The 71,664-nt window shown below is 46.7% G+C and overlaps 2 protein-coding genes across 2 annotated transcripts; one reads left to right on the top strand and one right to left on the bottom strand.

The window, feature by feature from the left end:
• The first annotated feature begins 17,194 nt into the window (after positions 1 to 17,194).
• Positions 17,195 to 32,767, top strand: LOC144111403 (QRFP-like peptide receptor). Its single transcript, XM_077644684.1, has 5 exons — positions 17,195 to 17,697; positions 21,957 to 22,080; positions 28,619 to 28,821; positions 29,441 to 29,552; positions 29,984 to 32,767. The coding sequence occupies exons 1-5, from the start codon at positions 17,285 to 17,287 to the stop codon at positions 30,320 to 30,322; spliced, it is 1,191 nt and encodes a 396-aa protein (XP_077500810.1). The 5' UTR covers positions 17,195 to 17,284; the 3' UTR covers positions 30,323 to 32,767.
• Positions 32,768 to 53,723: 20,956 nt separating this feature from the next.
• LOC144110886 (serine/threonine-protein kinase PLK1-like) lies at positions 53,724 to 68,667 on the bottom strand. Its single transcript, XM_077643953.1, has 10 exons — positions 68,554 to 68,667; positions 67,080 to 67,187; positions 66,707 to 66,823; positions 65,332 to 65,645; positions 63,129 to 63,328; positions 61,010 to 61,129; positions 59,660 to 59,770; positions 56,932 to 57,286; positions 55,085 to 55,331; positions 53,724 to 53,963 (listed from the first exon to the last, which is right to left on the bottom strand). The coding sequence occupies exons 1-10, from the start codon at positions 68,665 to 68,667 to the stop codon at positions 53,772 to 53,774; spliced, it is 1,878 nt and encodes a 625-aa protein (XP_077500079.1). The 3' UTR covers positions 53,724 to 53,771.
• Between the last annotated feature and the right edge of the window lie 2,997 nt (positions 68,668 to 71,664).

Raw genomic sequence — 71,664 nt, 5'->3', positions numbered from 1 at the left:
CTCCCATGTTCTAGCTAATCTCCCCCTGTACTACTTCATTTTTGGTTTCACCGTTAGCATCTACTGCTAACGTGCCAACAGCACTTTATCTGCTTCTAGCCCCGACTGAACTTCTGCCCTCAGGCAGAATACATACCTCATTCCCAAAAGTAAGTCCAGGCACCATTATTCCTTACCGAAATTCCGCTCAGTACTACACCCGAGTTGTACGCCCATGATGCTTTTGCGTCGTTATTGTGATATTTCTTCGTCATTTCGCTCTAGTAGCGTTTTCGTGCTTTTCTATTGACATCTGTACCACGTTTACCCACAGGCCGGGGTATCGGTGTTCTGTCAGCCTGGGTGTCTCATAGCTTTGTTTTGCAAGCACCTGATCGGTGGAATCGGGGTATCGGAGAAAGCTATTTTCCCCGAAACAGTCATGCTTTGCTTCGCTTTGTTTTAGAGACTATCCACTTCTCCGACTTAAGTTGTATCGAACTCAGTTATCGCCATTGTCTGTCGGCTTATTTTTCATCAAAATTGAAGTCTTATTTTGTTCATTACCGCTTTTTCCTAGTTTTGTTTGCCGTTTGTTTCCCATCCTTGAGGTTCACATTCCGATATTTTCGTATTCCATTATAACGTGCGAATTGTTTCTGGTTTGTTTCAGAAAACCAAACGCGACTCGTCCTGCCATGATTTCTTCATAAACAATATTCCTTAAGCCTTGAGAAGCAACGCTATGCTCGGTGTATTGTGGTAGAATTTCTCCCATCTGATTTCTTTTTCCCCGGCGCAGTATACTGGAGACGATTGTGCTTTCATTCTCTCCAACCATTAAGCTCCCTCTAATTCTTTTACTTTCATTATGATCTTCGTAGCGCTTTCGCTCTTCAACTTGTGAGAAGCATATACTTTGTCATGAGCCTTCTCAACTGCATGTTCATGTTTTTGAGGTACATCTGCCTAAATACTCTACTTGCCTATTTGCTTTGCTCCATGTCCATAAGCCCTTCTCCAAAGCGTATTCTACTCTGCGCTTCTCTAACTAAGTACATGCTCAACCCAAATCTTCCTCTCAAGCTTCAATCGTAGTTTCCCCATGGGCTGCCAGCGCTAGGTGGACCCACTGTTATCTTGTTTGTTTCTAGCCCTCACAGAATAATAATCCTTTAGCAAACATAATCCCCTGGACCATTATAATTTCCCATATGACGCCCGCTATTTAATATTTATTAAAACCTCCACAAATTTTCGTATTTCGTCATTACTGCATTCCTCTTGCCTTTTTGTTTTTCAGGCAGAGCTCTTCATGAATGCTTCTATATTTATGGCCTTCATTTCCCCGTTACTCCAGCTATTTGTTCTCATAAGCGTTTGCTATTCTACGTTTCTCTTATGGCGAAACGGCAGATTTCTCAGTGCTGGAATGCAACTTAACGTCCTCTGCCTCGTCCCCACAGATATCTATTAGTCTATGTAAATTTCGCTGATTTTTAGCTAACAAGACTGCGTAGGTAGCATACATTAAAGCCGGGAAGCCTCTGCTTCAGTGTCTGTCCGTTTCTGTTATAGCCTCAATTAAAGCCTCAATTACTATCCTCTAGCTTTCTTTTCATGTCAGCCGTTTAAAGCTTGAAAAACAATTGGGACGAAGGATGGCCCTTCCTTTTTTCCTTTCTGCGCCTTTATTGGGTCGGCCGACTCTAGACCTTCCCATGCAATCTGCGAAATATTATTTTCAATCCTTTTTATTCAGCATTTTTTTCCACAATCAGCCAGGAAAAAATACTGGGACAGGTACAAAAATATCACAATCAGTAATTTAATAAAATCTGTCCATATACCCTCCTCTCCAGAATAACCCAAAAGCACCACCTGTCAGCTTTTTCATATGGTCCTCCAATAACAGAAAACCCATCCATAGTAATCTCTGCTCGGCTATCGAAATTTCTATGCGCTGAGTTACGACGGAAAGGTTATCCTCAAGATGCCTCTCTTGCCTAAATTTGTTCTGGAGCTCCTCCAATATTTTTTTTCCGACCACGTTTGCAGCTACACCATCGCCTGCATTGCCAGCCTATTGCAGTCGAGCCCGGCTATAAAGAAGCCAGCTATTTCGAGTTATCTGCTGTATCGAAAACAGATTGTTTCCTGGAAAATCCGGCAAACAAAATTTAAAAGGTCACGCATTATATAGAACTGCAAAATCGCTGGTCATTCTACATACCAAACTGTGCACCATGCCCCTGCAAGTGCAGCTTCACCTAACGACGCTCTTCGATCACTTTTCGCTCCCGGAGCCAGGTCACCTGCGTGGCCTTGGTCACCTGCATGCTTGCATCGCTAGGGCCGTGAAACAGTGTGAGAAGGTGAACATGGGGTGTGATCGAACGTCGCCTTCAATATCCCTACGCCATGCTGTAAAGCGAACCTAACTACTGCCTAGTGGTGACCCCGACAGGTCTCCTTCACTTGTTTCGCTGCCGAAGGCGTCGCAGAAACCAAGAGTCCGTGCATTTTAATGAGCGATTCTTTCATTCACAGTGTACTGCTAACAGGATTGGCATCTTACAACAGACAGTGGGTGGTTCCAAAGAACTGCTCGTATGCACACCTTACCGGATTCTGCCAAAAATAAATGAATAAAAAACGAACTGTCCTTTGCGGCTTCGATGTGAAGCAGATTTAAGCCTGGCAGCGGCCACTGCCAGCACGCCGACGGCCGGCATGTCGCTGCTAGATGCGCGTCAGTAGCATGGAGGCAATGTACTCTGGCTTCTAGGCTAAAGATAAGCTCGTATATGTCCATTTTTATACTTCGAATTATTTATATATCGAACTAGTTCGCCGCCGCCTTCGAGTTCGACACATCCGGGTTTGACCGTACGGAAGTGGTAATGGTAGGTCTGTAGGATTTCTACGTGCTTTTTTTTTTCGTTGCCTTTAAAAATTATTGACATTTTACTTAGACGCCATTCTTGAGGGACTTAGTTTTTATCACCCTTCATATTATTTCAGTCAAAAGCGCTTTGCTCAGTGGTCCAAGTTGGTAGAAAACTCAATGTGAATGCTGTCAGGTCTTATAGCAGTATTACCTGCAAGCTCTACTACCTTTACCCACTTAAAATTGGTTCGGTTCAGCTCTCTGAAGCTAAGGATCATTGTTTCTGTATCTAGTTACGGGGCCCTTTTGTCCCTGGTATGCTAAAGTTTCTTTTCCTTGCGAAACATTGTCCGAATTGTAACACGTGTACACAAACACAAGAAACTGCTCTGTGTCGTTGAGAGAGAGAGAGAGAGTTAACCTTACGTGCTCGAAAAAGTTTCCAGAACTGCCGTGGTTGCGTCCAGGACTACCGCGGCCTTTGATGCCTGACTAGCCCGTGCAACAAGCCAAAGCTGGTCTTCCGGTTTCCATTTGTCGCTGAAAATGGCTCCTGACAACGCCACGAAAATTCAACAAAAACGCGGCTGGTCTACCCTAGATGCTCGTAGTTGAGAGAACATCTGAGCTTCAAATTTATTACGGAGCCATGGTAAACAGGCGGACCCGGTTTCAAAGACAATCACATAATAGGTCTCCGTAAGTTCGGGGTCGCTCCTTGCTCAGTTTGGGACATACATAGCCTCAAAATGCCGCAGGATCAAACACGTGCGTTCCTTGCAGTGGCTTTCGATCAATAAGGCGGAGAACGCTGGGATTCGCAGACAGCCCATATCCTCTTCCATGAAGATTCCTGGGCTGCAATTATTTGGGTCGAATTTCCGCGTAATCGCGATACGCAACTATATTCTTCCGGATGTCTCGTGTTTCGATAAAACCTAGAAACAAGGTAGTTCTGAGGTTTAATCCTTGCCAATGGGGATATCAAGAACATTGTGCTGTGTTGTGTTGTGTTTAATGGTGAATAAGCATTATATCATGCGCCAAGCTCAAGGTGTAGGAAAGATGCTTTATGCTGAATTTTGCAAACATGTGAAAAACAGTCAGTGGTGTAGGGGACCTAAAACTTAAGTTCTTACTTGTTGGGAATGAAGAATGTAGAAGCAATAAAAGAAAAGGACGTCGAATGCAGACAAACATCGATTTATTTGTCAATCAATGTACACTCTTTGTCAAAAGTATACACCCCAAGAGGTCTGCTTTGAGCCCTGCACCGCGCCTCCTCTTGCATACTAAGGAACCCAAGTCTCACGAAGGCGGGAGGAACTCAAGTCCTTATACCTCCCAAGCTTAAAACTGTCAAATGTGCTAAAGAGCCCCGCTACACAATTTGGAAGCAAACCCCTTGGGCTGTATATTTTTGACAAAGACTGTACCTCTATAGGCCGTCGTTGAGAATATTACCTTAGAGGGGTGGGATGTAGGGTACCGAGTATAAATTCACATAGAACAAAGAACTAGCAATCCAGCAGGCTAGGTTTTAGAACAAGGTTTAGACAAAACGCCTAAAGATAAAATGTCAAATGACAGCAAATCCTAATGTGCAATGAGTTCTGGAGTGTATAGCTGCAATCATAGTTGTCGTCGCCCATTGTTCTAAGCGACACACTGCGAGATGCATTTCCTGATATTAAGTACAATTTTCATATAGTCGTTTTGGGTTTATGGGTTATGGGGGTTTAACGTCCCAAAGCGACTCAGGCTATGAGGGACGCCGTAGTGAAGGGCTCCGGAAATTTAGACCACCTGGGGTTCTTTTACGTGCACTGACATCGCACAGCACACGGGCCTCTAGAATTTCGCCTCCACCGAAATTCGACCACCGCGGCCGGGATCGAACCCGCGTCTTTCGGGCCTGCAGCCGAGCGCCATAACCACTCAGCCACCACGGCGGCATATAGTCGTTTTAAAAGTGTACGCAAAACATGTTATGAATATGCACAAATTATATGTAACTTAATATATGTTTAGGCTATCGGTGACCGCCGCCTTTAATTTTTATTTCAGATAGGATCGTTTGTCCGTTCCAGAATGAGTACAACATGTTAAATATACCAGTGGTTTGTATAGTTTGACTGATTTGTTTTCTTTTTCCAAAAGTGTAATAATTGGTATTGTAAATCCAATGCAATCCTGTCTTGGCTCAGGATGACAATGAAATATACAAATAATACAGGAGACGGTCTCAAAAGCAAATGACTGAACTGGGACTTTCACGAGGCCATTAAAACATATGAAAAAAGTAATAAAAACCTAGCCAGTTGGCTGCAACATACAACAAAGAATTTATGAGCAAAACAATGCAGAAACGCTGTCAGTCATCATAATGACAAAAGTACTAAAGTTATTCACAAACTAAGGATAGCTACTTCGCATGAGGAAGAACTTCGGCTTATTCTTGAAATATAACGAACTCTGCAATGCTAATGGCATTGTCTTCCAAAATGAAATAGCCTCAAAATATGACATCATTTTCTCATCATAGCATAAGCTTTTTGAAGCAAAAATTTGTTCTAGTTGAAAATGTAGTGAAAATATAGTTAGTCAATGAAATTGGCTTGATAAATTGCAAAAGTACGGTCTGTTTTCTAAGCTTAAATAACATGACCCAAAGCTGATGCTGAAAAAGGTTGTTGCGTACAACGTCGTCAATCCCCAATTAATGAGCTTTAGTGAAAAAGGGCGTGATAATGCAGATGGCTTAGTTTTGTAGCTGTAGCACAGAGGATAAGTGGCAGCGGAAAGTTCGTCCCATCAGCAGTCGGGTGAATGAGGTGACTGTACGAACGCATAATTGTCACATGGAAGAGGGCAGAAAAGAAAGAAGTTGGAAGAAGAAAAGACGACGACAACGGCGATAAGGATGACGTCCGACAATTGCAAAAAAATTCATCTGCCTCGACTACCTTAACTGAGACATTGTTTCACAATTACTTGTCTGTACAAGGCACCCTGGCCCATCCCCCACTGTGGGTATGTGACACTCCAGCAGAGGACAACAACAACAATAAAGAAGATGAAGAAGTATTCGGCGCCATGGCAAGAGGTGATTGATGGAGAAGAGACGATGACACCGACGACAAGGATGACGTGTATCAATGACGATGTTGTAATAGCGCGAGGAATGACGCGGCACAGGGGCGGGACAACGAAGCGGAGGCCCCGGCAGGTCAGGGACGCCTCGATTGGCATAGAGCAATGCCGGCTGTTGTCTCGTGTCCTACGGCATTGCACCGTAGGCTCCCTGCCATTCCTAAGCCTGCTTCGGGGATTCACCTGCTGACGCAACGCTACGCTCAGGGGTACCCTCAACGCTGTTACCACCCTCATTGCCCTGGTGGTCCCGCCAACGCCAAAGTGAACGCCAATGTCGTTTCTGCCAGCGCTTCGACCGGGATCTCATCCGACGCCGCCAACGACGCCAGCCCTTCGTGCTTCGAACGTTGCCTCAGCGCCGATGCCACTACCTGGACCTACACAACGCCTCGTCGGCACCGAACTGTGAGCTTGAACACCGAACGCTAGTAGTCTCTTAGTGCTCCAGTATCGCGTGTACCGTTAGATTTTGTGTTTTGTATTCATGTTGTTAATTAGTTTTGTGTTCTAGTGACTGTGTGGTACAGGGTTTAGTAAACGTGCGTCCGTGTGGGTACAGCTTTCGTCCCGTCCATTCTTTTGGACCGACCGTTCTACTTATATCCGTGACAAAGTACTGTTACGTTTTAATGCGAAAGCCTTTAATGGCTCATACTTGCGGCCATGACCGTGTCCGGTGTAAGGTTATCTCCGGTCTCAAGTCATGCAACACCGATGACTAAAGTAACTCCATAAGAAAAAAATCTTTGTGCACGGCGGAATTTGAACAACCATCCTATCGTTCCGCAGCCGAGCGTGCTAACGACTACGCCACTTTCTGAGAACGCATATGTAGTCCTCCTTCCCCACTTTATTTTTCGTTCTTTTACAGTCTCACGATAATGTTTGTCTAGCATAAGGGTACGTAGCGGCACGGACAGAGGCGCACCATTTTTTGTTCCTTTTATAGTCCCACAATAATTTTTGTCTAGCCTAAGGACGCTAGAGAGCGCTTGCGGAAAGGCGTCGAATCAGACGGATGCCTCCCAAACGCCCTCCAGTGTCTCCAGCATTTAAGATTCACAAAAAAATTGTGTACTTAATCAACATCTTCACCACGCATCAGTGACACAAACAGGAATACAACGCTAAAGGATTTCGCCTCACCGCATTTTAGGTCAACAAAGTGCCTCCCTGAATTTTTGAAGTACTGAAGGGCTGAAGTTAATTCCTGTATATACAAAATGCAGTGTTCATACTTTTGACGAACTCTAGGCATAATTCTGTTGGTGCTACTGTAATGAGTAGTCTGCGAATGATGAAATTGCAAATTGTAAATTGTGAAATTCAACGTCCCTAAGCGACACATATCGGCTATAATAGATGCAGTTGTGGAAAGGCTGTGTATTAGTTTCGCTCACCTGTGGTTCTTCAACGTGCGCTCACATCACACAGCACACAGGGCGTTTTCGCATTTAACCTACGTCAAAATACGGCCGCCACGGCCAGAATCGAATCGGCGACATTGGTATCAGCGGCCGAACGCCAAGGCCACCGACCCACCGCAGCAGTTCGTTTAAAGTGCGCATATGTCATTCTGCACATGTTGATTTGTGTATATTTTTACTGCATATGCTCTGGTGTGGCCTTCTTAAATACGGAGCGTGGGGGTTAGTCAAGCTTCAGCTATAGCGTTAAAGGCCCCGTTCTCTAGAAAATCTGTTGTCGGCGTCGGCGCTGTCAGCGAAAAATCACGAGCATGGCTCTGGCAAGTGGTCCGCAGAGAGCAACCTAGGAGGCCACCTAGGTAACGTGACCTTGCGGATAGCGAGAAAACTGTCCAGCGTGGCAGGTGGCAGTTAATGATTGGCTGCTAGAGAAGAGAAACCTGGATCGCACAAGGCCCATCACTGGAAGCACCTACCATCGCAGGGCAGCGGCGCATCGCTTAACCGCTGCACCACTGCGCCTGGAGGGGTGAGAGAACTGCCAGGGATCAACGAATGCAAAGTAGAGAATGACCTCATGCATATATGGGAATTAACCCATTACGCTATCGCGTCATAGCCTTAAGGCGCAACTTCAGTGCCCCTACAGTTTTTCTCGCACCCTGCCATGCTTAGACAAACAATGACAAAAACCGCATCGATCCACCAGTACTCAACATGAACGAATACGTTTGTACGGACGTGATGCCAACTGTACTGCAGATACCGAACGGAGTCGTTGCGCCCAAACACTCTTCCCTTTCAGTCCTTCAAATATACCGCCTCAGTTTTCCTTTACTAATGAATCAAGCTAGGTAGTACCTGCAGGAGAGCCTTGCTGTAAGCCGGGTGCCGTTCTTTGGTCGGCACGAGGCCAATGAAAATCTCTGAAGTATGCCTTCATCGAGAAGGATAAAAAGAGTGCCTTGATTGATAAAGATAATTGCCCCCCCCCCCCCCCAAAAAAAAAAAAAGATTAGAAATTTCTGTCACTGCCGTCGCGCTCTGCTCTCATTTTGGACCAGAATAGCCTTGGACACGGCGCGAAATTTATTGCTAGATAATAGCTGTGTGCAACTTGCTGCTTAGGTGCAATGATGCGCTTTTGAATGGCAGTTCCAAAAAGGTGCTAACTAGTGGTGCTAAAATAGACTTTCGTATGCCGCTTGTTGAACAGTTTTAAAGCGAAATCTGATGCACCCTGTGTTTTGTCATAATGAAAGTTTTCCACTGCATGGATGCACGCACGCACGCACGCACGAATGAATGAATGAATGAATGAATGAATGAATGAATGAATGAATGAATGAATGAATGAATGAATGAATGAATGAATGAATGAATGAACCTGAGAGCTCAGCCATGGGTAAGAAACTCCAGTTAGTTATGGTTTCATCGACTCCAGCGCAGCTGGCGACTAGAGGAGAACTACTGTTTAGTCCTGAATCATTTTTTCGCATGCACACTGCGTGAGAGGCTGCGGCGATGGCCGAATTGTATGTGGCAGTCCTTTTTTCTTCTAGATATTGTTGCCATCACGGCGCTGCGGCACTCCAGCTGGCTTTTCTGCGGCCGCTATGGGACGAATTGGCGCTGATGTCTGCATTGGCTGGACAATGGTATGAACAAGAAGTTTCCTACCCCTGGCTCAGCTTGCACATATGGCTATGGACTCTCATAATGGCTAGAAACTATGACTTCATTCGGCTTAATACAATCGCGGATGGCTTCAGGCTTGCCGAAGTGCAGCACCGCGCTCGTCCCGATGCACTCACCGCACCGTAAAACCGAACTGTCGGTCTCCTGAAAGTTTCCACTGATGACCGAGATTCTTTATTCTATTTTTATATTTTTCCTGGCGGAATCCAATTAAGCAGACGTTGTCTCTAGCAGCGAGGTGAACGGGAAGGTAGGTATAGAAGCCCACTAGCATACCTCAGGGGGAAAATACAGTAAAGGACTGACTTAATAGACCTCACTTCTCATCTGCAAACAGGAGGAGGCATTTACACTACCCGCGAGGGAAAGCCATATATAAACTCGGCGTTACTGATCGGTGGAACGGCAGCTCTAAGCTTTCTGGAGCGGCTGGGACCCCTTTGTCAATACACGCCCGAGGAAGAACCGATGCGATGCGCAAACAACGGAACGGAGCGGCTCTTTATTGTTCCGCGGGGTGGTTAAAGCTCAGAAAAGTCTCGCTGTGCTATAGTGAGAGAGAGACAGAGGCCTTAATTGAGTTAGAAAGTAATCAGCGAAAACTCGCCTTCTCCGTGATTTGCCGTTTTCGTCTGGGCGCAGTCGGGGTACGATGCAACGATCGTATGTACAGCTCCAGTCCTGGCTGTTCCGAATCGGGGGCTTGCTGGTAATGCTAGAGGCACGCCAGCCCGCATTTCGCGAAAAGGGAGAAACACGGAATTGCAACACGTCTAACGGGGCCTCGAAGTGGATTTGTAGTGGCTGGAAATGAATGCCAATCGCGCGCGGAACGGAGCGTTAAGGGAAAACAGCGTGCCTCATGAGCACGAAGTAGCGTGATACACCGCTGGGAACCCGTCTAAGTGGTGTACCGTGTTAATGTTAGGCGGCAACGGTGTGTACGTTCTCCGGAGTTTTCTTTTTTTTTTCAGCGTCTTTCCACGATTACAGTTTTCTAATATGAAATCGTTCACTCCAAGGATGCTGGAGAGATAGCGCGAAAATTCGAACCTGGTGGTTACTTTAGGCGTCCTTTATTTAAATCAAATTGGTTAAGGGAGGTTTGTTAAGGAAGGTTTGTTTGTACCAAATTATGCTGCAATGTATATCCGGTGAGTATTTTTTTTCTTCTTTTCCTGCCACTGTCGTATGATTGTTGTAATTCCCCCCCCCCCCCCCCCCCCCCGTAATGCCAAACAGGCGCTGTGGGTAATGTGATAAATAAATAAATAAATAAACAATTAAATAAATAAATAAATGTACACTTATAGCGGATATAAAGTGAGAACTTGTAATGCATATTTCAGGCATTTTAAACGGTATGGGCGTGCGAACAAAAACAAAGGTGGTCCTTTATATTCTTGGAAGAGCTTTGCCGCTCGAAGGAGACATGATATCTGGTATATATGAAAAAGATTCAGGTTTAAGATGAAAAAAATATATTGAGCGAAAATTCACTAGCATAATCTAGCTATGCCGCAGAATAGCGCTAATAAATAAACCGCATCCAAGCTCAGGCGTCAATATCAGTCAAAAGGACGACGGGGCAAGCGCGGAAGGATAAATTTCGAGTCGGGTTAGCGTTTCTGGCCTGGACATTTTCAACCGTCACGATTTCCAGTCTGCTACGACACTACGAATGTATATGTACTAGCGAGACGGACGGAAACACGAACGCTGCATTGTGTTGTTGTTCTCAACGCGATAGCGTTAGGCGTCCCATTCGGCGGAAATGCCAGCGTCATCGTCATCGGTGGCATGAGCGAAAAATGCTTAGTAAAGCAGCTGGAGCGCCTGCCGCCTAAGTCACGTGACCTTGCGATGTCATCCTAACCTGCCGACCGGATTGTGAGCGAACTGGCCACCGTGGTAGGTGGCAGTTTAATTAATGATTCGTCGCGAGAGGTTGCTCTGGAAGCTCAACTTGAGCCACACAAGCAGCACCGGCGGCTGTGTTTGAAATATCCACCTGCCGGGACACCAGCGCATCACTTAGCCGCTCCACCACTGCGCCATTAGTGGTGGAGCGACTCCCCGCATGAGGACTCCCCGCGATGTATGAATGTAGAGAATGACCAATGCTGCATACGTGCTATCGCGTCATACTCAGAAGGCGGAGCTCAAATGTCCCCTCCAGTTTTTTATTGGCATGAATTTGTTTTTACTAACCCGTGTGGCGCGATATCTATTTGTACGGATGCATAACAGGTTCCAAGGATCGTTCAAGTCGAAAAATTAGACGTGCCTATTCGCTATTCTTTGTTTTGTTTTTCTCTCTCTCTCCCTGCTTTATTTGTTTGTTTCTTCCTAACGTTTTTCTTTTTTCATCATTTTTGTATTTTTCCTTTTTTCTTTCCTTCTTTTTCTCTACCGTATTTTCTTTCCTTCTTTATATCTTTCTTACCCTTTTTTCTCTACCTTTATTCTTTGTTTCTTCTTTCCATTCTCCTTTCTTTTTTCTTGCAGGTGTGATTTGATGACGGCTATTATTATTAACAGCTCGTAGTTACATTTCTCGTAGTTATATTTCAAGCTTTAATTAGAACTGCTTCCATACCTGATGATTGGAAGATTGAGCGTGTGGTGCCCGTCCTGAAGAAGGGTGACCCACTTTCTCTATCCAACTACCGCCCCATATCTATATTATGCTCATGGAGCACATCGTGGCTAACCTCATGTCAAAGTTTCTTCTAGAAAATAACATTCTGTCGCAACACTAGCACGGCTTTAGGAAAGGATTTTCTACGATTACTCAGTTAGTCACCATATTTCACTTTCTTGCTTCCGTCATGGATAGGGCCGGCCTGGTAGATTTAATTTTCTTGGATTTCAGCAAAGCTTTTGACCTAGTACTCCATAATAAATTAATTGAGAAACTTCAACTGATAGGACTGCCAGATTTTATTATGGCTTGGGTATCAATCTATTTAACACAACGCAAACAGTACGTAACTATTAACGGAGATGATTCTGGTGCTCTTCCGGTCACATCTGGTGTCCCTCAGGGCAGTGTGCTTGGGTCGCTGCTGTTTTTGATATATTGCAACGACATTGTAGATGTGGTTGATGAACCTGTACAGATTCGCATGTATGCTGATGAGTGTATTATTTTCAATGAGATCCGGTTAGCTAACGATCAGGCAGTACTAAACACGTCCCGTAATAATATCCAGGCATGGTGTAATCGATGGGGTATAAAATTTAACTTTGAAAAGACTGTCCTACTACGTGTTACAAGAAAACTTAATGCATTCATATGCTCTTTTTTTCTGGGTTCCGGAGAAATTACTCAAGTAAACGATTATAAATATCTCGGTGTTGCATTAACAAACAACCTAAGCTGGAACACTCATATTTCTAACACTTGCTCGTCTGCCTTACGTAAAATTTGTTTGTTGCGCCATAAACTAAAAGATACACCACTTCAGGTTAAGAGACTGGCATACGAAACTTTTATAAGGACTAAATTGAAATATGCGTGCATTGTATGGGATCCGATACTGTCACTAACATAAAAGCACTTCAGCGGATCCAAAGGAAAGCTGTGCGATTCATGTTTTCGCAATACAATCGAACTGCTTCAGTCTTTGCATTAATGCATTCGAATTTAATACCAACCCTTCAGTCCCGGCGCAAGTTTCTTCGGTTGAAATTCTTATTTTTGTCATTTAACCGTAAACTTGGAATAAATTCTTCACCGTATCTTATACGAAAGAACATCAGACGAACCCGACACTCCCACCCCTTTCTCTGACCCCGTACTTTGCAGAGACTAACTTATTTCAGCATTCTTTCTTTCCTCAAACCATCAATGATTGGAACAGCTTACCAGCTGCGTGTGTACGGTCTCTTGACCTGATAAGTGAATACTGTTGTTTTTTTTCTGCTTGTTGTGTTAACTTGTTTTTTTTTTGCCTTTTCATGTCATTTCCCGCTGCTCGTGTTCTGTTTGCATTTTGGTATTTTTGCTCAATTTGTGATCTGTTTGTGTAATCCACTCCTGCTGAGGCCTCACGGCCTGCACTATGTCATAAATAAATAAATAAATAAAATAAATAAAATATGATTACATATTTCCATTCTTTGAAGGATCTCTGTTTCGGCCTCACTCAACCTTCTCTCCCTATCTGACTATGCCACTACAATCAACACTGACAAGGAAGACCGAGACTGAGACTTCTGCACGGGAGCTCTGAAATCAGCTTTTTGACGTTCTCTCTGCTCGCTAGCTGGAATCTCTGTTGCCGGAAGTGCAACGGAGCAGATATCCGCGCAGTAAAACCCGACCTGGGCGGAGAAAGACCTTCGGGATAACGAAGCTCAGAGCCGGTCCTGCGTTCTCTTTTTTTGCTTTTTTTTACTGCCCTTTCTTTCGAGTTTTTTTTTTTATTGCTCTTCACCGAATCTCCGCGTTTTGCATTCGAGCATAGATGTCGTAGTACCGTTTTGAATCTGACTCCGAGATTTTTTTTTCCGTTGTTTTTTAGGAGACGCTGAGAGAGAGAGAGAAAAAAAAGATTGTTTCCCATCTTGCGCCGCCGAGCAAAAGCTTTGTTTCAGAAGGCGTGCTGTGCTCATATTCTGTTAGTCACGTTTACATTATCAACGTTCTGAGGGATGACGCTTTTAAACTGCGCGCCGCGAGCGTACTAATTTGAAGTCGCACGCAATGTCGACTCGAATGAACAAACGACACTCCAGCCCCGCATTCTCCAACGCCCTTTTAATTTCGTGAAGGCGAAATTCTGTACTTTTAACACTCCCCCTTTTTTTTTTTTTGCCTCTGGCTGACGTCCCGAGCTGGTAGTGCAAGAAAAACAATACAAAAAGTATATTAAACGCGTTGTAGCACGAAGGTTTTTGCTCTCCCGAGAACCATTCATGAGTAAGTTTTTCCATTCACATGTCGCTTTTCTTCGACTTCTCCGCATATACGTATAATAGGGAACAACGCTTTCCGCAACATATTTGTCCAGAGTACTCGGCGTTATCTTTCTGATTCATAAACGCTCCACACTGTTGCGTCCTTAAAGAGCTCCGTCTGAGAGAATTTAATGTCAGCAACAAAAAAAAAAGAAATGAAACATTTAGGGCAGCACATGCTGGCCTTCCTCGCGAACGTTGAAAAACGGTTACGAATGCTTGTGCCCGACCGCATTACCCTCCTCTATGACCCAACAAACTGAAGGCGCTGTATCGTGCGTTTGAAGTGCAGGTGTGCTTTCCAACCTTGCGCAATCTGGCGAGGCAGTCTCAACTTTCAATCCAAAGTGACGGCATGCTCTTACCGGAGAAAACTGAAAAAAGAATTTTTTTAGAAAGGAAATGGCGCAGTATCTTCCTCACATATGGGCGGAGACCTGAACCGCGCCGTAAGGCAAGGGATAAAAGATAGGGGTAAGAAAAGAAAGAAAGGAAGAGGTGCCGTAGTGGAGGGCTCCGGAATAATTTCGACCACCTGGGGATCTTTAACCTGCAATGACGTCGCACAACACACGGGTGCCTTAACGTTTCGCCGCCATCGAAACACGGCCGCCGCGGTCGGGAAAGCCAATTGTATTTTTTACGATACATACAAACACTATGCCCAGCTTTCCCAGACATTCAGAAACTGGCGCCATCTACTGGCCGCCGTTAGCGGATACCGTGTAATTCAATGTAAGAGGAGGAGGAAGACGAGGAAAGGCGGGGAGGTTAACTGGAAGAATTATTGGTTTGCTACCCTACACGGGGGGAGGGGGGGGGGAATAAAAAATGAAAAAGAAAGGAGAGTAGCAGAAAACTGAAGTCATTGTGAAAAGTCAGCGTTCGTTATAGTCGCAGCCTATCGTGCAAGCCAGAAGTTCGCAAGAAGCGGAGAATTGCCTTGTAGGCTTTCACCGCCGACGATCACCGCCGCCAGTGGCCGAGAGTCTTCATTTCCGTCAGTGGGCGTGAATCTAGACGCTCCAGCGCACGGCAGAGAGACTGCCTTTCGGAGCTGTAGGCAGGGCATTCACAAGGAATTTGGGCTATAGTCTCATCACACCCGCAGATGGCACATGCAGGGCTATCAGCCATAACTTTTAAGAACGAGTAATGGTTGGTGAAAGTTACACTAAGTTACAGGCGACACGGCAAAGTTTCTTGGCGTCGTGGTAAACCGGATGGAAGCAGGAGCTTCAGACCTGGGTCCAAGGATTTTAAACGTGAATTGGAAAATTTTTCCGAAATTCCACGAGGCAAGCGTGGTGTCCCGCGCAAGTGCGCGAAGCCTGCCCGCTGCGTCTGATCTCGAAAAGGGGATCGAGACAAAATCGCCGTCGTGGTGAGCAATTCGCGCGACCTCATCTGAGCAGTGATTGCCTGTTATGCCGCTGTGTCCCGGTAGCCATTGTTAGATAATGTCGTGCTTTTTATTGGTGGCAGAGTGATGTAGTTGTCGGATTTTCGCGACCAGTTGTTCATGGGCTTCACGGCGAAGAGCAGCTTGTAAGCCTTGGAGGGCAGCTTTGGAATCGGTGAAAATAGACCACTGCTGAGGGCGCTGCTGATTGATGTGTTCAATGGCGACCCGAAGAGCAGCGAGTTCTGCACCTGTCGAAGAAGTCTGGTGAGCTATCCTAACTCTAGTTTCTGTAGTCCTTGCGGGGATGACCACGGAGCCCGAAGAACTGGTAGGGTTCTCTGAGCCGTCGGTGTAGACGTGCTCCCGGTTTGCATGGTGCTCATGGAAATATTCAAGAGTGACTTGTTTTAGTTCTATCGGCGAAAAATCTATCTACTTGTGATGCCAGGTACTGAAAGAAGCACACGAGGTTGTGCAGGCTCCAAAGTGGCGAGGTCGGTCTAGAGGCGGGTGTAAACTGGGACGGCAGAATTGCGCGATGTGCATCAATGGTGTTTGTAAACGATGTGCGCGGCCTGGTAATAAGAAGACTGGCGAGATGGTCAGAGGGAACCCGGGATATGTGGCGGTAATTCAATAATTCAATGGAGATATCCTAAACGTGCAATTCTAAGAAATCTAGACAGTCCCACGGGCCATTCTGCGTTAATATAGAAAGGGTTATTACCGCCGACCTTTCCCTGTCGCTGCCAAACAAATATAGAGAACATTCGAAATACTCGCGGTGAATCTGGGAGTTCAGCGACGCGAGAGATGTGGTGGCAGCTGTGCAAGCTAGAGGCGTTTGTTCAGGTTTTCTGAGCTTGCGCAAGGGAGGACTGAGTGGGTTTGGTTACTTGAGTCACCAGTCTCTGATTGTCTGCACCGCGCTAGTGCATATACACCCTGAGAGGCTTCACTTTAATTCATGGGCAAAAGCCTGGACACTTGCCTGACTACTGTCAGCAGTTCGGGTGGGTTCCTTCTTGCCTCCAGAATGTTGCCTTCCGCTATGAGCGTGTTTATCAATCTGGGTCCACAATGTATTGGGTCGCTCACAATGTTATGTCTTTATTTGGAATTGGAATTTTGTGCACTGGAATTCATTTTAATTTAGTTTACAATTACTGTTAACTTATTGATAGATTTATTGTACTCAAGCTTTTATGTGTTTTTTTTTTCAAGAATTGAAACTGCACTTACTCACTAAACTGGTTTCTCGTTAATACCAGTGCTTTAATCACTGCAGTGTGCTTTATTATCGCTGGTTGGCGTCTGAATTCGCATCTTGACATCAAAACCTTTTCTCCCTGCTAATATTGTGGTATATATACTTTTTTGCATTCCCGCATTCTCGCTTGTCTCGCATGAATTCCGTATTAATGGACAAATGCAATTCAATAACATACTCCATCTCTACAGTACGTACTCGAAAGTGGCATGTCCTGGTGGTCCTGACAAGTCCTGACAATGTTCTGTGACCTACAACTGTCTAAGTGAAGAAACATATGTGAATTATTTTAAGAATATTTAGCGAACCTTCACTCAGACGAAGGCCATGTCCTCTACTTTATTTTTTGGTTTTGATTATATTTTCGTCTAAGGCAAATACTTTCGTCCATTTTCTCGTTTCAGCTGAGCTGTGCACAGCGGCCTCCACAATGTGAAGCGACTGCCAAACCCGTGGAGTAAAGAACTCAATTTCCGAAATACTGCCGCGCTCTGATGTCTTCCTCCGAGTGGAACGCGTCGACGGCTGGCGTTCTGTCGGCCACGGAAGAGGAAGACCTGCCCGAGGACTACGACTACGAGGAGTCGGCGTGGCGCTTCGACCTGGCCGACCTGGTGCCCACCGCCGTGGTGTACGGGGCCACCCTGCTCCTGGGGCTGGTGGGCAACCTGCTCATCGTGTACACGGTGGCCCGTTTCCCGCGCATGCGCTCCATCTCCAACCTGTTCCTGGCCTCGCTGGCCTCGGCCGACCTGCTCATCGTGCTGCTCTGCGTGCCGGTCAAGTTCGGCCAGCTCTTCTCCTACACCTGGACGCTGGGGGAGCTGGGCTGCAAGCTGCTCCTCTACGTGCAGCACGTGTCCATGATCTGCTCCGTGCTCAACCTCACCTTCCTCAGCATCGAGAGGTAGGAGATATTTAAACCTCAAGGCACGCACTTTTTGGACTCTGACATCACCGTACCACGCACCTTTGTGGTTCGCAGAATTCATCCTTTCCGCATCTAATTAAAGCACACGAGATGGGCTTTCCTAGTGTTGGTAAAAGACTGATTAATGACTCCGACAGCACAATGATGTATAGTCTCGGACAATAGAAGTATGCATGGACGGCCGAGCGCAAAACCTAAACGCATCCTTAGGGTCCGTCCGTAACACGCAGAACACATACAGCCGAAAACTCTATGCAGCACACGAAATTGAGCACATTCATTTCTCTTGCCCCATTTCAAGCTCCTACTTTCTAGAAGTGTCTCTTTTCCTCTTCAGCCCTTTAATCTCAGTTGTTCGAAATTCTAACTTCGTCCTGAGTCAGCCTGGCTGTTGGTCGCTGGTTTGAGCTCTTAACTAGAATTAATTTTTCTTGAACTGTGAAGTTTTTGAGAAAGCTCGACAGCTTTCTTTTGTAGCCGTATCGATGAGCTCATACGTATAATAATGACTAACTACTCTCCAGCTGAGAAAAGCTAGCAGCTGGAGCGACAAACATGAATGCACGTTTAATTCAAACATGAATGCACGTTTAATTCCGGAACATGTCTCAGTCAGACCGGTATAGCTACTGCAGATACCCTGTCTCTGTCAACCACTCTTAGTGACTTGATCTTGTAGCACCTTTTGTGCAAGGTGGTGAACGCTGGCACTAAGACTACCCTGTAACGGATTTCGCCACTATCTTTTTGGCGACGTGGGTTACTCGAGAAGCGCCACCTGGGTCTCACAAGCTCCACCTTTGGCAGCCCTTGCCGTCACAATCTGTGGCGCATCGGTTAACCTCAACACCACTGCGCCAAAAATGGTATGAGGAGTCCCAGCGATATATGAATGTAAAGTAGAGAATCACCAGTTCCACATATATGGGCACTGAGCCTTTAACACTATCGCGTCATACCTTTATGTTGGAGCTTACGCGTCCTCTGCAGTTTTAGTGCGCTTGTACAAAGGCCCCCACTCATCGATTACGCCGATATTCGCCTGAAGCCTGCTTGACCTTGAAAACTCAGCCTCGAACCGAAAACAAGGTGAGAATCGAAGTGCTAGCACACCTAAACTGCATTTGGCCTAACCACGCTAAATCGTCCGTCTTTTTCTTTTTTTTTTGCATAGCCACGACAATGTCGAATCCTGGTATGCAATTTTCGCGATTCGGGTTGGCTCGCTACGTTTCAAGCACAGCAGTCATATAGCACAAAAGTGACCGACCTCGAGCAGCAGTGGTGGGATATTCAACACGCCCGTGTTTATACCCCCCCCCCCCTTTTCGTCTTTTTTTTTTTTCAAGACGTGTCGCACATTGAGACGTCACAAAATGTCTGTAAAATCAAAGAACAGCTGCTGTTATTTCTAAGTAAAACGCCTTGCCGATTCGGAGCTGGGGTCAACGCAAATTTAAAAGAACAATCAACTGCAGAAGGTCTGTTGGAGTTATTCGGGCTATCACTACGCATAACCGTGCAGTCTGATGCAATATGAAGTTGATCACTTCACAGCATGCATAACCTACTCCTACTAAAGTGCACTAGAGGAGCTTTTTTTTCTGATGAAGGCTGGAAAGAATATGCGCTTAGGTAGCCTAAAGATTCCTCTATATAACTGCATCGACATTTCTGTTCCAGACTAAGCGGCCGTCACATGGTGCGCCTTGGCCGAAAGGAACGCCATGGCGATAAAATAACGCCAGACTGTACGCCCTACAGCGGGCAGCCTCCAGACTATTAGCTGCAAAAATGTGCACCAGATGACGTCATACCTCTAGAGTCTTGCAGAAGACGTCAGCTATCCACTTATGACATTACTTGCCATAACCTCTCCGCCGGTTGTCATTTCTTCTAAAGGAATTGTTTGGTATGCCTTCGTCACCATCGCTTCACTAGGCCGTATGCGTCCAGGTTCATAAAACACAAAATTAAAAAAGGACAACTCCGGGAAGTCCTCTATACTGCCTTCTCTTATCCGGAAGAGTCCTTTTACGAGGTAGCAAAAACCGCTAACACAAAGCATCGTTGGCTAGTAGCTTGGCGATCAAGAAAATTGAGCCACGTGGAACTAGCGACGCGTCCAATAGAGAACTGTGAATTTCAGGCCTCCGTGGAAAGGGGCGCTGTCGAAAACATTTATGAAGCTCTACAGTTACTGATCGTGACCGCAACCAAAAGGGCTTCCGTAGTGCAGCTCATCTTTAGGTGGCCATAAGTGCTGCGCGCCTCATCCCCCACCCGACTCCGTCTCATTCTGTTAGGCTTCATTGGCGGTCCTGTTTTGCAGAAAAGCTCGCAAAGCCACCTTTGTCGCTGCTGGAGTGGAAGGCCAATCGAGCTGAGTGCCTGCTACCTTTACGCGGCCTGTCGGAGAGCAGGCCAGTCACTTCGAAAAGTGGCGGCTGCCGACGTTAATCCTATAGGGCTTGAAGCGACACTTAAATTGACGCTGTGGCAATATATCTTGCAGAACATTTTGTAGCCCTTTATAGCGCTTTGTCTAAATAGTGGACATCCATCTTTTGCGGTTGCTTTAGACTTGCAAATAGTGGCTCCAATGTAGGCAACCGATGGCATTGCAAGTGAAAGCAGGAAAATAGAAAAGGTTAGAGAGGGACGATAAGAGTGCAGAAATCTACGCTGCTCCATATTTTCACGCTTTTTTCCCTGGTTTTCCTGACACACTTATCGCTCCCACACGTGCGTAACTGGTTTAAAGGTGAAGCATGAAAAAAGCAGCTACAACAAGAAATAAAAAATTTCAGATAAAATCGCTTTGTTCTTTATTGTCAACATAGAATATTTACGGGCTCATCGCAGTGATTACAATCTGGTGAAAACGCCAAGCCAAAAGAAAAAGCAGGTGATATATCTCGTCAAGAATTCAATTTGCCATCCCTATACTGCACTGCTGCTGGCGCGAACTTCCCCACTCCAGTCTTCGTTTCCTGGCGTTGGGAGAGAAAGTGTATGGAACGCGAGCTTAATCCAGAGGAAAGCAGCTAATGCCCACCTTCTCCTTTTTTCGTACGTTTCAGGAAGCCGTTTGTTGCGTGTCGGCCCTTGAGAGGTAGAGAAACAAGTCACAAATTAAGCCACCGTTCCCCCGTCAAGCAACCTATGTCGCCCTCGAGTCTGTCCCGTTGCTAGGTGACGTACTGAGTCACGTCGTTCCTAAGCCTAACCAGTATGCTCTTGGTGACAGTGGTTTTATTAAAATAAACAAAAACAGAACGAAAAGATGGGCGCCGGCCGCAGCAACTGCTATCAACTGTCCTAAGCTGCTGAGCTTCGGCTGTCGGGAATAAAAGGCACACGAGAGAAGACAGGGAAGGGAAATGCAGATAGACGGTGGCTCAGTGCTTAGCGTGCTCGACTGCTGAGCCGGAGCTCCCGGGTTCACACCCGGCCACGGCAGCCGCGTTTCGATGGAGGCGAAACACAAAAAAGGCGCCCGTGTGCTGTGCGATGTCAGTGCACGTTAAAGATCCCCAGGTAATCTAAATTATTGCGGAGCCCTACACTACGGCCACCTCTTTCTTCTTTCACTCCCACCTTCTTCCCTTCCCTTGCGGCACGGTGTCCATCGTGATGTGAAACAATTACTGCGCCATTTCTTTTCCTAAAAAACTAATTTCCAAATTCCATAGAGAGAAAGTATAAGGGTCTGAATACACACAGCTAAGATTACATTCGCAGACACACACCCACGCTTATTCAGGAGAACAAAATGAATTACTGTTGGGAGGGCTTTAACCTGTACTAGCGAACTGCCTCTTCAGACAACGGTTAGTGCTTCAGCGCGCCACCATCTTGGTTTTCCGATGGCTGCTGTGGCAAGTGATTGCTCTCCGACATTTTCACTGCGCCCCACTATGTGTGCGCGTGTGTGCTCGCGTGGTGGTTGCAAAGAAATTTTAAAATCCGATTGTCACTTGTAAGTGATGATCGGGACAACGGGAGAAAAGTGAGGGGGAAATGTAAAGAACGTAGCTGTCGCAACACAGAGTTGTTAGTACGGCACCATACTATTTAAGTATACTATTCAGTGTTGAGCGTTTTCCTTGATTTTTCTGTTGTGTTCTCGACCACCTATGCACACGCACTAGCACGTGTGCTGCAAATGCACTCGGTTTGCGTTCAGATAGCGGTGATGTGCTTTTTTTTCTCTCTCTCCATCTCCTCCCCAGGTACTACGCGGTGATCCATCCGGTTCGATCTCGCTACCTGTGCACCTTCAGTCAAGCCCGTCGGGTGATCATCTTCATCTGGGTAGCGGCCATCCTCACCGCGCTGCCCATTATATTTGTCCAGGTGCGGCCACCCTGAGAAAAGTCTACTCGTGTTCTAAAAGAATGGCTGCGGTTCAACGTGGCTTGAACCTAGTTATACGAGCGAAAGCTCTGTTAAGCATGGTCTCCACTGTCTCAAATCAAGTGGTGAGGTCAAAGTCACGTACACAATGGTGATAGTCATATGATCACGTGGCCATACTACCATAGTTTGGTCCATACCACCACGCAGTTAAGTTCGCTTCGACCTTCTGAGGCACTGAAGGTCATTGTCGATGCAGTGCCCACTGTCTCAAATCAAATTTCAAGGGTCAGGGTCAAAGTGAAAGGTCGAGGTTAGGTGCCCAATGGTCATAGTCAAATGACTGCGTGATCATACTAACATAGTCTGGGTCATACCACCACGCTGTTAAGTTCAGTTCGACCTTGTGGGGCACTGAAGGTCATTGTCGATGCAGTGTCTCAAATCAAATTTCAAGGGTCAGGGTCAAAGTGAAAGGTCAAGGTCAGATACCCAATGGTCATAGTTATATGATCACGTGGTACACTACAATATAGCTTGGGCCATACCACCACACAGTCAAGTTCGATTTGACCTTGTGAAGCATTGAAGGTCATTGTCTCATCCACATCGAAATCGGAAGTTGTACCACCAGTAGCAGAGCTCTAGCTCTAAAAGAAATGAGAGGATGGTGGCTGTTTCCCAGAATAGTGAACTCCGTCGTCGATACGTGGCTTCTGGCCATACTGTGTTCAGCACTGAGAGGGAATGCCGCTACAGTGGAGATTGCTGGGAGGAGGACTGAGGGTGCGACACGGCGGTTGCCACTGTAATCTTTGGATTTCAAATGTTGCGTGTGGCGATGAAACCTCACTTGCCTTTTATTTTCGCCCATTTCGCAAGGAGAACGCATTTCTTGTAACTATATTCGCCCTGTTAACTTATACGTTGCCAGTCCAGACATATAGTTGTCACTAAATGTCCCTGATGACTTACTTGATCTCTAACGCTTTTTTTTAAGAAAAATGTAGAGAGGTGGCTTTGACTGCCGGAATAAATATCTAAATGTTAATTGTCATTAAGGAAGCTTTCCGTATGGTGGTTCACTGAAATATGTGTCACGCGATGATGGCTCAATGTGGTTAACTTTTTACAGAACGAGAGACACAACAACAACAACGCAGAGCGCCTTGTCTCTCTCGTTCTGTAAAAGGTTAAGCGCGTTGAGCCATCATGAACAACCTACTAGGGCTGATACTCGCCATTTTAGCAGTAATTGTAAGTCGCACGGTGAAGAGCAAGCTCTAGAGCGATGCCGGATATCAGACTATATCCATAAGGGGATGGAGGGAGGTGTTGATGCGTGCGTCTATCTAGTGGAGCCTGTGACGGCGGCACATTTTGGCCGCAATACCACTATTTGTTACCAGAGAAAAAGAGCTTTAGATATTAGCAAGAGGGTTTCATTGAAAGTATGAAGAAACTGATGAAGATGATGATGATGATGATGATGATGATGATGATGATGATGATGATGATTATGTCCTCAGGCTTAATGGCACACACTCCCGGCGGGCGACTGGCCAGGGTGCATTGCGACCCCCATCACTTCTTTCTCTTCGCAGTGATGAGTGGATCAGTTATATTTAGCCGCATCTTGAATTCCCAATTGTAGTAAACACACGCAGCCGCAGTGATAGCATAGTAGAGTCAGTAGTTTTCTTATCGAAACAAATTCGAGGAACACTTAAGGTCCACCTGAAAGGTATGACGCGGTAGTGGTTTGAGTTCGTTCAGCGACCTGGGGCCCTCATTGAAGATCACTTCACAGACACGGACACTACTTTAATTACTTATTATCTTTTTCTTTTATTTGCCTCAGCACACAAGGCCTCCCTTAACGAAATCGAACGAACGTTCCTCAGTGGTCGAGGGGCACCGCATCCGGCTCACGACCAAACGACGGCGGTTCGAGTCTCGGCTCAGCTATTTTTCTTCAGCTATTTCGTCTGCGGTTTCGACTCTAGCTGCGGCGGCTACATTTGAGTAGAAATGAAGAAACTTGTCTCGGGTCCGTATCACACAGGCCGACCGACGACCGCGACTGACGCAGCACAACGACGCGTTTGACGGGCCTGGCGAGCTTTATCGCCGCGAATTCAGTCACGGCAAAGAAACGGGGCGCCCTTCGTGCGACGAACTGGCGCGGCGGGGTGCGTGTGATTCAGTCAGACTGTGTGCCGCGGAACTAGGCTTGCTAGCGGTGGCGTCTCGATCCCACTGGCTGTGTCTGCCATTAGCTGTTTGCTACCCTACCTGTTGCTGCTTCCATCGCACTGACGCCACGGCCAAAGGAAATAAAAGAATTAAATGGGTGATTACAAAATAAAGACCCTTAAATCTTTTTGGCACTGTAACGCGAACATAGTTCTACTGAGGTCACTGCGCTCGGCAACCCTCAAGGTGTGCAGGCTACAGCTCCGGTGACTTTCAGTGCGTGTGTCATTGCTTGTTGTGCTTGGTATGGACCGCATTGGTCTACTTATTCTTTTACGGCCGCCGTCATCCCTCTCCCCCAGTGCAGGGTAGCCAACCGGAACACTCTTCTGGTTAACCTTCCTGCCTTTCCTCTGCCTTTTCTCTCACTCTCTCTCTCCTACCAGCTGCCTCAATTCCGTTGGTGTATGCAGGCGCACACGCGCCTCACTGTAAGAAGTGGTAACCCATGATTAGGAACTCCTGACCTTAGATATTTAGCAGTTTCGAGCGATACAACAAAATGAATGAACAAAATTCGTATATTTCACTGTTTCAATTGTTTCGAGCTGCATTCGGGCATTTCGCGAAAAAAAAACTATTTATGGCGGCAACACACAATTTTTACATGGCGTTCTCAAACTGCTTTCCGTCCATTGCGATGCGCAGAAGAAGGCGGCCTTTCATGGCGTTCCCGGCAAATAAAATTAACCATCTGTCTGGATCGTTTCGAAGTGATATTCTCACACATAGCTCCAGATCTTGGAGGTTGCAGGCTCCTTTTTGAAAACCTCATTGTTAACATATCCCCCAGAGAAGCTAATACAAGAGGGATAGAACGGGCGACCTAGGGGGCCAAGCTGTGGTTCCACCACGCCCAATTCGTTGGATAGAAAAGAACATGCAGACGCATTGCGGAATCGACGCAAAAAATGCGGCGGGGCTCCGTCATGCTAGAACCACTTTTTGCCCTTGCGCCATGGAAACCTATTATCATCATCAACATGCTTTTTTTTTTCAACGGCAGTGGCAACTCTCAGGCAAAATCAGAGGCAACGTCCTTTAGAACGCAGTCTGTGTGTTTCTTTCCGGTAAGGTTTCCGTCGATGACTAAGGGCCAACAATACGGTCGTTATAAATGCCACACCAAACATTTACTGACCATTTTACCTGGTTATTACGCTCATGTAGCTAGTGTGCTTTCCTGTCGCACCACTAATGGGCGCTTTGCAAATTTATATTCGAGTCCCTGCAAAATTGGGCCCCGTCAGTCCAAAGCGTTCGGTGAAGAAATTTCGGGTTTTCATTGCACTGAATCAGGTACCGCTTGCAGCAATCAAACCGTTTTGGAAAATTATTTGTACTCACCTTCTGATGAAGGCGCACATGAGACGGGCGGGAGCTGTGCCTTGCAAGTGACCTCCAGACTGAAGCGCTAGCTGTTTACCTGGCGCTTGCTTCCGGCCTGTCGGAGACGCACGACAGGGTATCGATGTCAAAATCATCGGCTGCACTGCCCGGTCACTTCCCTATCTGAATATGGACTGATTTAGTGGTCCAAGATCGATTAAACATTTATATAAATGTCCGACGAGTAGGCACACGAAGGCCACGACGTTTGGCAGCATAGAGTCTGGAGGCCAACTCCGCGTCCATTTGCGCGCTCACATAGCGATCACAATTTCCACTTTCTTGGCAACGGAGTATAAGACTTGCGCTGGCGATGCCTCCCTCACAATACTCACGCTGTGACGTTTAAGTTTTGGTCCTTATATGGATGGGCTGACACTACCGTGCATAAAAGCAACTCGAGACATTGACATTGCAACGGGCGGTCGCTTTTTTTTTAAACCACAAGAAAACTTGCCTAATACAGCCACTGCCGAGCAAACGCTTCTTGCTTCGCGGACGAAACATTTCTGAGGCACTTCCTAAGACGCCGCGATCACACCCGAACAGCAGCAAAACCTGGTGACTAAATGAACGGATGATGGGGCCTCATGCCTAGCCCGTCTGATAGCCACACCAAAAGTGGCAGACACAAAAAAAAAACTGCAGGCGCGCTTATCAGAGCTCGTAGAATCGACAGCCGTCTAGTTGGCGATGACTACCCTTTCTTTTGCGCCAAGCGACGAAGCAAAAGATAACGGCGCCCGTAGTCTAGGCTGAGCGCCGAGGCTTCTTAGGTGGGGAAATTGCCACAGACGTTTCGAATTGGGCGCCGCAGTCTCCGCAACACGCAGTCAGCGGATGTTGCTTTTCTACCCGCCGCGGTGGCTCAGTGGTTGGGGCGCTCGACTACTGATCCGGAGTTCCCGAGTTCGAACCCGCCCGCGGCGGCTGCGTTTTTATGGAGGAAAAACGCTAAAGCGCCCGTGTGCTGTGCGATGTCAGTGCACGTTAAAGATCCCCAGGTGGTCGAAATTATTCCGGAGCCCTACACTACGGCCCCTTTTCTTCCTTCTTTCATTCCCTCCTTTAACCCATCCCTTACGGCACGGTTCAGGTGTCCAACGATATATGAGACAGATACTGCGCCATTTCCTTTCCTCCAAAACCAATTATTATTATTATTATTATTATTATTATTATTATTATTATTATTATTATTATTATTATTATTATTATTATTATTATTAATATTATTATTATTATTATTATTATGTTGCTTTTGCGATAGATTTGCGGCGTTCCTCATACGCCCAGTTTTGGTTTTGTACTGAAAAAAAAAGAACACGTTTTTCTCGCCATGCAGGGCTTTAGAGAACTTCTTCGTCGCTTGAAAACATATACGTCGTCGTCTTGTCTGTCGCTACAAACTGGCCGTTGGCAATAGGATATAGTAGATGAGTCCGAAGAGGTGGACTCCACGTTTCACTGCTGTACCACGGGTAACCGTTGGCAATGATAAATGGTAAGTCGAGGCAGCTAAATGAATAAGAATAATGGCCTCTCCCGCGCCGCTACTGTATCGCGGGTGTAATCCTAATGTTAACATAAAAGATGTGGCCCTGGGGCAATTCAAATTTTGCCACCCGAGGGTGGAAATAAATCAGTAAGGGAGCCAGCCAAACTTGGCTAATAAGAAATTTATTAAGTTTTATTTATTATGTAGCAAATTAACACTTCTTTTTTCAGTATTACTAACGTACGCCGCTGTCCTTAGCTTCTCCCTGAAGAGGTTTTCTTTTTTTAACGAAAATGAATGTTCTATGAATGCTCGAGACTGTTTGCTGAAACACCCTGTATATACGCGACAGAATAGAAATATCCGAAGCATTTCACTACGGCGTCCCTCATAGTCTGAGTGGCTTTGGGACGTTAAACCCCTATAAACCATAAACCACTTTTAAATCAAATTGTGTAGGAAGAGGGACTTATATAGAGCTCCGAATGATGCTGCTTTCTTCCTTTGATGTTCATTGTTCTTTTCCCTTTACTTGAACCTGTAAAACGATTTGCATTGTACAAAAATACAAAAATTAAGTAAGCTCAGTGGGAAGGCGGAAAACCTTCCAAATTATTTAATCGCTTGAAAGGAGCGGAGATTGGGGGTGCGGCGCTAAGCTGATGTAGACAAAGTAACCAACTTGGAAGACTGCTGAGATCACCGCTATTGCTACACTGCTCTTGAAAATATGACTGTCAGGGCAGGGCGAGTATACTCTGATTTCCAGTAACAGTGCGCAGAATTGATACGTGTGTTTAAAAACGAACTGACTTTTTTTTTTAGCAGACAAGGGAATGAATACAGGTGCTCGTTATGACATGTATGACTGAAGCCAACGGTCACCGAGACCAAGAAGCATAGGGAACATTTTTTATAGCGTGATACTATTTAATTTCAGATTAACAGTAATTATTTTGTCGCTTAAAGATAATTGATAAGAAAGCTGAAGAAAATTAAACCGCATGCCGCAGGTGAGATGCGAACACACGACCTTCGAATTTTCCATCAGGTGCTTGACAACTAAGCTAGGGCGACGGCTGTCCAATCTGCTGCTTTCGGGGATATTTATGGGTAGTGTAACCGAACTTTGAGAGTTCACCAGCTCCGCCCTCGTCCATAGCGGCGGACGTAGTACGTCCTCTATTACCACCAGTGCCACGTAGGAACTTGATCGAACGGCGAGGGCGGAAGCTGTGCGAGAACCCTCTTATGGGTTTAAAGACCCATGTGCACTATAATGTTCACGGAGTCGGAAGGGGGTGTACCAGGACGAATTCATCAGCCATTTTGCTTTGCCTTACTCCCAAGATGTTTGACTGTGACCGCTCTGTCTTTGCTCTGTGATGTACCCAGGTGCACGTGGAGATGGGCCTGCGGCGACGCGCCTACTGGTGCATGCGAGACGAGACGAGTCCTAACGCGTGGCGCTCTTTCGAGATCTACATGCTCATCCTGGTGCTGTGCATACCCACGCTGGTCATGGGCTACGCATACGCCAAGATATGCGTCCAGCTATGGATGGTGGTGCGAGAGAGGGCGCACCTCACCTCTGGCATGTAAGCCCCCGGCCGCAGCCCTCCTGTTCTCTTTTTTTCCCAAGCCGCACAGAAGAAAAGTAAAAAATTTTCTGAGGATTAGTCATTGCCCCGATTTGACAGCGACCGAATGTGTCTCTGTGAGACGATCCAGTGCCGTTTAGACTAGCGTCGCAAACAGAGGCCAGGATTGTTCCACAATCCGAGCCGAAAAATCCAACAGAGTCGGGTACGAGAGACAAAACTTTTATCGTCCTTTCCTAGAGTCGGTAACGAAAGACAAAACTTTTATCGTCCTTTCCTAATTATACATTTTCAGTGGTAGCGGCAGAACTGGACTCTGTAGTAACTGCACAAATATCTCAAACAAGAACACTGCCCAAAGTGCAACAAAAGGTCTTATGTCACGACAGAAAATTTTGAGTTGGGCTTGTTCGATGTTTGTCCGACACACACGCACGCATGCACACACTCTTCATCTTGTTCCTGGCGCTGTTCTTTTAGTTATCTGGTGCGAACCAGCCCGACATCTTGCTCTTGTATGATTCAACATTGCTAACCGAGGACGTTAACTGGACGGTAGCTGATAGAACTGTATCTCATAGAAGGGAGTTTGAAGTATTGGTCGCTGCTGACGCAGGGCTTGCACGGAGATGCTGGAAAAGACATCGGGAAAACACGGATTCGGTGCCAACGGGGAAAGCAGAACGGTCGGCAAACCATCACGTGCTGACGAAGACACTGTGAAGCAAGTAAGATGCACACTCTCCTCATTTCCTCAGTCAATTATTTCTGTAGCTTCCCAAGTGCAGAAAAGCTGATCTTTACAGTGAATTTCTCCGTTTTTTAGCAGCTTCGTTCCGCATTCACGGCAGCTCACCAGACGCTTCATGCGAAGTAGTTACAAGGTTGGCGGAGATCATTTCCTGCCTGAGACCGGTTCACCATTCACCTAGAATCCCACCCAAACCATATATATTGAGCGCAACAGTTGAATTAAAGCTCCTAAGTGTAAACTTGGCCGTCACAGTAGCGAGGAAGGTTACTTCACGTTACTTTAACGTGCTGCCTACTGAAAAACCTGTCCGCTACAGTCTGCACTTGATAGACGATTGGCTATCAGTGTCCTGAGTGATCAGGCAATTTAGTGAGAATGTTACATCTTCAACATGTTTTTTCTCAGGTGATCAAGATGCTGATCCTGGTGGTCTCCCTGTTCGTGCTCTGCTGGGCACCCATCCTAATCCTGAACGTGCTCACAGCGTTCGGCAGCGTCTCGGCGCTCAACTACTCCTACCTGAAGCCGCTGCGCACCTGCTTCCACCTGCTCTCCTACCTCAACAGCTGCGTCAATCCGCTCGTCTACGGCTTCATGTCTCGCTCCTTCCGGGTGTCCTTCCGGGACGCCCTGTTCGGGTGCCTCCGGAAACGCGGTGCACCACAGCGCAATGCGACGCTTCGCCTGAGCAGAACGCGCACAACCAGCGTGAGCATGGGGCGCTCGGGAACCTACGTCACGTGACGAAAGCCCCCGGAGCCCTGCGTCCGATGCATTCGCTGGTCGAGCTGCGGCCCTTCGCCGGAGGCCACGTCCGCATCGGGTGTCCAAGGGTGATATGCACTGGAACACATCACGGAGCCCTACGCTGGAACAATGTACCAAGTATGAAGAGAAAGAGGAGAAAAGGAGAGGGGGAGAAGAAAACGAACTAAAACGTGTGTCTTCTCTCATCTCGTCAGGCTTCACAAATCAGCCGAGATCCCGAGTTGTGGGACTTTACCCGAGTTTTAACCGCGTTTGCCGAAGGGTGCCACCTTCAGTAGGCTACGAGGTTGTTTGAAAGCGGGCTTGGTCCCCGAAGGGCGCAGCAGTGTCTACTGAGCCTCTCCCAAGCGCACACCCCTGAATAAAGCCGGGCGCAAGGCCGAGGGGCGCTTCCATCCATTTTCACCTGTGGTTGTCCGGCGGTGGGTTTCAAACCAAACACCTCCCACAGCCGAGACTGGCACCCAAACCAAAAGACCACGGGTGCGCTTCACCAGGCAAGAACAAAGGACCTTAAGCACCCCGGCCACCAGAGCGATGAGGGAAAGCTACCGAAGTTCCGAAGTGAAAGGCTTCTAGGACAGCTGTGATTGTTTCGAGGCCACAGCGGAAATTTCGCGGCAAACAACGGCCCTAAACAGACATCAAAGGAAGTTCCAAGTGCTAAGAGCACCTGTGTGAATAAGTTACGGCCTTATTTATGCTGGCGCTACGGCAACTTAAGGGAATGGGAGTACCACGGAAAGATGCTCGAGTGCGCAAGGGCTCCATGTGAAGTCATTAAACATGAAGCCAGAGAAAGAATGTCCAAAGACAGGTGCAGATTCGCTAACGCGACGTGTGCTTTGATAAATAAACGCTAGAGCCAATCATACTCTTTCCGGCAGCAAATTTCCAGATTTTTATGGACTCACCATTCCTGTGCGCGAGTGTGCACCTTGGCGCTTTCGATGGAAACAGGTGACTGAAGAGATGCAGCGTGGAGATGCAGCGTGTTTTGCTGTCTGCGCTGAAAATGTGCAGGCAAGTGTAGTCAGGTGACGGAGTCCTCTGACCGAGCAGACTGCAACGTTGGCTGAACTTACGCGGGCTTCAGGAGGACCTGTTTAATGCCTAGTGAAAGACACTTCCCTGCAAACCCCAGCGGTTACCTCTGCCGACACATGTCGAATTCTGAAAATCTTGGCTCTGACTACAGCCACAAGTGACAGCATGACCGAAAAGTGACCGTGACCCACCGGCTGAATGGCACTGTAACTACACTGCTTCTTTCACTACTCGGTAGTTCTTGCTCAACCTGTGGTGCATTTCGTAGAATACGGTGGGGTCCGGACTTCTGCAGCTTGAACAGCAACAAGTATCCAGTGGAATGCGCTAAAAATAATGTTTTAGTGGCCCTCATGCGAGCTGGTGTGTCCTGCTGTCCAGGATAAGCAGCCCGTTAGTAAGTCAGACCTTCGGGCAAACACGGATGGTGAATGATCAAGGATGACCTTGAATAATCGTGTTTTTGAAGTTCGGCACCATTTTCTTTTTTTATTCTTCGTGGCTACCTGCAGAGCCGACGAGCTACCGTTTTAGCAGACCTGTGCTGAGACCTTTACACTGATAGTAGTGCAGCAACACTGAGTCTGATGGCGATTGGAGGCGCTTTTTTTTTTTCGAGAAGACAACTAGCGGTTTTTTTGCGGCCCTAAGTGACATCATATATACATATCGCGTTGTATGGGTCTGAGTTTCCTGGCCCGAACGCACTAGACACGCTCATCTTACCAGCCTGTTTATTGCATTCCAGCTCATAAAACATCTGCCGAGGCCCTTTCGCCATTGAACACATCTCGCCGAACTATGGCCCCAGTGGCTATTTCCCTCAGCTTCAGATGGGACTGCCCAGCATGCTGAGCACTGTACAAGTACAGAATTATGATTATGTCATGATCAATCAGCCGGCAAGAGACAAGCATGAGTGTCGCCGAAGTGAAACGAACCGTTGTAATATACGCGCTCAGGTCTTGTCTACGAGCAAGGAATTGTTAGACCGTCAGAGATTTTCTGCACAATTGTCCCCGCTCCTGTCTTGACCTTCGAGACACTGATGTGTTCGTAAGTGACGCACTAGGACACCACTTGGCTAATGGAAGGAACTTGCTCATACTTATGGACTCAGCGACTGAGCATTGAAGGCTGCAGCCATAGAAGACAGGTGTTCTGACTGTCGGAGACGCCTAACCATCTGACATGCGAAATGTGCGTGTATACGATGTAGAAGGAGAGATAAAGTGATGGATCAGAGGCCTAGCGCATGCTGTACTCCGTCCTCACTTCTTGGCTACTGAGGAGTGCTCTCGTGTCTGTGTTCACTACTACTGGAGAACGAAATTACATTGCCGCGCCGTAAGCAAGCTCAAGATTAAAGGTGAATTTGTCGCACCATCTTGGCGTTATTTATATGTTGATTTGCCCCAAAAATAATAAATAGATCGATTGAATGCCTTGCCTAATATTGGCACGGTGGTTATGTAAGAGAAAACGGTGTGCATGAGGATTTCTTCGCGCCCTAGCTCTACGGTTTCCGCTCCGCCGAAAATTTGTCAATTTGTTTGTCTAATGCCTGCTTCTGACAGGTGGTCCACCTGCTATGGTGAACAGGCTTAAGTCACATGCCCTTGTGGCGTCATCACAGCCTGCACACCGGATTGCGAGCAATCCGTCCGTCCACTGAAGCAGAGAGAGAGAGAGAGAGAGAGAGAGTGTGTGTGTGTGTGTGTGTGTGTGTGTGTGTGTGTGTGTGTGTGTGTGTGTGTGTGTGTGTGTGTGTGTGTGTGTGTGTGTGTGTGTGTGTGTGTGTGTGTGTGTGTGTGTGTGTGTGTGTGTGTGTGTGTGTGTGTGTGTGTGTGTGTGTGTGTGTGTGTGTGTGTGTGTGGGGTGCGCCACTACCCTGCCATCGCAGGGTACTGGCGCGCCACCTAACCGCTGCACCACTGCGCCAGGAGTGGTGGTATGAGGACTCCCAGGGATCTATGAATAAAGAGAATGACCAATTCCACTGCAGTACAAGTCTAAAATGACGCAATATCTCGCAAATTTACGTCATATGATATATCAACCAAGCTCAGTCAGTTCAAATGAAGTAAAAATATAGAAAGTCCAGATAAACCAGGGCTAACCGCGCTAGCACACGATAATTTGCGATTAGTCCCAAGCTAAGCCGGCCGTGATGTTTTTGGAGCTAAACTCTTAGGCGTACGTTCCTGCGCTCCGTGTCGTTTTCGGCGTCGGCGTCGTCGGCGTAACATGCTGCCTGACAGGTGGCGTGTTGGCAGGTAGTGCCAGAGCGAAACGCCACCTGCCCCAGCCAGAGCAGAGGAATGGACATTCAGGAGGTGGCTGCCGCGGTAAGACCCCAGAGCGTGACTAGCAGCGCAACACGTCATCTGCCAGCGGTGGCAAGCGGCGTGTGAAGAGCTGCGCTCCTATTTAGCATTACCCACTATCGTTGTCATCTGTAAATTTTTCCTGTTTAGTATATGAACGCTTCAAGCTTCTTCTGCTGAGAGTCTGTCACAGCTACTTACGCATTGTTTTCGAAGCTCATCTCGAAGAATGGATGCTGCGAAGAGGCGTTGATAATCTTGTCGGTTCTCAAGGCAACGACGACTATTGGATAAAATAAAAAATGAAGCGCAATCGTTGCTGAAAAAGCTTTTTGAAACATCCTTTCAATATTGCCGCCCACAGGGGCGTCTGTACTGCTCCTGAGCAGAATAGGGTCGTGCCCACCCAGTGTGCGTAATGTGTACCGTGTTTGCCAAAAGCAAACAGGCAACCAATTTTGTTTCTCAGCCCTGTAGCGGAGTATCGGAATCCTTTAAGCTCGCATAATTTGTGTAAGGCAAAGAGAACTTTTGCTCTCACCATTCAAAACCTTTTTGGTCTTTAGGGATGACTTAATGGCTACACTATAGGGTTTACAACCAAACCCTGTTGCCTGCTTACTTGTGGCAGAGATGGCACATGCACTATCTTCGCTCACCACCCATTTACACCCTGATCCCTCACGTTCGTTTTTGGGGAAAGGAAATGACACAGTATCTGTCTCACATATCGGCGGACACCTGAACCACGCCATAAGGAAAGGGATAAAGGAGGGAGTTAAAGAAGAAAGGAAGAAATAGGTGCTGTAGTGGAGGGCTCCGGAATAATTTCGACCATCTGGGGATCTTTAACATGCACTGACATCGCACAGCACACGGGTACCTATGTGTTTCGCCTCCACAGAAACATGGCCGCCGGGGTCGGGTTCGAACCCGGGTACTCCGAATCAGTAGCCGAGTGCCCTCACACCTGTCGCAAGCTAGCTTCTAACTGCGCATATCGACATCTCAGTGGACACCTCAACCGCTCATTAAGGAAAAATGTAGTCTCAGAAAGCATGCAATTGAAGGTGCATATGTCATTAGTCCGAGCCCCTATAGCAAGCTAACCTCCAAATTGACTAAAACATGTACGCTGTATGCAAAGAGAAATACTATGACAGCACCTATAATGGTGTACAACGAAGGGTTGCTTAAAATTTTGGTGAAAGTATATACTAGCACCACACTGAGGTCAACCAGTGGACATCACTGGGATATCGTCTGCACTTGCGGTATGTTACTCCAACCGCTATCTCGGCAATACTGCAACACCGCACGCGCTACGTATAGATTATACTGTATTGACCGTCTTGTAAACCCACAAGTCTGATAAGGTCCATTGAAAAAAGACATTGCAAGTTGCAGCCGATCTGCGAGAACGTAAGCGAAAATCACTTAATGAACATTAGTGTAATAAGGGACGTTTTGCAAAACACTGCGTCGCGAACAACAAGCGCTACAGTCCAGGCACACACCAGTGAAACAGGTCTAGCCATCTACAAATCGGAGTTTTTTCTTATCATCAGTTTTTATTATAGGACGATATCACTTCTGATAAATGACTGTACCGAAATTCCAACAACAATACTGGCCTCAAAAGTTTGGAGTAGGACAGGCGATAAATGAGATTTAAATGCCTCGTAAAATTCCCCTGAGTGACCGTCATATCCCTGTGATTTCGAAAGCGGCAGTCGATCAATTGCATCTTCCAATTCGCCCAAGTTTATAGGACCACTTATTACCGTGTACCCATTATCAGAAAGCGCCGTTATCACCGACGCCAAGCGCGCCACAAGAACATCATCAGTAATGCTTAAAGTGACAGCAAAAAGAAAGGCGTAGTGGTTTGCAAACTTGCTAACTATTTCTTCTTTACTTGTGGTCAGGGCGCCACCACAGAACAGCTGAGGCACTCGCTTGGCAGCCACGTGGCGACGCTCATCAAGCGAGCCCCGTCTAGGTGTTTTTTTTTTGTTTTGGTGAAAGGAAATGGCGCAGTATCTGTCACATCTCGGCGGACACCTGAACCGCGCCGTAAGGCAAGGGATAAAGGAGGGACTGAGAGAGCGAAAGAGAGAGGTGCCGTAGTGGAGGGCTCCGGAATAATTTCGACCACCTGGGGATCTTTAACGTGCACTGACATCGCACAGCACACGGGCGTTTTCTGCGTTTCACATCCGTCGAAACGCGACCGCCGTGGTCGGGTTCGAGCCTGGTACTCCGGATCAGTAGCCGAGCGCCCTGACCACTGAGCCACCGCGGCGGGTACCTCAGAGTGCAAAGTACCATTGATGCGGGATCGTACACAGGCCGCCCGAAAACGCTCTGCATTGAAGTTTTGAAGAAGACACTTTACAGTTGAATTTGCTCTGTGTACAACCCAGGAGCCTGCCACGACTGCGCAGTGGCGCTCCGATTACGAATGGATGCTGGCAAAGACGTGCCTACGTTTTCATCCCCATTAAGACTCCTTCTTTAAGAGGCAATCTGATTGCTACTTTGTGCGAGAGGGAAGGGAGAGAAGGCGGGATTGAGGGATGCCCTAGTGGCTTGGGAGGTTATGGCGAGAGCGTAGGAATGCGCAACCGGGCTCTGGTTACCATGGGAAAGCCCCAGAGTATGGTGCTACCGTGGAAAGAGGAGGTTATAACGAGGATGGAGGAATGTGCTACCTGAGGTTGGTTCCATAGCAGAATGCAAGGCTACGCGGATAAACCAAACCAATAACAGCTTTCGCTGATTCATGCGCTGATACGGCAAGCATAGCTCGGTATTTTTTACAGCGATAACTGTCAGGCACCCGTCCCTGGCTTTCTCGTCGCCGTCGCCGCAGTCGGCATAACCGATAGGTCGCATAAGCCTACGGGTGGCTCTGTTTGGAACAGTCGCCTGCCAGTGCAGTGGGGTATCACGTGGCCTCTATATCAGTGGTCACGTGACTAAACGCCTAAACAGCTATCGCTGAATCTCGCGTTGTGTAGTCGCAGCAGTCCTGCGAGTTTTTTGTTGTTGTTGGGGGTGGGGTGGGGAGAGGAGACTTGATTGTGCGCTTGCGGGGCATAGTATACTGGTATTCTTGCGTTGCGCCTTCATCACAATCCGTCCGCCAAAGTCAAAAACCAAGACCACGACCTTGTGCACAGTACCACAACGTCGCACTTCAACCGCCGTGCCTCATATCTCTTTTCCTGCTCAGAAATAGTTTTTTTTTCCTGTATCCATTCCGTATATACTCTAAAAAAAGAATAATCGATGGATTCGAAAATTCCTCCACGCCAAGTCACCCTAAGTCCCGCCAAGGACAGTCATGTGTAGTTGCTCTTTTCATTTGTTTTCTTTTCCAGGTATACAATTGACTGACACAGTGCCTTTGAGGCCTTTGGCGAGCTATATTGCAGACTCTCGTACCAGAGGGTCTCCTTCGCGAACCCCTCTTGGACTGTAATCAAGATTGCTAGAAATTATCAACACACCCCGCCGGCTCAGAAAACAAATTTCGTTTTTAAAGAAGGTTGTCCTAGTGCCGTTTCACTCAAATTGACGTACCAAGCTCGAGACAACGAGAGATGAAAACGACTCTTCGCGTTCAAGACGACGGACAATCGATATTTTGAACGCTAAACTGCCAGATCGGATTTTTGCTGCGCCAAGGGCCGCCCAACGAAGCGGCCGTTGCCGCCTACTTCATCGACTCTGACATTCAAGCCGGACACATAGGCTGCTGGCATGAGTCAAGCTCCGAGCAGGTCGATACAATATTTTGGATTTTTAGTTCCATGTCACTTCAATTGCTTTCCTGAGTCACTTTTTTTTTTTTTTTTTGTCTGAGCACTCATGCCAGAGAGCCTTCGCAGAAGGGTTATGCGCGTGGAGCTTGCTGTCTCTTCCTTCCTGATAAAGAGAATTTGCGCTAATTTTCATATTGATTTACTGCGAAAATTATTCGTTCACGAAGTTCGCGCCAGAGCATTTGCATGCTATTACCAGCTTTTCGCTTCCTCACTTTACTTGGTCTGACGCTTTAAAAGCTGCGATTCTTGAACGTGCACTCAAGAAGAATGCGCGCTGCGTCTTCTTTAATAAATATCCATTTTTTTCGCGCCTTGGGAATGCAGTGGCGCACTCCGGTCTTGCTTAATTCTTGTCACAATATAAAGTGGTATCTTCCTGAATATTCTTCTTGTACTCTTACCTGATTCTACTGGTGAAAGAGGCCCCAAACAAATAAATTACTTTTAAAAAATTCCCGAGACATCTCGTATGTTCTTCCGGAAAGAAATGCATGGCGTAAGCCAAAAGTCGCCAAAACCAAGAAGCATAGAGTGTGTTTTTATACACAATTTGCTGTGTTCATCAATAGAAGATTAATATGATAATTATTTTACAAATAATTTATTAGAAAACAGAATGAAAACAAGCACATGCCGCCGGTGTGACCTCGACCTCGAAATCTCATGTCTGGCGCTCTACCAACTGGCCTATGGCAACGGCTGTCCAATCTTCTGCTTTCGGTGATATGATATTTATGTGTGTAATCTCGCCCTCACCGTTCGATCATGTTCCCACATGGCACTCGCAGTAATGCAGGACATACTACGTCCACCGCAATGAACTAGGGCTGTGGTGGTGAACACTCTCAAGGTTTGGTTACACTACACATAAATACCCCGTAAGCAGCAGACTCGAAAGCCGTCGCCGTAGCTCAGTTGGTAGAGTACCGGACGCGGAATTCGGAGGTCGTGGGACCGGGTCCCACTGGCGGCATGTGGTTGTTTTTTCTTCTGCTTTCTAGTCAGTTATCTTTAAAATAATTACCCTACTAATTTCTATTGATCAACACCACAAATTAAATAGAAAGAACATACTCTTGACCCTTGGTGTCGGTGACTATTGGCTTCTGTCACGTATGTCATAACGAGCCGCTCTTTTCTCTTCCCTTGTCTGTTAGAGAGAAATATAGCACTACTAGTGCTAGTAGCACTAGCACTTGGCGATCGTCGGTGGTGAAGGCCTCCAAGGCACTGCTCCGTTGCTTGAGGACTTCTGGCCTGCACGATAGGCTGTGACTTTACTGAACGCTGTGGCTTTGCATAGTGATCAACTTCAATTTCATAAAACTCTCTTTTCTCCTTGATCTTTTTCTCCCTCACCCTTTTCCCCCTGAGCAGGGTAGCAAATCGGTTATTCTTCTAGTTAAACCCCCCTGCCTTTCCTCCTCCTCCTCCGCTTTCTAGTACACTAACAGTCGCTGTCCGATTAAAATTCCCAGTAAACAGGGTGGTGATGCTGCAGCGCCGGATATCAGCCGTCTTCCAGACGACCGCTACCCGGGCCAAGCCCCTCAGGAAATTCGCCGTGTAGCCAACAGCCATTTTCAAGCATTTTGCCAAGACAACTGTGTCTAGTTCTCTAGGCAAACATAGGTCAGAGCATGGCCCCTTTCTCTATATTTCTCCCGGTACTAAGTATCCCAAGTGGGCATTAGAATAAATAAGTAAGAAAGGCGAAACGACCTCCTGTCAACGTCGCGCCATCTGGTGCTAGGTGTGTGCGTTAAGTGGAAAGTGACGGAGACCCCGGAGACCTGCTACGCTATTTTTTGGGCGGCACATCGCGTGCCCAAACACATTTGCATCACCACGCTTTTGTCTTCTTTCCCCCAGCACGCGATAGAGCCGTTTCCTTTGTTTTAGCTCCCTCTTTGTTTTTATGTCTGGCACGTCGAGTCTTAGGGCCTCGTGCGAAGCAAACTCGGGAGAAAGGAATTATAGCAACAAAAGCTTCACATCGTCCTCTCACTCCGAATCGCTATAGCTAATTCTCCGGCCTCCCTAAATGTATGCAGCCCTGTGAAGACTACAGCCGGCTCCACCCGATAAGCCCAGATAGCGTGTATAGGCCGCACCATAAGTTATCACCCACGGCCTATGCACCTGAGCGTGCACGTAGTCTGTGCTTAAAAAAAAACTGCACTGTACAACCGCCTTTGACGTAAAACCTAAATGATCCTGTCGGGCTCGTCACGTGCAAAAACATACACGGCACGAGCCAAGCCTTGGCGTTCTTCCATTAGGCGCTGCATCCTACGGGCGATACAAAATACAATCGCTCTCAGTCTCTTCTCTCTCTAGGGGCAAGCGTTCAGTGTTCTATTTTTGTGTTTCCTGCACTGGCTTGCTTTATCAACGCCCCTGCTTTTCTACTGCATTGTTTTTTTCTTATTTATTCGGTGCCCCTATGAGCGCCAACTTATCTTGATCGTTCATTTCGTTCACGGGTGAAGTAGGGGCTGCTGTTTTTCCCAAGTGACCGAACTTTCCCCTCTTATGCTTTTCCCATTCATGATGCAGCCGCACCGTACGCGGGAACCGCAATAAATGGTCCGAAGGCGAGATTCTGCGAAGCTAATGCATTGAGGAGGCGGTCTGCCATAGATTTTTGTATGCGCACTAATGCTTCCTGAAACAACAGCGCACGGTCGAACGACCCACGTCACCCTTTATTTTCACTCATGCACGGGAACGCCCAGTACAAGGAAGTTTAGGGGTCTGGGCCAAGACAAAAGAGAGCATGCATGGACGCAGAATTGTGACGCGGGCGCAGGAAAAGTTATAGACGCCATTATCATGTTTTTAACAGCTACATCGCGTTCAGCGAAGGGCTGTATACCAGGTGTTCCCGCCAAAGGTAACCATGATTTCAAAGAGGACAGAGTGTCTTAGCCTAGTCACACCAACCGAAGGCAGCTGAGAGACACGTGGTCTAGACTGCAGTTTTTTTTTCTTTCCTAAATGTGAGTTAGTAAAGAAAAAACGACTCACTTTTTAATTCCTGGCTTCAGGAATAAAATGTCCAATCAGTGGTAGCAGCTTATCTTCAAAAGCAGCTGGCTAAAATGTTTGCTCCAAGGTACTATTTAGGCAAAAGTATTTTTTACCGGCTTTAAAATATGACTAAAAAAATCCATAAGACGCATCTCAGAGACAAAATCTACTGTTCCTTGGAGAGCTGTTCCCGACGACGCTTTGCGTATGCACTTAGCGAGACAGATGCACCAGAAGCCGTCACGTGGTAGCTTTGTTGTAGGCCGGTAAACAAAGCTGCATAAATATCTTGGTGCCGACATTTCGGCCACTCGTTTTCCAACACGATCTACAACTTCCGAATAAATACTTTGTTCCTGAAGCCAATAATTAGGAGGTTAGCTCATTTTTACTCACAAATTAATTTACTTTCGTGAACAGAAAAAATACTGCACACCACACCACGTGACAGTCAGCAGCCTTCAGCTGGTTTCACGGAGCTAGAAGATTCAGTTCTTTTTAAAAGCTTGGTTGCCTATAGCTGGGACGCCGTCTATATAGACCTTTCCCTTCCTGTGTCATCGCTGCGCATGTAACAGGCATGGTAAGCAACACGGCGGGGTGCAACAGGCTTCGAGGTAGCTCTAGTTTCGAGATTAAATTTAAGCTTCATCTTTACAGCCACATTTCTTCTTAAGGAAAAGGCAAGGATCCCGTCTGAAGTACTCAGAAGTGGCCAGTGTATTGTTGGTTTTTTTTTCTTATGTAGAAAAGAAGTAATAAAGAGGCCAGCATCCTCTTTATCGTTTCCTTCGGTCCACCTTCCTCCTCGGAGCGAAAGACCTGTTAAACCCCCGCCAGTGATGTTCGCTTTGCCCAGACAAGAAAAGTCCTGCCAAAACGTTGGCTAAGCACCCTGAGGCTCCTTCCTCAACCCTTGTTCACAATGTGTTGCCAAGAAACGCATATTTCTGCCCATTCTTTGCCATAGATCTACTATTAAATTATTATTTCATCCCGCCAGAAGACTTACAACTCCGTTATCGTTGCTTTCGTGTTTTATTTTTATTACTTTGCTTTCTCCCCCCCCCCTGTGTCTCTCTTTTCACTTATTACATTTTATGCTGCGAAATAAACACTATGGTTATTACCACACGAAAACAAGATGGGCTCCGAGCAGGGAGAAAAGGAAACCTCGCCTGAACAGGCAGCAACAACAGAATAGCGCCCACGTGGTCTCCAAAATCGCGCCCTTTGCCTTCGCTAAGCGGCCCGGCACTCAGGCTAAGACGTGACTGACATAAGAGAAAGAGGAGTACAAAAAAGTCCAGGGTGGAGCAAAGCTTGGCGGCAGAGATAGCGACGATGTAAATCACTCCGGCGACCACGGAAACGTGCCTAAGTGCCGCTACTGCCACGCGCGCACATCATCGTGCTCTCTTTGCTTGTTCTTCGCACTTTGCGCGGAGCTTGCAAGCACGCAGCACTGAACACCCGGATTTGTTTCTGTAGTGTTTCCATATACCTCCTCCGGTTGCGTGTTTTTTTCAGTCGTGGCACAAACAGCATGCGACATTTCTTTTTCGGCGGCAGCACAGAAGCCTCTTTGGAGCAAAAACCCGCCGTCCGACGGCGTTGTCACACCATTAGGGGGGAGGGGGTGGTGTGAAAAAATAAAAGCAGAACTGGAATGGAATTGAAAAACGAAGTTCAGTTAATTTGATCAACAAGAACTCTGATAGTCCTTGGCTTGCTAGTGTATATATACGTATCTATATATTTCGATAAAAAAAACCCTAGAAAGTATGGCCGCCGCGGTGGCTGAGTGGTTATGGCGCTCGGCGGCTGACCCGAAAGACGCGGGTTCGATTCCGGTCGCTGCGGTCGAATTTGGATGGAGGCAAAATTCTAGAGGTCCATGTTCTGTGCGATATCAGTGCACGTTAAAGAGCCCGAGGTGGTCGAAATTTCTGGAGCCCTTCACTACGCCGTCCCTCATAGCCTGAGTTGCTTTGGGATCTTAAACCCCCTAAACCATAAACCAAACCGAGAAAGGACGCACAACTTTGCCCGGTGAGGCGTTACTGGCGCAACGACTGTGGGCCCCCAAATTGTCGCACAAGTGTGGGACTGATCGTATTCTAATCTGCGTGAGATCTAGCACAGAACTACTAGTCGTAACTTGTGTCAGCTGTCCTTTGGGAATTGAATGAACCGTCAACAAACATATGCATGGGCATCTACAGGAGCCTGTAGGGCCTGCAAATGGGCGCCACTGCTCGAGGTTCACTCCCGATGGACCATGCGACATCATGAGAACACAAAAAGCTGCGCATGAGAACTCTGGTCTAAGCAGCGTTGAAGTGGCGCAGTGCTGATTTCTTAACGTAAAACTCCGCACTGTTGGGATTCAGGTAGGCTCACTTGGCCGGAGAAAAGACGAGGACGATCGGAGGAAGAAAACTCGGAAAACTTTATACAAAGACTATTTACATAACTTACAAGTAAGGGCAACTGAGAGTGCTTCTCAATAAAGAGAGCTTCTTGGCAGTCGGGAGTCTCTCCCAGCAAAGGGTATCTCTCAAGAAGGGGGCTCTCTCTGGTACCAAACCAGCAGCTCGTTAAATACTCTTCGTATTCCCCAGAGATCCCTAGCTGGGGAATACAGTTCGAAGAATGATGTCCAACCACACGATGGCACTGATGGTACCACCCACGGCAGGGCAGTCCTGATGTTCTCTCGCAGCTCGGTCGATGAAAAGGGAACCAGACCCGGTCACGTTGTCGTCCACGCGGCCTCCAGGAGGGCGCGCACGTGTGTCTGGACCGCGCCCATGTGGACCCGGGAGGCGCCTGCGTGACACAGGAATGCATGCTCTCTCCAAGCAGGGGTTGAAAGATCTTGTACTGATGACCGGAACGCGGAACCTCTATTGAAGGCGCGGCACTCGGGCAATTGTTCAACCCCAGCGTGACTGAAGAGGGCAACACTGATCTTGTACTTCACATCACATCACATCACTTTATTTTCCTTAAAGACCCCTTTCGGGGTGTTACATAAGGGGTGGGGTTTACAAGATGCAGGCGATCACAGAAGTCGAAAATGTGGATGGACAGGTTATGGCAGCGACATGGTGGGGAAGGCCGTTCCAGTTCGTTGCTGTTCGTCGTCTGATGACCGGAACGAATACGTGGCGACGCTATTATCGACGCTGTACCCGATGACCTGTTCGAACACGTGGGGACGCTGTTATCGTCGCTGCACCCGATGTTCCTGCAGCCACGTTTCTTCCAGAGGGCTCATTCACCTTCGTGCTGGTTTTCAGGGAATCCTCCCCCATGTCTAACTTCGCCGAACTCAACAGCAGGAAGGGAGCGCGAGCACAACAGCGCCCACCTGCTACCAGAGACATTTCCCGGGTTACCCTCTACTATGAGCAACCTAAAGGAATTTTAATGAGGACCATGGTGTAAGACGGATTATAGCGCCAATGTGAGCGCGCCGCAATAGTTGAAACGCGCAGATTATGTCACGCTGACATCATGCGCATAGCACATCCCTATGTTGTCGTCCTCCGCTGACCTTCTCTTCTGCAACGTCCGCATTTGTGTGCGCTTTATCTATCTTATCACCCTTCACAGTGGCGATGAAGATGACGATGATGATGACTTGTGGCTGGTTGCTGTGCAGCGCGCGGACACGACATACGTACGCTAGGCGGTTACGATACCGACATGATTACGCTGATGCTCCGTCTGTCTACCTATAGCTGAGAATTGAAGTGCGGCGACGGGTGGTGACCGGTTTGGCAGGAGTGTTCGTCAACGCTTTCTGGTTGTGTCGCGACGCCATCTATCGGGTGCGCTGTAGAGCTCCATCGCGAAGAAGCACTAGCCGAGTGCTTGCCGAGAGCCGTTTATGGGGGCCCACACCCAATGGAAGTGTAACTGAAGCCCGTTTTAGTTATACTAGTTGCTGTTGTCGTTGAAATCCGTATGTAAAGGCAAGCCAGCGCAAGAACCAACCAAGCTACGCCAGCAGGAGAAAAATAGAAAACTCAGAACGAAGAAAGAAGCCAAAAATAAAGAATCGAAAGAGGAAGAAGGAAAAGAAGACGAGGAGAAAAGAAAGAAGAAGCTACAAAGACAGAAGCGAAGTCGTAATCTCATATGGAAATTTCTTTGTTTATGCCACTACACCTGGGCCAATCCCCCCACGTGGGTATGTTCCATGTTTGCTGAGGTAAAGAAGAAGAAGAAGCTTAGTCAAGAGAGAGAGAGGAACAAGAGGAAGAGAAATAATAAAAAAGGGAAAAGAAAGGAGACAGGAAGGAAAGCGGGAGAAGAGAACAAGAAATAAAAAGAAAGCAGAAGCGATGAAGAAGGAAGATAGGAGCTAAAACGTGAAAGGGAAGAAAAGGATGAGAAAAGGAGGAATAAGCGAAGATTAAGAAAGCAAAAGCAGAAGTAAGAAATAAAAGAAGAGGAGAAACAAGAAGAGAAGAAAGAGAAAGAAAACTAGGAGAGGGAGAAGAAAGAAAGAAAAAATTGGTGGTGGTATAGCTCTGGTTAAACCTGGAGTGACGCGATAGCTACAGCTGGCTGAGTGGAACTTGGTCACGTGACCAACGACGTGACGAACCACGTGACAGCGTGGCGGCGCAGCCACAGGGTGGCAGCGCCGCCACGCTGACGGCTCTTAATGCTATCGCAATGTAGAAAAGAGATGGGGGTGAAAATAGGAACGTCGTGGCTTTCGCAGAATGTTCAAAACAAGCTGTGACCTATTTTAGCCACTGTTTGTATTCATTCACGTATTTATAACTATAAACCCTTAAGGTAATTCAAACCTTTAAGGGGAGGGGGGTGAAAAAAAGAAGGAAATAAAACCTGGAACCTTTAAGTCTACCCATGAACAGCATGTCACTAACTTACTCTAGAGCTCGCCTGGGTCACAGCTGGAATACAAAAGTCGCACTGAGCGCAGCAGTATAAATGCGTAAAGCTGAAGCGTATGCTTAAGCACAGGAGGGTTGCGCCTAAATAGCGATCTCGCATGGCTTTGTGTGGTTTTTGTTTTCGCTTTTTGTAAAACACAAAACTCACGTATTTCGAGACCCCATTAGAAGTGGTCATCATGTTCACCCTCACTCACCCTAGCTCTTGCAGTCCCCCACTACATGTGCATGGATATGTGACGACAAGATTAACGTTAGCTCAATACTGCATCAATTTTTCTTCGTTCTCATTCGAATTACAGTGGGCGCTAATAGTTTATTCGTTACATATAATTTGATCGTGTCCGCTGTCTCGTAAAAGTCCACAGAGCACCAAACACCCCCCCTGAGAAGTAGTCTGCTTAGTCCCAATACAGAAACGGAAATCCCAACGGAAGACGAACTTTCTCTGATTACCATTTCAACTCCATTAGTGTTGCCGCTGAAGTATGTGTATCCTGCTGTAACGACGGCGCTGCAGAAAAGAAACGTTGGGTCCTCACTCATTATTGCTGTCTCGCGCACTTCCTGCTGCGAGTTTGCAAATGGATCCAAGTTGCGGCCAGAGGTAATTTCTGGACAGAGGGGCCAGCAAGTGCTCGCCAAGTGCACCAACGGTGCCTGAAATTGAAAACACAGCCGTTGGTGTGCTTTCTCTCGCATCCGGTGCTTGCATCATCAAATGGTTTTATTTTCCCTTTATGCCTCTGAACACCGTGTTCTGAAGGGCGACCGCATTCTGTCTATGTACTTGAGAGCTGAGCTCCATAGCAACATGAGCCATTCAGGTTCTGCACCCCAAAAGAACAAATTCGTTCAAAGGCCGTATACAGCAGGGCCGCATATTCACTCAGGTTCAATCCGATTTTGTTTTACGTTTCACCTTATTATTAACTTCACAAGAGCGCTCATTAATTTGGTTCCAATCAGCCGGTTTGCATCTCAGGCTGGCAGATTGAAGTTAATGCAAGATTTCATTTGTCAGCTCATACAAGTTTTGTATTACGAACGAGTGGGACTCCAGTGATCAGTGAAATAAAAAAACAGGGAACTCAGCAAGAGAATGGTAATATTTTGCCCCACTAAGATTTTACACCTGGGCGCAATTTCTTTTCTTTTTGTTTGCAAATTTTTTAACTCTGAAAAGGCGAAAGAAGGGCTCTGTGCTTTAGTCGCCATGAAATTCGGAGGCTCTAGGCATAATTTCTAGAGAACACTAAGATGCGTAGATAATAGCATGAAAATAAAAAAGAGAGAACCAGAGCGAAGCATAAGCATAAATGGCCACAAATGGAAAGTGCCTTCACGATCAGTTGAGTTCCGCGCCTCTTTCTTCTTTTGGTTGCTCTAAATTTATCGCAGAGGTCATGAAGACGAGCGCCAACCGAGACCATTTGGCTTAGTAATTCGACCGCGACTTGGTTTAGGGCTACAGTTACTAGAAAAAGTAGGACTGCTGGAACCGACCTGCGACTGCGGGTTAAAGTTTACTTGACATTCGCATCAGTACAGGTGAATACAGCACTGAGCAGTAATTCAGCCAGCCCATGAGAAGGAGACGGAAGGCGGTGCATGAGTTTATTGCTAAGGCCAAAACGGAAAGTTCTTTCGGCAATGTCACCGTTGAATTTAATCATAAGTTGTCATTAACTAAAGCAGAGTATAGTTATGGCTTTACAAAGCTGCTCTGATCCATTAACTTTAGCGCTCACTCAGCTTTCTCTACTTTGAAGTTTTCCTATCTGTTCTTTTAATTGAGCAGCCACGGCGATAGACCGGGGCATATTACGGCTCATAAAAAAATCGCATAACGTTCTGCACGAACTCTTTATTCGGTCCCTGAATTCTTGTGAAAACGAGGGTTAAGAGTGGTCGATGTCCTGCAAAGGTTCCGCAAAACTAAAGACAGTAATGCGAACGTTTCTAGTCTTTACGTTTGCTACAGTTTTAAAGAGCGTAGACAGTGCCACACAAAAACAAATGAGATAGGACAGGGCTGTCAGAGGTAAATTTATTGTCTTTATCTTGCGAAGGCACCGGAAGAGGGCGTGTAGGGAACGGCGACCATCAATTTATCGTCGCCTCCTAAAGTGGCGCCCTGTCAGCCTTTTCTGAGGCCCCTGGCTTCCCAAAAACAAGCACACCAAAAGCAGCGGACTTCGCGCACCCTAGTCAGGTATTAATTTGGGCCGTCAACGGCTTCCAGCGCTCAAGAAACCAAAAAGATACAAAAACCAAGAGCGACCGACTGCCAAGAGGCAGACGAGGACTCCGGTGTAGAAGGGAAGGGCCTAACACGGCGCGGGCGATATTGAGGCAGCTATGACGTGCTTCAACACGTCGGCTGTGTTTGGCCCTTTTCGTGGCTGGCTGACCGCTCGTGCCAAACCATTCGACACAGTTGTTGAAAACGTTGATAGCGTTTCGATTGGAACGGTTTGCGGTTCTGACAGCTACTCTTGTCTGGGCTCGATTGTGTTCCATCTATGTCCAATTACGTTGACAGGGCGCGTAGAATTTTCTAAGATTTGATTTTCATTATTTTTCTGCGAGATTTTTAATGTTACAGTGTTCATTCGTTGTACTCGTCGTACTGATCAATAATTTTTACTTCACCATGCCTAGTTGCGATCAAAGTTGTTCTACTTATTCCTAGCAGCCTATGAGAGAATGTTGCCATTGAAGACGGGTTTACCTTATTTGTTCCTTCTACACACATTCAGGATCTCAAGAAATTGCAGAAATAATAGTGTAAGAACAACTAAAGTAGTCTGTCGGACGAAAATTCTCAAGCAGGATAGTAGACAGCGGTAACGAAGTTATCGGTGTCTGGAAAGAAAGCAACAAAGCGATCGATCCCAGAAAGCTATTCCAAGCGGCGGCTCTTCTGGGAACAAAAGAATAACTGAAAAGATTTTAGTGACAAAGTGGCACAAACACATTGAGGCAGTGCTTGATACGAGATTAAATGTGCGTCAACGATTAATGACTCTTTCAGTTATGAGCCCATAGGTGAATAGTGGTAAGACAGTACGTCGGTTACACACTTTCTCCTTCCGCGATATAAATATGCTGCTCCTCATAGCATAGTAGAGACAACTAATCTCACTCCACACTTTTCTTTCCATCCTGCAAATTTCTCTCCCATGTCCTGTATTGGCAATGACTACTTGCCCTAGATATATGTGCATCCTTTTTCTAGTACCTTATTACCCATTGCAAAGTTTTACCTCGATCGAAAACTCTTAGAAATTGCATTAATTATGTTCATATTAGTAATATTACAGACTGTTTCACTCTACTTGACTCCTTTCTCAGTCATTCCTTGTAACTAATTCATTTACCTACTTGCTAGGACAGTAATGTTGCGCATCGGAAGGTGCTAAGATACGGCTTGTTAACCATTGTACCTTTCGTTACAACCATTTTTGGCGCTATTTCCTAATGCCCATATGCATTACTAGGGACGTAATCATACATAGTACATAGGTAGTGCAGTTCATGTAGATGTTGCTTACGAAGTTTACCTATGGTTTCTTGTCGCCTTCATTTTGCATACCCAGCATGACTTTATACAGTCGCTTGCACTGAATCACATGCTCTTTTCTAGTTTCGAAAGGCTGTACAACAATACGAGCTGTGTTCTTTGCATATCTCTGAAATGATACAGATAGCGTCAATATCATCTACTCTCAATTGCTCCTTTCGAAACTGTTCCCATTTTGTGGGCTAGCCGAAGTCTGTCATTGCCCTGATTCTGTCAGCAATTTCCTTGGTAAATGTCTTGTACACAATGACAGATAACAAAGCAAGTTTTCGGGGTCGCTAGTATTACCTTTCATACAGATTACTCTATGCTAACGTTCTTATACGTCTCTGGTAATTTCCAAGCGCTAAGCCTTAAGGAAATGAACAGTTTTGAAACTCTCTCCACATTCTTCACACTCCAAAGATCCGTCATTCCTACACGTCGCCTTTCCGTTTTCCATATGTTCTTGCAAGTTGTTTTTTTCGCTTATTCAGTTACAAGCGGAATTTTTATACCTTAAGTGTTGATATTTCTATAGGTATAGCTCTTAGGTTTGGGTTTTGCACAACCCAGTAAATTACAGCTCTTCTCTCGTATCTACTGTGTCGTTATCGTTAACGAAAGAAATGAAATACCAGGTCCTATTCTCGCTTTGATTTCATAACAGACGCAAAATATTTAGACCCTACCTCACAGTGTTTTCTAAGTGCCGGTTTAAGATCTCCGAAAGCAAACCAAGCTTTTCGGTTTTCAAAACAATTGTCTTTATAAAAGAAATAATGCAGACTAGCTCAGCTAATCCAGGATATACGAAGCGAAAGATGTCGGTGTTCACTGTGTTCATTGGCGTTGGCGTTGACAATGTTCTAGACGGCGATGGTTTTGAGGAAAGGACAGGCGCATAATTGGCTCCCTGGATATGCGGACGCCTCATTCGTGTTTTGGTACATGTGGCGGTGGTGAGAGAGCGAGATGTGGCCAGAATGCATTAGCACTGCATGTCACCTCCGAGGGTGGTAGGGAGGGCGCGCTGCCTATCCAGTGTGCGGAACGCAATCAAAGCAGGCTTTTGCAGTTGAACACCAAGCCACGTATATGGAAGCGAGATTGAGGTCTACACTGCGCCACGGAGCCGGTTTGCGCCTTTCCTTCCGTGAAAATGAACGTCCCTTGCAAAGTTGTCAAGGCCAAAGAACTCTATGAACGCCGTCGGTTCACTTTTGTTTGGTTTTTGAGGATGGAAATGGAACAGTAACCCTCTCACATATCTCGGTGGACACCCGAACCGCGCCGTAAAGGAAGGGATAAATGAGGGCGGGAAAGAAGAAAGAGGGCGGGGGAGCAGCTGTGGCTCAGTTCTACTAGTGGCGCATGCGCAGTAGTCACTAGGGAGCGAGAGAGCGAGAGAGTCGGCGGCTGCCACTTGCGCCGTGCGTGACGTCACTCGTGCTACGTCATACGCCGGCTCGCGCAAAGCGCAGTGTTGACTAGCGTAGTGAAGCTTTTCGCTTCAAAAATGAATACGTACCTCTCTCTTTGCACACGGTTTCCATATAAGCTTCTGCCGAATTCGTAGAAGTGTATGTTCATTCTATCAGCGTCTTTTTATTTCAGGCTTTAAGAGCTGCGGTTTCGAAGCAAATATGTAAATTAGCGCAAGTGACTATATATTGCGCATTATAACACTGATTGCAAATTATACGCAAGTAAACAATGATTTAAGGTGCGCTCGCCACGCACAATTTATTGCACACTACAGAAGGGCAAAACATGCCGTGCGAGCTGTTTTTCAAAAGTAATGAACCGGCTGAAACAACCAGGTAGTTTGCTGTAATATTTTCTCTGCAGCGGTTTCCTTGCGCACATTTTTGATGTCGCTGCGTGTTTATCTTTACAAAATAATGATGCCTACAATGTGCACGAGCACGTTTAGAAAATTCGAGCTTATGCGTTTTTCCTGAAAAGAAAATAAGCATGCATGCCCACTACGTGCCATTGTCTCCGAACGAGATATGTGGCAAAAAGTTGTGTGACTTCCTTCGGTGCCAACTGGACAGAACAGCTGCCGGTGACCCTTACCGCGTTCGAAGCTCAGCGGAAATGGTGCAGGTCCTGGAAGGAGACAAGTTGTCGGCCTCGACTGGTCTTTCTATTGACGTTGATGACTTATTTTACTCTGTGCCTCACGACAGTTTGTTGATGCTGTCCGTGAACATTGGGAAGAACATGGCGAAGTCAGATTTCAGAATTCCGCTGGTGTTACAACTCAACAATTTCTGGACCTCCTAATGTTTTATTTGGATTCCACTGTTCTTTGCTTCCGGGACGAATATTACTTACAAAAGGCGGGAATTTGTATAGGTTCTTCAGTCGCACCGGTCCTATGTGAAATCTTTCTGGCCTCATTTGACCGGCGCCTTGACGCCAGCTTGAAGGACACAGGGATAGCACCTATTTTCAGATACGTTGATGACTATATTATCCTTCTTAATGGGCCTCCACACCGTGCCGCAGGTACGCTTGTAAACAATACTCTCGGTGCCTTGGGTTCTTTATCGAAGGGTCTGAAATACCCGCATGAACGTGCAGATCATGATCGACTCCAGTTTCTTGGCCTACAGCTTATTTCTACAAATGCGCATATGTGTTGCGTTTATCAGCCGGGCTCAAAGAAATTACTGTCCTATAATAGTGCCCATTCCAAGCTGGTAAAGCGTAGCATAGTACCTCTTTGTATGAAATCTGCGTCACGAAAATCTTGGGCCCACAAGATAGGTGAAAGCCTGCAGTTCCAGATTGAAAGAATTTTATCTGAAGGTTACAGAGCCCATCTGGTCACAGGCATGTCTGAAAACCTTTTGCAAAAAATTAAAAAACGGATCATGCTAGACGCAAGACAACAGAAACCTGTGCATGTAATGCCTTACCTGCATGGTCTTTCACACAGTTTGAAGGAAGTTGCGTCTCGTCACGAGGTTAAACTAGTTTTTTCGGCTCCCTACAAAGTGGCGAAATTATGTCTGATGGTAACCAAGAACCGTGTTAAGAAGGCCTGTAATATCAAGCATCAAACCGTGTACGCACAATGCACTGCCCATGTTGTGTATGAGAGTCCCTTGACGTGCGGCAAAGTGTATGTGGGGTGAACCGCGAAATGTTTCAATAACCGTGCCCGCAAGCATAACGCCACCTTTAAGAGCAAATCTGGAGGTAACCTTCTGTTGCACTGCAGCAGTTATCAAAACTGCTACCCCAAGTTTAATGAAATTAAGTTTCTAGCTAAGGCTCACGATAAGACCGAGAGACAAGTAATTGAGGCCTTTTTCATTGACCTAAGAAAAGACCAGTGCGTTAGCACGCTTTCTATTCACCTTTCTAGGAATGAACTATCCGCTTTGGGTGGCGACATATAGCCTCTTAACCAGTTCGTTGGTGTGTGTTTTAGTTTGCTTTTAGAATTTTTAATGCGCTTTTATAATTTTTTGCCGCCCTTTACATGCTATTTGTCCCCATCTCTCTTGTTTCTTTTCATTGTCAGGATTTGTTCATGTTGTTATGCATACTTTCACGTTGTTATGCACTTCTTTCTTTTCTCTGTCATCTTTCATGCAGCTCTGTATTCTCATGTTGTTATGTATTGTTATTAGCCCATGTGAATGCTTTTTTACCATACCTCGGCACGTGTTGATATGTTCACCTTCTTGGGTTTTTTTATAATCTCACTTTGATATTCCCCATTGCCCCATTTCTCTTATTTGGTTGTTAGGTTCACGCTCATTCATGCAGCTTGTCTCTGGATAACAGCGGATATATATGTGCGCCTGGCTTATTTTGTCGTTATTAAAGTTGAAAGTGACACTTTTTTCCTGTCGTCTGTGCCCCTTTTTCCTGTTAACGCCTCTTTAGCGCACAGCCTCTCAGAATGAATATGCACCAGCTAGCCCGTCAGAAACCCCTACTATGGCTATTTAACAGCTACTCACTGCAAAAAAACAATGCGATCTTATGACAAGACTTAACGATGAAGGCAATCCCTCCTCCCTCTTAGAAATACGGCCGGCAATATCAACAACCATGATAAATGCCATGAGGAGGGAAGGGAATAAATGAATGTAGAATAAAAGAAGGAAAGAATCCCCTGTAAACTGCATGAAACTATTGCAATCATTGGTTTCCGACGCATTTAATTAAACAGCAAGGCGGGTTTTTGTAATAAACAATTTTTTTCTCTTTTTCTTGGGGGGGGGGGGGTTGCGACAGCAGTTGACACGCCTTTCAGATGCCCTGCAGAAAATGGTCTAATGGACGCCCACACTTCAGGTTGTGGCCCAGTGGCAATGCGGAATTTTGAAACAGCAACCCTGTGCGGACGTCAGCAAATATGTGGTCAAACAGCTTTGGAGTGAACGCACCCACAGGGTTCAAGACGAGAGGATTGTTCCAAACAGGGTAACCTCGTGCATGGGATCGGTAAATACAAAAGGCATCCTAAGATGCATGGACGTGACAAAATTCGGCATTCCGCAGTAGAAGCACGAGAAGCGCACATCACATAAGTCTCTACATAAGTATTTCTGATAATACGAGACGGGCATGTTTCTTTGCTGATCCACACCAATGCAAGATGTCGCTGTACGGGTTCTTGCAAAAATTAGTTGTTTCGATCGAAGCTCAGTTTTTTTACGATGACGCGGTGGCCAGTCTATTAAGCAGTCTACGGGCATACTTGAGCCTCGAGATCAGGTCCGGTGGGCAGCCGTTCTGCAGAGTTTCGAGCTGGTATGTGCGCAAGACGCGCTTGCTGTCGATGTATGATACCGTGGCCATTAACGGGCACAGGAATATCTTTGTGTGGTCCTGGTGGAAATTTACCTGGACGGAAGCAAGATGACGACGTGAAAATGTTTACTGATATTGCAGAAAGCCACGTCAAACATTTCAGACAAAAAAGAGAACCGCCACTCATATCATCTCACCGATGTGCTAACAATCTAATGTGTAACATATTGCGATGAATCAATAAAAGCGTGACTTCACTCAATCTTACACATTCACTGTTACATTCAGATAGTTCAATCAAGTTGACTTGTGACAAAGATGGGAATCACAAATCGTGCAGCATCTGAGAACATTCGCACCAATAATGTTATACTTCTGTTGTTAAGAACCATCTGGGCAACAGTGAGAATAAATAATTTTTATGTCAGAAAGCATCACTGCGATAAGAACCACCGGCGCACTCGCAACAGTTTATGTATGGGTGTCCTGAGTCATTGTGCGAGACCGTCAATATTGACGAAATTTTTCGGTGCGAAAGGGACTCTCAACCTCTTTAACTAAAACTTCGCCGAAAAACGACGTGGTATTATTGACATGGTAACTCATGTCACCTACTGACACAGATGTGTTCGAGAAAGTGGAATCTTTCGCGCCATTCCATCTTTCTTGCACGCGGGTCTCCTGGGTCATCAAATCCATCATCTAAATAACTAAAATTCGCATCGTTCTACGCAGGGCCCGCCAGTTACAGAAAGAATGTCCTGATTTACAACCCAGAGCTATGAAACGTGAACCTGTCTTTGTATATCATTGCTCGGGAATTATTTTGCAGCTGTGACGTAGTGATTAGAGCATATACGTCATACGCGGGAGGCGGTGTCTCGATTCCCAGCGCCATTACGTAAACGCCGCTTTTCCAATTGGCACAAGGTGTACCCTAATTTGATGCTCGGCTATTTTAGCTAAAAATCCATGAAAAAAATGATCTTTGACCCTACCTGTGCAAACCGAAAAACTCCTATGCATGCCACTCTTGCGGTATTGAAATCAAATGATCGTCAGTCATCATTATCATCATTACATGTAAATACTTTGGTTGCCAATGTGGGTCTCACTGAAGTCTTCGGGATTCTATGATAGTATATGCGTGCTGGTTAAAAGCTGTGGTTGTACAGGAAAGAATTTCCTGTAAAAGCGTTCGTGATCAGGCCTACCTGCAGTGTGCCGTTTGTGAGGTAGAAGCAGATCGCCTGCCGTGTGCGCAGCCATGACCCCAGGCAGGGCAGCCTAACCAGGTTGTCGCCGTCCTGTGGGCGGGAGTCCTGCCCCGCATTTTGCAAGTGCTGCTTGATGTAGTCCCTGAAGTACTTGAGGAGAGAGATCTTCTTCTCCAGGTGCGACGGGTACTCCTCCAGGGTGGAGTAACTCTCGAGGCCATCCTGGTCTATGTACGTCACGTTCCTGAAACAGGGGGCGGTAGCTTGATAAGCGTGGTTATAATCTACAGAGCTGCGAAATCTGTTTATTGCTAATGGGAGGCCATTTTTCTTCGATGCTTTTACGAGGAGGGAATCATAAGTATTGCTGCAGGATTAAAACTACCAAAGTAGCAGAAAAGTACAGACAATGCGAAATTCTCCACTTTAAAATGGCCGTCCGTCCATTCCACGCTTCTGTCAATGCAAAATATTTGAAGTTAGTGCACGTTACTTGATACAACCTCTACAGTAAAGACATTCGCAGGTTATGTCTGGACCATGGAAACGTATGCAGGGAGATAACTTTAGCCGACCAGGTCATTCACTCGAGAAATATAAAGTGATACCTAATGAGCATGCTCTGCAGGAGTCACCTATCTCATCCTCAGTGTGGTTTCAGTAGGCGCAATACAAAAAAGCCTAGCAATTAGAGCTCTAACAGTAGTAAACCACAATCGGATGAACCATAATTACGCTGTGGTTTCACGGGCGACAAGGGGGTGTCGATTGCGCTTATTTTAGGCCATGTTAGTGGGCACCATCTGCAATGCGTAGTCTTTAGGAGCCCACGCATGCAGGATACTAAAATGCGCTAAGCGCCATAAGACGACCAACCCCAGCCCCCCCCCCCCCCCCCCCTTTGTGTGGACACCCCTTTGTGTGACAATTGTGAATTGTATCGGTTTAACGCCCCGAAGCGACAGGTATGGGCTATGAGGAATGCTGCAGTGGACGACTCCGAATTAATTTGGACACCCTGGGATTCTGTACGGGCGCTTTTGTATTTACCCTGCATGAAATACGGCAACCACGGCCGGCATCAAACTCGGGACCTTGGGATCTGCAGCCGAGCGTCAAAGCCACTGAGTCACCCCAGAGGGAACGAGCTCAAGAAAGGAAGAGAAATAGAAGCGTAGGCGAAGACTGCGCAGGGTCTCTGCATTGAAGCCGCTGCTCATGAGCCAAAGTTAACTGTTGCAGTTATTTCTCCCGCGCTTTTCCACTGCTCGGCTACACATGCGGTTACCTTGACTACTGGCCCGAAGATATTTTTTTAGGACACGCTACTTGTCCAGCTGCTTAAAGTTGTCTCCACTGTGCTCCTGTGTAGCCCCCTGCCCCCTCTGCGTCTGGCGGCGCTGGTCGGGTAATTTGTTCTTTTTAGTTTTTTTTAACTGACTTTTCTACTTTTTGTGCTTTATGTAAATATACGGTCAAACGTCCAGCCAAAGTTCCCTTCTACGTTTCCTTGAACTAGAATGACAAATAATGCTAATTCATTTCCTTCGCATCACGAACGCATGCTGCAGGGAAAGCGGTGTTCAACCCCCGTGCCGCCGAGTACCCACCGGTTTTCCAGTGGATGTAATTAGCTTTACCTTGGATTGCTGCTCGGCTTCTCTGGGTAAAATGCTTGGATGAAGGGTGTAAGAGTGCCCCCCCCCCCCCCCCCGACACCGTAAATATGAACTGTTTGGTCAAGCAGCCCTAGCGCCAATAAAAGAAAAGCCAAAATCAGCAGTAGCAACGAACCCATGATCGCACCTTTTTGCAGACAGGAAACAGGCAACAGAGAAGCTTACACGTTATTGCTGATTAGGATGGCACGGGTGTCATCGTTAAACAGCACTCCGATGCTGTTGTCGCATAGCTCGTAGGCGATCCCGTATTTGGCAGTGTAATCCATCCACTTGGTGACCCAGAAGACGGGCGTCGAGGCCGGGTCCTCCACTTCCTCGGGGTGCTCGAAGCTATGCTCGGGCGGCCGAGCGTTGAACAGGCGGAGAAGAAGACGCTGCAGCTCCCCCAGGTGGGCCTCCCGCTGCTCCCTTCTCTGGGCAGGGCCCGACGACACAGCAGCACCCGCACCCGGCACTGCATCCGGCGCTGGTGCTGCAGTCGGTGCATCCAATACTGGCGTTCCACCCGATCCAGTTGCTGCACAGTGCGGGAAATGCGCAGCCAACATTTTCAACTTTCGAAATAAAGAACTGGTAGGATTGTAATCTTCAGAAAGTTAAGCTCTCCTTTACTTCAATTTTATTTTGTGAGGTAACAGTTTGTACTTGCACTTCAAAGGGGGCCGTGAGACTTTCCTGAAATATCCAGCTTAACCGTAAGTGTTTCAATGCTTCGAGACCAATGCCACACATTGAAGTGCAGCTTCATTCAGCGCCACTCGGTTAAGTTTTCAAGATATCTTCGTTTAGGAGACACCGACAATTTTATCGAAGATTTGGTTATAGCAAAAATCGACTCTAGCTCTTTCTGGCTCTGTCAATGAAGAAAACTGAATTTTAAAAAATGAGATATTTCTACCCTCGCCCCGTGATCATTGACTCAAAGCAGATTATGCTTGCTGTGACCTGTCCGCAGGGATCCGCACAAAATTTGCCTTGCCGTCACCGCCGTTTTTTTACTGAGGCAGCTGATCGGGGCAACGCATGAACTTCATTTTTTTTCGTTCTCTATCTTATATAAAAGCGCCGCTTTTCTCGACAGACGCCTCTTTGTCGTTAGAACTCGGTAATCTACCGATACAGACCGAAGACAAGTTCTCCACAGTGTTCCTTTAACGGGCTCTGGTGCTGCACCCTCCATTGATGCTGTGTCTAGCACTGGGGCTGCACCTGATCCGGTTGCTGCACAGTGCGGGAAACAGGCAGTGGACATCTCTAACTTTCGAAATGAATAATTGATGCCCTTGTAATCCGACACAAAAGAGAGCCAGGTCTATACGAAATTTCTTGAGGAACGAGTTTATACATACACATCAAAGCAGGCCTATGAAAACGGTCTCTCAACATCGAGCTTAACTGTAAATGTGTGAATGCTTGAAGAACAGTACCATGCGTGAAGTACCGCTTGGTTCAGCGATTGTCAGCGGCAGTCAGCCATGGTTCCTAGAAATCGCCTCTAAGCAACCTGATCGACAGTCAAGCCGCGGAGGAAGAAAGAAACAAGGACGGGACGTCAGGAAACAGTTTCGAAGTTTTGACATAAAAATAAAGCAGGGAAAGTCTGCCCGAATGCGCCAGCGCATGAAGCGCTATACTGGCCAGGGTCGTGTCCGCGCCCACATGTCAAGGCGTTCGTGCTGCGCTTGCAGAGAGAAAAAGGATAGGGGCAGCTACAAGGGCGATTGGTTTGCGAAGGCCGGCCGCGTGACGTAATGCTCCTTCCTGCGTTTCTTCCTCCTTATCAAGCAGCTTGATATACTCGTCTACTTTTCTTCCCCGAGGCGGGTAGCACATGCTTACCGTGCGCAAAATCATCATGTACCATTGCCTATCGGTGTAGGCAAGCCCTAAAGTTGGCAGGCTTGAAGTTTTTGTTGCCATGTCTCTGATGATTCTTTGCGGTGTCTAGTGCTATTCGCTCACTGTTTTCAAGTGTGATCACGTTTACAAGGTGTTTATGCGTAAGCCTGTTCTGAAAGGTAAATTAGCTGGAAGATAAAGTTCTGTGCGCAAAAAAAAATGAAAACTGGTTTCTGAGGATTATTATTATTATTCTGAGGAAAGGTGAGGAAAAGAAATGGCGCAGTAATTGTCTCACATATCTCGGTGGACACCCGAAACGCACCGTAAGGGAAAGGAGGAAGGTGGGAGGGAAATAATAAAGAGAGAAAGGTGCCGTAGTGGAGAGCTCCGGGATAATTTCGACTGACTGGGGATCTTTACCGTGCACTGACATCGCACAGCACACGGGCGCCTTTGCGTTTCGCCTCCATCGAAACGCGGTCGCCGTGGTCGGGATCGAGCCCTGGAACCGCAAAGGCGCCCGTGTGCTGTGCGTTGTCACTGCACGTAAAAAATCCCCAGGTGGTCGAAATTATTCTGTAGCACTCCCCTACAGCACCTATTCCTTTCTTTTACTCCCTCCTCTATCCCTTCCCTTACGGCGCGGTTCAAGTGTCCGCCGAGATATGAGACAGATACTGCGCCATTTCCTTTCCCCAACAAATTCATATATAGAAATCAGCACTTTAACGGATGTTCTATAGCAGCAAGTGCGGCGCTGTAAAGTCGTAGTTTAATAATACTGGCAGCATATTAATGCTCGCTTAAAATTAACAGTGTTGCGGCGGAAATAAAAAGGAACGTAAGCCAACCATTTACGTGTGAAACTAGATCGGTGACACCAGCTGTAATGTGAATTCAGAAACATCTGCTTACCACATTTTCAGGGACAGTTAAATTGCTTGTCAACATTGCTCACTTTCACCATCGGAAACCAAAGACTAGAACCTTTCAATGGTAACTAACCAAACTGTCGGGGCCGCGAATTTAATCACGCAAGCCAGCAAACCTTTGCGTCCCACAGCAAACTTTGACGTACTCTTCTGCGGCTTCAGGTCCTTTACGGTCTCTGGCTTCTCCTGTAGGCAGTTCCTTATCGGGCTGATTTTGGCTCCCAGCTCTGCAGCGATGAAGGGATGAAGCAGCTGAGACAACTCTTGCCCCAAAACTCAAATACACCAGCAGTTCAAAGCTAGGCTCAGCAATCAGACCTACAGTTATTGTCTTAGGAACAGGAGTAGAATCATCTCATTAATGTGCAGTCGTACTGCTATGCCAACTCACTGCAACGAAGCATGAGAAGCGGGTAGGAAAGCCCACTAACAAAATGGCTACCTGCTAACACTTACGCGTTTAGGAAAACACCAGTCACGCTGCCCTTTCGCAAGAAAATGACTCTAATTAACTCATGCCTAAAAGAAGAATTACAAGCTAATTAAATATTTCACAAATCCAGAGTAGCCCGCACCACCATTCCACGCGAACGCCATCATAATCCTACGTTAACAGTTGGGCTTTTCAGTTATTACTTTTTTTTTAATTCGCCGGACTTTTTCCGATGATTATTTCTGAACGAAACTTTTTTTTTTACGGAGAATGTTAATTTCGACGGATAAATTACGGACTTTTTTCGGTGATTTATTGCGGCAGTCCTGGATGCCTTTTTTTCAACATGATACGTTTATTTACCAGTACTTAAGAAACAAATGGTACTACATGGAGCTGTGAATTGCTATCATCATTTAAGAAGCACCACAAGTCAAAAAAGACAGCCGGCAGGCAAAACAACAAGTGGAATTCCACTTCTAACAACTACCAGGGTGGCATGTTATCGTAAGGTTGAGCGAGACTACGCATGGTCTGCGTGCTGATGGCAGCTATGGAACTGCTCCTCAGTCGTGGCGGTAGCCAGAACAGGATACTTTTTCGTGACGCCCAAGCACATTCTCTGTCCAGTGTTCTATATGAAGTGATAGACTTACTCAACCGTTTAAACGTTCTCACCGTTAGCTTCTAGGCATTGAGGAGGTGGTGCTTCTGGACTGCAGAGTCGTGTAAGCTAGCAAAGCAACATCTGAAATCACACAACTGTGCGGCTTATTGAACAGTACCACCTCCTCAACACTACCCTGACTTACCTGAGCGTAACTCTGTCTGAGCTTAACTCTAACTCAACATCTGGCAATAGCTACGACCTGTATGTAAGGAATACCTAACTTTTCGGTTAAAACCAAATTTTTAAACCTGAATTCGGTGCACCTTTCCCGGTTTTCTATGGTTTCAACCGAAAGGTTCTGCCGCAAGTTACAATATAGCATTTCAGTGTGCAATCAATAGGCAAAGTCATGGTTCAACTCACCAAGGCTTTCATTTTTCTCCACGAGGGGTCTGCGGTCACCAATGTTCAGAGTAATGTTTAGTGTGTCGAAACGCGGCTCCATCACAAGGCAGGATGTCGGCAGTCGTGAAGGCAGCGGCCCTATAATCACAACAAAACAGCATTGCAGGGATGTGGTAAATCAGAAAACGATTACTTCCTGCATTTAAGTCTCATTACCAGCTATTATGAGCACCACCGATCTTTATCGACTCTAGCACTAAATTCACAAACAAAAATTTGTAGGGTTTTAACGTACGTAGTTAAACCGAGCAGACGTGCGAGAACAAGTGTTCATTCTTCAGTTGGAGGGGGCACTTAAGCTCCGGCCTAAGGGTACGACGTTATAACTTTAGTGAGTTAATGCCCATATATGCAGAATTGTTCATTCTCTACTTTGCACTTATAGACGGCGGCGACTCCTCATACCACTGCCAGCGCAGTGACGCAGCGGTTAAGCAACAAGCCACTGCATTGGCAGTAGCTGTTTCTATCACAGCCACCGCGTTAGGGTAAAAAAAGCCGCTGATTGAGCGAGAAGGCGATGACGTGAATGACCTTGAGAGGGGAGCAGTCCCGGGCATCCGGGCAAGTCAAACGCCATCGTCTGCAGGGCAAAGGCCTCTCCCATGTCTCTCCATTAACCCTGTCCTTTGCAAGCTGCTGCCACCGTATTGCCGCACATTTGTTAATCTCATCCGGCCACCTGACCTCCTGGCGCCCCCTGCTACGCTTGTCTTCTCTTGGAATCCACTCCGTTACCCTTAAGGACCAGCGGTTATCTTGCCTTCGCATTGCATGCCCCGCCCAAGCTCATTTCTTCCTCCTGATTTCGACTAGGATGTCATTAATTCGCGTTTGTTCCCTCACCCACTCTTCCCGCTTCCGGTCTCTTAACGTTACACCTATCATGCGTTGCATCTAAATTCCGTGAAAATTTCGTACAATAAGAGTTATGGCACGACTACTAAATTCCTATTTGGAAACCGGAATGGACATATCAACCTTAACACCATCACAGCGCATCTCTCTTGTAAAAGCAATCATTTAAATCATCGCGATACATGCAACCATGTCGTTTTGTTTTTCTTTTGCAAAAGCGTTCTTTTCCACACATCTGTCAATACGTAAAGGAAGCCAAGGACCACTCAAGCTGCCAACAAGCAGCTTTAACCCTGGCCTCATCCATTTCCCTGTAAATGGACACAAGTAAGTGAAATGAAATGAAATGAAAATCTCAGAAATAGGGACGAGCGAATACTCTAAAATGTCGAATAGCGAATCGAATATCCTATTTTATTACTCGCACTAATCGAATAGCGTATTTTAAAGAATATTCGAAATGAATCGAATATGTTCTCAACTTTTTGAACAGATTTAGAGTAATGGCAGAAGGTTCGAATAAGGCCCGCCGTATTTTTCTTCGGTGAATTCTCCAAAAACCGCCCATTCTGATGCCGCACAGCATCCTTCCGCGAAACGTATGACGCAGATGAAGGGCTCAGCGCTACGGCGCAGTCCATTTGTGTGGTGCCATTCCTAACAATTTTACATGGCCTCTGAGGTGGCATTACTCAGGCAAATTCATTAAAACGATGCCCTGACGTTCGATCTCGGAGGCCATGGCTCATACTTGGGTGCCACCAGTCACATTCTCTGCGGCGCGGTTCTAGTGCCGCCGGGTATCCACCGGTTTTCTAATGGGCACAAGGCTTCCTCCGGTCTGATTCTCGGCTTTTCCGGGGTGAAATGCTTGAGAAGAGGGTCTTTGACTAAACCAAGCAAATGGTAATTTGCTTGTACTAACTATAACTTGATGGCTTTTACCGTTAATATAATCAATGCGTGTTCCGACCCATTAGTAGACATTAGTGCTTCGTCTTTTAGCAGCTATATCTCTAACTTCATAACTTTTAAATTTATAGCACCGTACAGCAGAGCCACAACTGTCGCTTTAATATTTGGCGCGATTGCTCGTTCTGTACGAATGTTCGCACAAGTAGCGAAGATTAGTAGTAATATTCAATTCCTATTCGATTCAGTTTGAAAAAAGGATTATTCGCACTTCTCTCCAGTGTATAAAAGCAGCAACAAAGCCTACCGTAAGTGATGAAGTCGTCCTGCATAATGGCCTCGATGTTGGGCCGCCTTTCAGGCTGCGGATGAAGCATCTTCCGAATCAGGGCACGAGCCTGGGGACTCAAATCCAAAGGGATGTCGTAATCGTTCTTCCGTATGCGAGCGTAGGTGTCCTTCAGCGTGCTGGTCTCGAACGGAGGATATCCCGCCAGCAAGGTGAACCTGCCGAGAACGGTCAAACACCAATTATCCACACCCACACCGCATCGCCCATGGCTGCCATGAACCACGCCGCGTCGCCTTTCACAAGCTTGCACATTTTTCGATAGGCTGGGAACCAAGAGAATGACAAAACGAAACACAAGCTCGTGGAATGCAAGGTTCGTTGACGGCGATTGTAAAGCATTAAAAAAAACGATCAGCAAAACTTAACACCGGAAAAGCCCGAAATAATATTTCTTACAACAGAGGTTAATATCGGAGCTTCGTGGATCTTATGTGGGCCTCGAACTCACTACCAGGATGCACTTCATCTTCACTGAAGTGTCCTATATTTCCTGAAAAACCTGACAGCGTGGCATGTCAGCTCTTGTGCAAAGACAGTTGTAAATAGAACCTTGCGCAATTTCTTTTAGTGAGAAAGCACTACTTCACGAAGTCAAACCGGCTCATCGAGTTTGTAGGAAGCTTGACCTTGAGGGTGACCTTGGCCAAACAATACATTAATAAATGGATAAGATAAATATTTCTGAGACTGGGATTTGAACCCGCGGCAGCGTGGCCTGATAAGCTTCGCTGACCACTGCGCGAGAGCATAATGCTGTCGCGGCAGCTGACCTCACCTTGTATTAAACTGTAACACACTCTCCTGCTGTGGACTGCACGTCATGCACTGTCTTCGTCAACTAAAACTACTAACTAATATCGTCGCGTCGCCAGACGTGCCGGCGACGCAGCAGAACAAAACCATTAGCCAACCAGGCTAAATACATGCTTTTGCTCTCTACCTGTTTTAACTACGTTAAAACCCCACCAGTTTTTTTTTTCTAAATGTGCTAAAAAATCTTGTAGAAGAATGCATGCGCAACCTGTTGCTATGAAAAGTGTTCATCCCTGATGTTCAGGAGATTCACGTCCGTGCGAAATGCAAACAAGTGTTGAAAATACCCAAATGAAAAATACTCCAACACATCTAAAGATGTGATCAGAGCCATTTTATTGATTTCGTATGACGAGTGCGAGCCGAATCGTTTCAATAGCATACTGAACCTGAGGCAACCATTTAATCTGCGTAACCGATTGCGGCAGAGAGCCACTTGAAATGACATTAGAAAAGTCCCTGAGCTTGAGGAGCCACGGGTGCTGTCGGGCAAGGCTTCTTGGAAATCAGTTACAAAGGCAATTGTCCAGCAGGGGACTTAGCGTAGCGCACTAAGGCAGTAATCATGATGAATGATTTGACTCATTTAAAGTGAATGTTTGACGGTCCAGGCATATGTTGCGAACTTTTTTGGCGCCCATCTCGGGTGGTCCTAGGAATTGTAGGGAGAGTGGGGAACCTTATGGATTAGCCTTGATTGGATTTTATGGTCGCACGCTTTGCAACAGGTGAGGTCACTTCCCCGGTCTCTTCAGAAGCCAAAAACTACTGGGGCACTGAAGTCTGCTTACGTGCTATGAATACGAAAGCATTGCGAACTACTGCTGATTCCGTTGGTGCGTTTGTGGTGTGTGCGTTGGCGCAAACTCAGTTTGCGTTGGCCTCCAAACCGCATGCCATCAGGAGCTCCGTGGACTAATACCCACATATGCCTATTTCATGACTCTCTACTTGACATTCGTAGATGGCGGTGAGTCCCCATACCACTACCATGCGCAGTGATGCAGCGGTTAAGCAATGCGCCGCTGCACTGGCAGGTGGCTGTTCCTGTCACAGCCACCCGTAGGGATTGTGCCACCCATGTTGCTCTTACCGAGCAACTCCTCGCGCAGCCGGCACGACGCTTCTCCGAACTTACCCGAGCTTCCCTTATTGGCTGCAGCTGGCGCGACGCACCTCCGGCTTACCCGAGTTACTACCGAGTAACCGAGTTAACGAGGAACCCGGGTAAGCTCGGGTAAGTGTCCGCACTTTCTGTAACCACTTTCTCGTAACGCCACGCATGACCCATGTAATCCTTAAGCATTAATAATTATGAGGACGCGCGATGGCTCAGAGGACTCACAGTATACACCCGATTGACCACACGTCCACTTCGAAGCTGTGTCCCCTTTTGTCGAGAACCTCCGGGGCCATGTAGTTGGGGGTGCCGCAGAGAGTCTTCTTACGCTCCCCCTCGTAGTCGACACGGGTGGAGAGTCCGAAATCCGCCACTTTGAGCTCCATGCGGTCGTTGAGGAGCAGGTTGCCGAGTTTCAGGTCCCGGTGTATGACGCGATTCTTCACCAGGTACTGGCAGGCCAACAGGAGCTGACGCAGGAAGTACCGAACCTCGGGCTCGCTCAGGGTCATGCGGCGCCGGTGCATTTCGAGCAGAGACTAGAAAACATTGGAGTGAAAAGTTCGTTTACCTCACCTAATAAAAACCGTGCCACGTCCACAGTAGAAGGCACCTGGCTGTCAATGAGCGCTCACATATCTTGGGGAGAAGCTCCAAAACCTGTATTCTACGGGCATATAAATATGTGCACTATGCCTTGAGCTGTCACTCGAGCCGCTAAGTAGACCAGGTGTTTCAGGGAAGCCGGCCACTATTTTTTTTAAATAGGATTTTTGAGGCAAAGAGAAGCTTTTTGTGGTATAGTAATATCCGTGTTAGCGGGCGTCAGAAAAAGAGGGGGCGAATAATGTTAACTAGTGAAGTGATTAATTAAATTCTAATAACTTTTAAATTATTACAGATAGGCACATGATTGGCATTTGAGATTTGTAGCCGGCCGTTAGTAACAGCTATACCAGTTTTTAGAATTTCGAAGACGCGATTACCCTCACCGCTGTGGCTGAACTAATTTGGGCCATTTCTCGCGCCATTCGAAAACCGCGCGCTTGCCGGAGGGCGCAAAGCGTCGTCAATCAAATCTCGACACTCCGTGACGCACGTATCACGCGACAAACTCATCCCCGCCCGCATTGCAGTGCTCCCCGCTCCTCGCCACTTCGCTGCTTCAGCGCGGCTGGGGCGGAGAATCAAGTGCAATCAAGTGCCCATTGGTGACAGTCAAGAGAAGTTTGTTAATCAATTTACTAGATAATATGAATAGCCTGTTCTTTGCGTCCGCCAAAACTGGTACTAAAATTCCTCAATAAGCTACTCTTTACCTCAAAAACCGTTTTTTTATTAATAGCCGGCTTCTGAAATTCCTGGTAGACGACATATATGTGAGGATCGTGTAAGCACAAAATAATTACAGAATTTTCTGGGAGCAAGAAGCTCGATAGACAATATTTGGGTGTAAAACATTCGAAATAATGTTCCCACCCGGAAATAGTGCATCAAATGTTGCTTGGGCCTACAAAAAAATAAACGAAACAACCTAGTAGTATTTAAAACGTGGTAAACACTGTGGTGGGAATTGAGAAGTGTACAAAGGAAAGCATACTCGTCTTCTGCAGAGCTCCAGAATGATGTACACGTTGCTGTCGTCTTCAAAGTACCCGTGGAAAGCAACAATGTTCTTGTGGCTTAAGCTTTGATGGATCTGTATTTCCTGGGAGATCTGCATGAGACAGACACAAGCTACATATGTTAGTAGCACAGCGCTGAATTTTAAAAATACGAAGAGCTAAGGAGAGCAGAAGCCTGTCACGGCGGCAAAACGAACTTAATCCAAATATTTACTCCGGAATTTATAAGTATACATGCTTCTCACTACCTTGCTCATTTATTTGTAATTATTACCATCAACTTTCAATGTTCAAGATATGTAGAATTGTCAGCAAATGCACTAAAAGAAGTCCACAAATGATACTTACCTTTCTCTTTCGGAGGGCATTTGTGAGCAGCGCCTTGGAGACGATTTTTCCGGCGTAAACCAACTTCGTCTCCTTATCAATAAATTCATAACACTTTGCATAGCCGCCCTGCGAAATTAGTAAAGTTTCGATAAATGCCCTGCCTTTCAAACAACCCCTTTATATTTATGAAAGAATTCTGAACAAGCTCGTAAATGTAGACTGATAACAAGGGAAAGAAATAAGTTTAAATTCAAGAAAGGGTGGAATCAAGGTCCGCAATGATATTAGTTCGATGAGCAACAAAATTTAACGCTGCATAATAAGCAATAGGTTTACTTTCTCAAACAATGCCGTTTATTTTATGCCGCGGGCGCATGGCCTTATCATTGGCGCTCGCCGCGTGGGCGCTTGATCTTGCGCTTGTTCCATGGGGCGAGTACCTGGCTGCTTCCGAACGGTCGCGATAACGCGGGGCTGATTGTACGGCGTTCGGGACTGTTCACGACAACGCTAGCACGTAGCCTGAAAAGTTTGTAAGTTTTTAGCCGTGAACAAACTTTCCGTTGCTTCTTTTGTAGTTTTCTTTCTTTAAAGAGAAAGCTCACCCAGTAATGACAAGTTGCTCCAATGTCTTTTCCTGTCTGCTTTTTGTGCCTGGCACGATTAACTCCTTTTTTTTCGATTCCGTTCTAAAACATTTCCTGTTCAATTAATGCTGCCGGTTCACACGGACTCGCCGCTTACTGTTTCGTTACACAGCTCTCAAGGCACCTAATACATGTTCGCACGAAACAATTCGTCTGTTCGCTAATGATTCTTATCAGGTATGCAGAAGTTTACAATCGACAGTACTCTTGAGGACAATGCACATGGGCTTTTCGGTACGTTCATAGTGAGGCCCATATTCGCAGGCACTCTGATCCCAACGTGCGCGTGGTACTACTGACATTGAACTGTTCAGGTGCTCCTGCTATGTGAGCATGACATTGCCTATTAAGCGCTCTGCTTTCAAGGCTTTCATCGGCTAGCCTGCCTCGCGAAGTTCATGGTACATGGAAAGATAAACAACACTTGATAAAGATGCAAAGATCGCAGGCTCGCTCTGTAAATAGAAGAGTTGCACAGCAGCAAGAGGTGCGCATTGAATGTGTTACCGATATAATCTTGGACACAAGAGCACTGCTACACTTGCCGCCCTTGTGCAAGACGAAACAATGAAAAGTATAGTTTTATCGCCTCTTACCACTGACTCCGCTCTTCACCTAATGAGGGCGTGAACCCGGATTAGACTTGCACTCGTAACAGTTCCACACAGGAACGCGAACAAACGATGGTGTGACGTCACCAAACAAATCCCATCATCGGGACGACAAAGAGCCGCTAGGAATTTGCACTTCGGGTTCAGTTTCCTGCCTCAGGAGTTAAATTCAGCGCTATGATATGGAGCGGCGCTGCGAGGAATATGTCACTCGTCAAAAGCTGAAGTGCCTACCTTGCCAAGGAATCTGCCGCGCACATATACTCTTGTAGATCTTCGGTCAGTGATGAGTTCTGGAATGTCCCTGCAGGAGGTGGCCGCAGTCCTGGTTGAGAGAGCGGAGGCCATCATGCATGAGCAAATCGCTGTTCAGTGTTCAAAAGACTAGTGGTTCCAGCCTAGCTACCTCGAGGAAAATGGTTTGAAATTATCAATGCCGACCACAACCGACGGTTCTAGAACGTTGGCGGAAAACTGCGCGCGGAAAATTACGATGCCATTGGTTGACTAGCAGGCGAGAGATGCTGCTCATTGGCTGAAGGCCAGAGTGAGGTCCCGTCTTCTTCTTCTTCTTCTTCACCCCAGGTATACGGCACGTCCCATCTTCTACTTCTTCTTCTTCTCCCTAGTAAGTATGTGCCGCGGGCGCATCTGCCTCATCTTTCTTCACCCCCTAACAGGGGCGAGGTACCCAGTGCCAGTTCTGGCTAGATTGAGAACGCTCATTCTTTATTGACAAATTGCCAACTACTTATTGCATCTAAGCAGCTACGTTGGAATTTTAAGAGAATAAAAATAGCAGACAGGAAAAAACAGCAGGAAACAAAGGAAACCAAGGAAATATTGATGTGTATGAGATAAGCTAATCCAGGATATACAAAGCGAAAGATGTCGGTGTTCACTGTGTTCATTGGCGTTCGCGTTGACGATGTTTTAGAAGGCGATGGCTTTGAGGAAAGGAAGGGCGCATAACTGGCTCCCAGGATATGCGGACGCCTCATTCGTGCTTTCATACATGTGGCGGTGGTGAGAGAGAGATGTGGCCTGAATGCATTAGCGCTGACAGCGTTGTGGCTGATATTCGGCCCTGCAGCAATAGCTAGGCCGCAGCGTTCATTTGGTGATCAATCTCTCACGATCAACCATCAACTGCATGCCACCTCCCAGGGTGGCAGGGAGGGCGCGCTGCCTACACAGTGTGCGGAATGCAGTCAAATCAGGCTTCTGCAGTTGGACACCAACGCCACGTACATGAAAGCGAGATTGAGGTTTCCGCTGACCCACGGAGACGGTTGTGCGCCTTTTCTTTCGTGAAAATGAACGGCCTTTGATGATGATGATGATGATGAATTTTTATGGCGCAAAGGCATCTGAGGCCAAAGAGCGCCATGACAAAGGGTATTTTCGATTTCTCAAGGTGGGGTCAAAGACCCATTTCCCAAGCATTTCACCCTAAATAAGCCGAGCACCAGACCAGGGGAAAGCTTGTACCCATTGTATCACCGGTGGGTACCCAGCGGCACTGGGGATCGAACCCCGCACCTCCCGCATGCGAGGCGGATGCTCAACCACTCGGCCACCGCTGCGGTTGAACGGCCTTTGCAAAGGTTGTCAACGCCAATGAACTCTATGAACGCCGTAGGCTCACTTGTTTTATTTGGTTTTTGAGGAAAGAAAATGGCACAGTAACCATCTCACATATCTCGGTGGACATCAGAACCACGCCGTAAAGGAAGGGAAAAGGAGGGAGGGAAAGAAGAAAGAGAAAACTGAAAATTTAAAGTTGGATTTTGAGGAAAAGCGCGGCGCTGCGCAGCGGCGGAACACCTGTGACTCGGCGCTACTAGTGGCGCATGCGCAGTAGTGACAAGGGAGCGAGCGAGAAAGGAATATATCCGCGGCAAGGCGCGCGTCGTGACGTCATGTGCTTCCTCGGAGCACCGCCACGGCGAAATCGCAAGCTCGCGGCCAGTAAAGCTTTCGTTTTGAAAATTCTAACATGCCACCTGCCGTTTCTACTTAAGTCAAGAACAACAGTAGTGTTGTTCTTGTGTCCATTGTCTTCTTGAGGACAACGAAAACAAACGCAGGTGTGAAGAAATGAGACCTTTAGCACAGCACGTGCAGTCATCATCATCATCAGCCTGACTACGTCCACTGTAGGCCCATTACCTCTACCATATATCTGAAATTAACCCTGTCCTTTGCCAGCTTCCACCACCGTGTCCCCGCAAACTTCTTAATCTCATCCGCCCACCTAACTTTCTTACGCCCACTCTTATTCTCCCGCCCCTCCCGTCATCACCTCCATCTGGAAGGAAACGGTCTTGCCATATATTCATCCAGGACCAGAATAGAACTGAGAGTTTCAAAAAGTACAAAAAATTGGAAGGGACACTTAAGCTTCACCTTTAGTATATGACGCAAAAGCGTAATGGGTTAATTCCCCCATATGCAGAAGGTCATTCTCTACTTAACAGTCACAGATCCCTGTGTGTCGCACCACTCCTGGTGCAGTGCTGCAGCGGTTAAGGGATGCGCCACTGCTCTACGACGGCAGGTGCTGCTGCCAGCGGTGGGACTTGTGCGACCCAGGCAAGTACTAAGGCACTAAAATTAAAAATTACTATCACTTCCCCTATCGCGACCAACCATTTATTTAACTCCCACCTGCCACAATGGGCAGTTTGCTGACAATCCGGTGGGTATGTTGTGATGACGTCGCAAGGTCACATGACCTAGGTGGCAGGTTGCCTAGGTCAGGTTGCTCACAACCAGATGGGAAGAGGAACCTCACAGGTAACTAAGCTGTGGAGTGGACGCTGTAGTACTAAGGCACTAAAATTAAAAATGACTACTTCTTCCCCTCTACCCTCATCACCCCCCACCTTTAGAAGTTTTTAGACAATTCCCCACAATTTTAATTGAAAACCCGTGTTGTGAAGTATGCTCGCGGTAAGCTTTTGAGCATCCAGCAGCTGGTGTTGCAAACAAAAACAAAACAGAATTAAAGGAGGAGAACCATTGAATTTTACTACAGTAATAATACCACTAATAAGCGTTTTCATTTACAAAAACACAGAGATGAGTGAACCTTCAGAAGCCATAAAATGACTCGATGGGCACTGCCCGGCATTCGAGAGCATCAGCTCAAGGGTGTATCACGAACATAACCCTATTGATTGCGCACATACCAAAAAATACCTAAATATTGTACTTAATCTGAGTTCGGAAAAACAAACTCCACGAGAATTGACAGCATTGTTCCCATAGTCGCAGAAACAAACTGCACATAATTTAAGCTATCTATTAAAAGGTTTTAAGCTTTAAGCGGCGGGACAAACA

Source organism: Amblyomma americanum, chromosome 11 (assembly GCF_052857255.1).
Source record: "Amblyomma americanum isolate KBUSLIRL-KWMA chromosome 11, ASM5285725v1, whole genome shotgun sequence".
NCBI classification, from domain to species: Eukaryota; Metazoa; Arthropoda; class Arachnida; order Ixodida; family Ixodidae; genus Amblyomma; species Amblyomma americanum.
Note: the sequence above shows the minus strand (reverse complement) of the source record. Positions and strands in the feature narration are given on the sequence as shown.

What these genes read in the sequence shown, in the direction of transcription:
- LOC144111403 (XM_077644684.1), top strand. Translation starts at nt 17,285, where the DNA reads ATGTCTTCCTCCGAGTGGAACGCGTCGACGGCTGGCGTTCTGTCGGCC. An exon ending in ACCTTCCTCAGCATCGAGAG is followed by an intron (nt 17,698 to 21,956) that starts GTAGGAGATATT and finishes TCTCCTCCCCAG; the next exon opens with GTACTACGCGGTGATCCATC. An exon ending in TGCCCATTATATTTGTCCAG is followed by an intron (nt 22,081 to 28,618) that starts GTGCGGCCACCC and finishes TGATGTACCCAG; the next exon opens with GTGCACGTGGAGATGGGCCT.
- LOC144110886 (XM_077643953.1), bottom strand. Translation starts at nt 68,667, where the DNA reads ATGGCCTCCGCTCTCTCAACCAGGACTGCGGCCACCTCCTGCAGGGAC. An exon ending in GCGGCAGATTCCTTGGCAAG is followed by an intron (nt 67,188 to 68,553) that starts GTAGGCACTTCA and finishes CTAATTTCGCAG; the next exon opens with GGCGGCTATGCAAAGTGTTA. An exon ending in ATCCTAATCAGCAATAACGT is followed by an intron (nt 55,332 to 56,931) that starts GTAAGCTTCTCT and finishes CCCCTGTTTCAG; the next exon opens with GAACGTGACGTACATAGACC.